The sequence below is a fragment of the Ipomoea nil genome, unplaced genomic scaffold (genome assembly GCF_001879475.1).
Source record: "Ipomoea nil cultivar Tokyo-kokei standard unplaced genomic scaffold, Asagao_1.1 scaffold2662, whole genome shotgun sequence".
Taxonomy (NCBI): Eukaryota; Viridiplantae; Streptophyta; class Magnoliopsida; order Solanales; family Convolvulaceae; genus Ipomoea; species Ipomoea nil.
The window spans coordinates 1,803,258-1,875,346 of NW_017619090.1; the positions used below are offsets into that span (position 1 = coordinate 1,803,258).

At 36.1% G+C, this 72,089-nt stretch overlaps 1 protein-coding gene and 1 long non-coding RNA gene across 3 annotated transcripts; both read left to right on the plus strand.

Moving 5' to 3' along the window:
* Window positions 1–21,921: 21,921 nt before the first annotated feature.
* On the plus strand, window positions 21,922–24,578 carry LOC109154869 (WEB family protein At2g40480-like). 2 transcript variants are annotated; one of them, XM_019302608.1, is made up of 2 exons: window positions 21,922–22,331; window positions 23,132–24,578. In XM_019302608.1, exons 1-2 carry the CDS (start codon window positions 22,146–22,148, stop codon window positions 24,380–24,382), a joined length of 1,437 nt encoding a protein of 478 aa, XP_019158153.1. In that variant the 5' UTR covers window positions 21,922–22,145; the 3' UTR covers window positions 24,383–24,578. The 2 variants fall into 2 exon arrangements, with proteins under 2 accessions (XP_019158153.1, XP_019158154.1); XM_019302609.1 differs by having other exon boundaries at window positions 23,135–24,578.
* A 10,083-nt stretch (window positions 24,579–34,661) lies between these two features.
* LOC109154932 lies at window positions 34,662–35,265 on the plus strand. Its single transcript, XR_002049816.1, has 2 exons — window positions 34,662–34,778; window positions 34,901–35,265. It is a non-coding gene; the product is annotated as an uncharacterized LOC109154932 (long non-coding RNA).
* The last annotated feature ends 36,824 nt before the right edge of the window (window positions 35,266–72,089 follow it).

Below are 72,089 nucleotides of genomic sequence, written 5' to 3' on the forward strand. Positions count from 1 at the left end.
AACCTTTACCTCTAGGACCCCTGTACACCAAATCCAACCTTATTCCCCCGGGAACCGTCGTTCCCCCTCCAACAGTCCCTCCAACAGAACCACCGATTTCATAGTACACGAGGATACCGATCACACATGGCAACACATGCCCTGGATAACACATGTTATCCCAGAAATAAATACGTGAACCTTACACAAAGGCCACAACCTCCATAATCACGTCATGGCCACCACGAGGGCCACTGCCGTACCTTGGTGACTAGTGTCCCATACCACTAATCGTGCAATCCAGGTACAACCACACACACCACAACAGGAATCAATCAACGGATCACAACGAAGATATGAAACCATACTCAATCAAGGAATGGATCACAATCCAACCACAACGATGAATAACCCAAGTTATTATCAACGATAGGAAGGTAAAAACAACGCACACGCTAGCATTTAAACACCGAACTAGCATGCTCATCAAACGGGTAAACCGAAAGTAGTTCCGAAGAACACACAAGACTCATCACGGTTCAACGAAACACAATGTTGAACACTTAGCACGATTCAAGACACCAAAACCTACATGGATCACTACCATATAGTTCTAGACATACGAAACACCAAGAAGACGCTCAAATAGTTCCACAAAAGAACATCGGGAAGTCAAAAGACCAAATATCAAGTCAAAAGAATCACGGGGAACAAATCCCTACCAAGCCAACATATGTACCCCGCGGGTGGGCCCACGAGTGGACCCCCACCCGTAGTTCCGCCCGCGGTTACACACCCACCAAATCACGTTCCCCGCGGGTGGGGCGGCGGGTAGGCCACTGCCCGCCATTCTGCTCGCGGGTACACCAACTGTACAAAATAATCCCTTCGGGAATTTTCAACTCCAAGCTCAAATTCAAGTCCAAAACATGCCAAATCTCACCAAATACAACAAAATGACTTGAATCAAAGGAATAGCCAAGCAATGGCATACATGAACCCTAATAACAAGCTCTAGATATGCATTTTCACAAGACAATGCATAAACACTCACATTTCATAGCAAAATCACATATAGAATCCAAGAATCATCAAATAGGTAAGCAAAATAGATTTTGTAGAGCATTGGTTACCTCTTGAAGACTTATCCTTCACTTACAACACTCCACAAGGTTCCCAACAAGGTTCCTTTTCCACACCCACTTCAAGAACACACCAAAACAACATAAAGATTTCACCTTTATAAAAAGATACCTTAGAAAACACTAAAAACACAAGAGGAGCTTAGATCTTACCCTCCTAGATGCTCAAAAGTATGAAAGGTAGAATCTTGAAGGAAAACTTGAAAGATCTTGGTAGCCCTAGGTGTGGCTTGGAAAGAAAGCTAACTAGCTTTTAGAGAGAAGAGAGAGAGCTTATGATTTTTCTCTTGGAGAGTGTTTGAAGAAATGAAATGTGTCTTCCTAGGTTAGCTTGAAAGACTATTGCCAAGGAAATGTCTTATTTACCCTTACTAAGATGAAATGTGTAAGGGAACAAGGGAACTACTCACAAAGCTTTAGGTACAACTTTTGACTTTGGGTTGACTAGTCAATTACTAGTCCCCGACTATTGAATTTTCAGGAATTTAAGGAATTAAATTACCAATTGAATTAGGATTAATTACTTAATTAATCCCTTAATCGAATTTGGATTACGGGGTGTCACATGGTGTTTTGACACATGCATGTTGGGTATTTGTTGCTTGTTGGTGGTCGCAGGTACCATCTCGTGTTCATCCCATTCACAGGTATAGACAACCATAAGAGATGCGTGACATTTTCTGCGGGACTAATTGATAAAGAGGACGTGGAATCATATAGTTGGATCCTCAGAAACTTCAAGAATGCAATGGGAAGTACAACACCTTTAGTAATAACTGATCAAGATCTAGCTATGAAGGTTGCGATTGAAACGGAGTTCCCGGGGACTCGCCACCGTTACTGTATGTGGCATATTATGACTAATGTTGGTGATAAAGTGGGTAATACATTAGCGAAGAACGAGGAGTTCCGGCGTGCGTTGAATGCCGTTGTGTGGAACGAGGAAGCAACGACCATAGGATTCGAGAGCGCGTGGCATGAAGTTATACAGAAGTATGGCCTACTCGAAAATCGTTGGTTGAAACGTATGTATGATGAGCGTGCGTCATGGGTGCCTGCGTTTTTTGAAGATGTGTTTATGGGGGGCCTATTGCGTACGACTTCACGTTCATGTCTTTGGGATAGATGTATACACTTGCAAATTGATCGCCGTAGCATTTACCGTGTTTGGTAGGCGTGGCATAACACCCCGTTTGGATTTCTTTTATCCAGTTTTCGTTTTATCTTCTTCCGCTGTTCTAGTTTTGTTGTATGATCTGCAGGTGTTAAGGCCTTTTATATAGGTCGTGTTTGGGGGGGGGGGGTGTGACAGTTGGTATCAGATCCTAGGTTTGAGCCTAGGATGTTAAGTGTTGGACCTTAAGAACCTAAGTTGAGCTTAGGTTAGTGCTCTAAGTTGAAACCTTAAGATGTTTAGTGAAGCCTCTAAGTGTTTAAGTATCTAAGTATAGGATTCTTAGGACGCGCGGTGAGGTTGTGAGTTCTTGTGTCGTTTTCTGTTGTGTTTTCTGTGCTTGTTCTCCTTTTAGCTTTGGTTCTCTTTAGTTAAGGCACCAGGTAAGGGTGCGGGCCCTAAGTCTTTCCCGTTATCGTGTTGTTGCTGTGGATGTCAAGGGTGGCATCATCGAGACGTCGTGCAAGATCTTCGAAGCTGTGTTTTGCCCGGAGGATCTTCAGATGGAGTTGGCTGCGTTCTATCTTCGGCAAGAAGCAGGCTCGTGGTGGATGCTTGAAGGGCCAGCTTGTAGAAAAGATCCGGAGTTCAGTTGGGAGGACCTGAAGGTTAAGTTACGTGCGTGGTTCTGCCCTGCTCATGTCAAGGAGGCCTACCTTTGTGCAACCGACCCCTACCGAGTTCAGCAAGTTCAGAAAGGAATCCGAGAGAACCGTAAGAGGAAGCTTGACGGAAGTGTTGCACCGGTGGTTAAGAGTTTGATGGCTACCGATGCCGAATCAACAAGAAGCTTTCAATGAGATAGCTCTAAGAGAGGTAAGGCTCCCTAGCCAATCCGGAAAATCAAGGCTAAGGGAAGGCGCTCCGTTTGCAAGAAGTGTGGAAGTGACCACCCCGACGTCGTATGTCTTGGGAAACCGATCGAGTGTTTTGCTTGTGGCAAGAAAGGTCACCGGTCCTTTGAGTGCAAGTCTAAGAGGAAGACTTCAACGGACTCAACAACAACCTCGGTAAGGAAAGATCAACAGTTGTGAGACAGATGCAAGTGGAAACCGTGGAAGTAAGCTCTTGTACCCTTTTGTTGCACATTCCATCGTCTTTGTGCCTTTCCTGCGAGTTAGCTCCTGGCGTTAGCTTGTTTGAGTGTTGCCTTAACCCTCGTTAACCTCTTCTTTCCTTTAGACAAACCCAATCACCCTTTTTGCCAAGTGATCCTTTTCTTCCGAACCTTGTCCTTGTTTTCCTTCTTAACCATCTTGTGCAAGGCAGCAGTGACATCAGCTTATGGAGGAACCCGGCAAGGTCTAAGAGTTAAACCGCGTCCGAGTCGAAGTAGATAGCCTTCAGTTCGTCAAGAGTGCAGCGATCGAAGAGTCAAGTCGAAGAAGCCGCCTGAAGTCGAGAATCCTTAACCCTCTTTTAGCCATCTTTCTATCATCTTCTTGTCAAACCAATTGTCTCTTTCCGAGAAATCTTTCCTATCTCTTCGAGCGTCGTTCTTGTTTCCTTCTTAATTTGATTCTATACAAGATCACAACCTCGTTTTCCTAAGTTGTAATCTTGAAAATCTTGGTTTCCTTCTTAACCTACGTTATTCTTGAGCCTCAATCTAGTACCCTTCATTAGGAAATCCTTTCAATTCTTTCAAACCTCGTTTTTGTTCCTCTCTTGATTTGACTCTGTTCAAGGTTACGACCTCATCTTTCCCAAGTTGTGACTTTGAAAATCTCGATTCCCTTCCTAATTATTGCTATCCTTGAGCTCAAACCGGAGACCCTCCGTGGGGAAATTCTTTCAACCCCTAAAACCCTGTTTTGATTCTTTACTCCTTGAGTTGTAGCCTTGTTTACAATTCTCACCTTCTTAATCAACATGGTCCTCGAGTTGTTGAACCTAAACTCTTACCTTGATCGTCCCTTGAATCGAACCTCGTTCTTGCTTTCCCCGCTTCTAACGATTCTGTGCAAGGTGGTAACCTTATTTCCTAAGTTGCAACTTTGATGACTTTGATCCTACTCCTAAGTGACGTGGTCCTTGAGTTTCTGAACCCAAACCCTTCACTCTAATCTTTTCCGTTGAACCGAACCCCTTCTTGTAAGCCTTATTTCTCCTGAGTTACCTTTTCCTTTTGTTACCGTTCCTGTTTTGGACCTTTCATCCGAGCCGAAGCTTTGAAGTTTTCAAGTGTTTCCTTGCTGCGAGTTGTAGCTTGTGTGCCAATGCAAGTGTTAAGTTGGCAGCCTGCATCAAGTTAGCCCTAGAGCTGGAGGGAAGGACATCCAACCTATGTTTTAGATCTAGCAGTTGAAGCTTTTGTCGGAAGTGACGGATCAAGTTCAAGCAGATTCCGAGCTCAAGTTAAGTAGTGGGGGTACCTTGTTTCCTTTGGATGAAGAAGTCAGCAGAGAGCAGTTGAAGATGCGACCCTGGTTTCGTGATCTCGAGTGATCTAGTTTAGAGTTCTTGTGGTGTCAGTTTCTATTTGTGGCTTGTTCCTTAGCTGAGCCGTCTCGTTTTGAGTAGTTTGTTGGCTAGTTGTGAGCAGGAGTTAGGCTCCGTTTGAAGTTAGCTTTCCTTTCCGGTAAATCTGTTATCTATCATCTTATCTTCCTTTCTTGTCCTACCTTTGTGAAACTTCAACCTATCTCTAAGTCTTGTCTTTCATTTTGTTAACCGAAGGTTTTGGTGTCGAAATTCGTTGTGTCCAAGCCTATTATTCTTACCACCTTAATTCGAACCCTTTTTTCCTCTAACTCTGGTTAGTGGCGAATACCTTCGTTGCTTGAAACCTCGTTTGCAACCGATCTCTTGAGCTTTGTCACCCGTTTCGCAAGCCGACCGTTTTGTTGTGGTAACTCGTTTCTTCCTTCGTTTGCTGTTGCCTCTCTGTTGTTGTCGCTTTTCGACTGTGCTTAGTTTTTCTCTCTGGTTTGTCGTGGTTGTTAGCTTGTAGTTTGGGTAGTTGGTTTAGTTGCTTCGCTGTTATGAAGGCGCAGTTCATCGCAGTGCATCAGAGGTTGGATCAGATTGAAGCCAGTTCTAGCCGCAGAGACGAAGACGAAGAGGAGTCTGAAGAGGCCGAGGAGTCGGAGAGTGAGGAGTTCTAGCTTGTGTTGCGGTAATCCCGTTTGCCTTTTTCCTTGTTGTTTCCTTCTTAGCCGTTGTTAGCTTGGTGATAGGTTGTTGCTTGCCTTGTGTGCTTGCTTGTTTTGCTTGTTGCCTTGTTGTTTAGCTAGCTTGATAGTTGGTGTTTGGGTTAGTAGTCTAGTTCTTGGTTGTTGTCTAGAAGTCGGTGGTTTTGTTGAGGCTAGAGTTCTTGATGCTCAATCTATCCGTTTGTTAAACTCTTGCCAATCCTGGAATCTGAAATGCCTTCTTTCTTTGCTTTGGAATCCTTGTGAGTTCTTTTGGAGTTTTTGACCAAAAGAGTTATTCTTGAACTTCTTGTCACAACGTTGTTTCCTTTCACCGTTTACTTTTAATTCGTCGTACCCAAGCTTCGGGGACGAAGCTTCTTTGAAGGGGGAGAGGATGTGACACCCCAAAAATCCACATTCAATCCATGGATTAATTGAGTAATTAATCCTATTTTATTTGAGGAATTGATTCCTAAAATCCTGATTTTTAATACTCAAGGACTAGTATTTGACTAGTCAACCTTTAAGTTGTGTTGTACCTTGAGCTTTGAGGGGAGTTCCCTTGTTCCTTACACTTTCTAAAGGTTAGTAAGGGTATTCTTGACTTTTCACCAAGAGTTAGTATTGTAACCTAACCTAGAAGACTTCTTCATTTCATTCCTTACAATTCCTAGAAAATTTCTCTATCTTCTCTCTAGAAAAGAGGTGTAGCTTATTCTCCAAGCCAAGTTAAGACCCTTGTCAAGATTTCAAGTTTTGCTTCCAAGATTCAACCTTTCACCTATTTGGGCATCTAGGAGGGTAAGATCTAAGTCCATCTTGTGTTTTTGGTTCCATCTTAGTTGTCTTTTCATAAAGGTAGGATCTTTATGATCTTTTGGTTTAATCTTGAAGTGGGTTTGGAAAGTAAGCCTTGTGTGGAGCTTGTTGTGGTGTAAAGTGAAGTCTTTTGGTCTACAAGAGGTAGCCCATGCTCTACAAAACCTATTTTGCTTACCTATATGTGATTTCTTGGATTCTACTTGTGTTTTGCTATGAAATGTGAGGGTTTATGCATTTGTCTTGTGATATTGCATATCTAGAGCTTGTGTTTAGGGTTCCTTTGTGCCATTGCTTGCCATTTTTCATGGTTCAAGCCATTTTGTTGTATTGGGTGAGATTTGGCATGTTTTGGACTTGAATTTGTGTTTGGAGAAGTAAATCCCCGAAGGGATTTGTTGTGGAACAGGAGTGTTCCCGCAGGCGGAACGGCGGGCGGGGCACCACCCGCCGGCCTACCCGCGGGTACACAGCCCTGTGGGAATATGTTCCCGCTGGCGGAAACACGGGTGGGGCACTACCCGTGAGTCCACCCGCGGGTACATGGTGGAGTTTGTTCGGGATTTATTCCCCGTGATCCGTTTGACTCGGTATTTGGTCTTTTGACTTCCCGATGTTCTTTTGTGGAACTATTTGAGTGTCTTCTTGATGTTTCGTATGTCTAGAACTATATGGTAGGTATCCATGTAGGACTTTGGTGTCTTGAATCGTGCTAAGTGTTCAACATTGTGTTTCGTTGGACCAAGAGGTGTCTTGTGTGTTCCTCAGAACTATCTTGAGTTTCCCCGTTGATAAGCATGCTAGTTTGTTGTCTAAATGCTAGCGTGTGTGTTGTTTGTACCTTTCGTTTGGTTGATGATAACTTGTGTTATTCATCGTTGATGTTGTTGGGCTGTGACCCGTTCCTTGATTGAGTATGTTTCATACCTTCGTTGTGATCCGTTGTTTGACTCTTGTTGAGCTGTGGTGCGTGTGTGGCTTTACCTGGATTGCACGATTAGTGGTATGGGACACTAGTCACCAAGGTATTGCAGCGGTCCTCGTGGTGGCCGTGACGTGATTATGGAGTTGTGGCCTTTGTGTAAGGTTCACATTTTTGGGGGATAACATGTCTTATCCGGGCATGTGTTGCCGTGTACGGTACCTTGTGTACTATGAATTGATGGTCTTGTTGGTGGTCGTTGGTGGGGGACGACGGTCCCGGGGGAATAAGGTTGGACGAAGAAGTACAAGGGTCCTGGAGGTAATGGTTGGAAGAAGAAATAAGGTTGGGGGTAGCCATAAGGTTGGAACAGGGCATAAGGCATAACAACTCGTGATGGGTGATGTTGCGAGGGCTTGTGTAGCCGGTGTTGTGTGTTCTTCTCTCGTGACGTGTGTAGTCAAGGAGGCATGTGTTGCCATCGGTCTTGTCTTTATCCTTTGCATTGTGGTTAACCTTTGTGGTTTGGGTTGTGTTCCCCTATTATCCTTGTGAGTGATGAGTCTTGTGTTGACTGTTGATCTTGGTTTTTGACTTATATACTTATGTATTCCGTTTCGAAAATGGTTTTACCGCTTATATCTATCTATGTATGATACTTAACGGTATTGGTGGGTTACCAGCATTATTCGCTGACCGGGCGTCGTCCCAATGTTTATCTTTGTATCTTTCAGGTGATGTTTAGACGAGCGCGATGTCTAGTGCCTGGTAGCTTAGCACCTTTATCCTTGTTTTGTGGCCTGTGTGCCAATGTAGTTTTAGACTGATGTCTTTGTGATAGATGTATACGCTTGCAGATTGATCGCCGTAGCGTTTACCGTGTTTGGTAGACGTGTCATAACACCCCGTTTAGATTTCTTTTATCCAGTTTTCGTTTTATCTTCTTCCGCTGTTCTAGTTTTGTTGTATGATCTGCAAGTGTTAAGGCCTTTTATATAGGTCGTGTTTGGGGGGGGGGTGTTACATTTGGTATCAGGGCCTAGGTTTGAGCCTAGGATGTTAAGTGTTGGACCTTAAGAACCTAAGTTGAGCTTAGGTTAGTGCTCTAAGTTGAGACCTTAAGATGTTTAGTGAAGCCTCTAAGTGTTTAAGTATCTAAGTATAGGATTCTTAGGACGCGCGGTGAGGTTGTGAGTTCTTGTGTCGTTTTCTGTTGTGCTTTCTGTGCTTGTTCTCCTTTTAGCTTTGGTTCTCTTTAGTTAAGGCACTAGGTAGGGGTGCGGGCCCTAAGTCTTTCCCGTTATCGTGTTGTTGCAGTGGATGTCAAGGGTGGCATCATCGAGACGTCGTGCAAGATCTTCGAAGCTGTGTTTTGCCCGGAGGATCGTCAGATGGAGTTGGCTGCGTTCTATCTTCGGCAAGAAGCAGGCTCGTGGTGGATGCTTGAAGGGCCAGCTTGTAGAAAAGATCCGGAGTTCAGTTGGGAGGACCTGAAGGTTAAGTTACGTGCGTGGTTCTGCCCTGCTCATGTCAAGGAGGCCTACCTTTGTGCAACCGACCCCTACCGAGTTCTGCAAGTTCAGAAAGGAATCCGAGAGACCCGTAAGAGGAAGCTTGACGGAAGTGTTGCACTGGTGGTTAAGAATTTGATGGCTACCGATGCCGAATCAACAAGAAGCTTTCAATGAGATGGCTCTAAGAGAGGTAAGGCTCCCTAGCCAATCTGGAAAATCAAGGCTAAGGTAAGAGGCCTAGAACGATTAGGATGATCTTTTTCCATTTTCTCTTTGTGAAAATAGTGCAAAGGCGAGAAATAGCAGTTTTACAAAATTTTAAGAAGGGATCTACCAGGCAGTAAAGGCAAAGCGTTTACCGATCAAGGTAATTGCTCTGATACCACTTGTTGGTCCCGGTAGGGTCGAAAGGAGAGTCTAGAGGGGGGGGGTGAATAGACTCAATTCAATTTTTACAGAAATAACTCCTTTCGGGGTTATTACGCAGCGAATTTGTTGAACGAATTTTAGTATTGCTTTGCACTGTTTTATGCTTATAAAAACTTTCGGTTTAAGGGGCAATGATATGCGATGCACAAAAGTAAAGCGGTATGTAAATAGAGAGAGACGAGAAATTTTTATAGTGGTTCGGCCAACTGTGCCTACTCCACTCTTCTTTCACAACTCGTGAAAGGTTTGCACTATCACTCCTAATACAAACAATGTCAAGCTAGCTGCCTTGATCACTAAGCCGGACAGCTACTTGAAGGTTTTTCAACTCCTAGAGTTTACTCCGCCTCTATCAATGTCTTCTTCAGAGTTGAGGGTTGGAAGAAAAGATTTGCGTGGTTCTCCAACAGGTTGAAGTCTTGGCTGACTGGTTGAATGATGGATGATCAACGTGTATAAGATGCAAGACTTCTTCAAGATTGTGAAGGTGAAATCTGATGGCTCTCTTTGAAACTTCACAACTTTAATCACTGGTTTTCAAAAGCTTGGAAGAGTGAACTTGTATAAGGAGCTTTAGTGTAAGTATTATCAGTTGAGTGAAAAACCAGCCCCTTCTTCAATGGAGAAGATGGGTATTTATAGGAGAGGAAATATCCATCCATTGGAGGGAGATGATATTTGAAACCTAAGGACCAGTGGGTAATGCCCGGAGAGCTTAGTGCATTTAATGCTTCATTTATTGCGGTTGTACCATGTAGTCGTTGGTGGCAAGAACTTCTGCAAGTTTTTGTCTTCAAGCTCTGGAAAGAGGTACAATGGCATTTAATGCATCTTGGTTAATGTGCACCTGTTCTTAGGACAACTTGTTCCTAGGATGATTTCTCAGCTGAGACTTAGACAACAACATTCTTCTTGAATTTTGAGAAGATGAATTGTCTTGGCAGTCTGATTGTAGACTTAAAAGTCTCTTCACGAAAAATTGCTTTTATCTTTCGTCTAAGTTGGTGGCCGTGAAGAGCATCTCTTCATTTGTTGCATAACCGAGAGGTAGCCTTTCTTTAATCTTTCGATTTCCTTTCGTCCTAATAAACCTAACTAACAGATCATAACTCAGTTTCGTGTGTTTGTCTAGCTTAACACGAATTACAAGACGAGTTATGGCACTTTTCGTCTAGGACGAAAGTGGCAACAAAAAATTGATGAAAAAGTTAGGGATCTACAGTCTAAGTTACATTGGTATCATCAAAATCTTAATACATATGTTCCTAACATATATATATATATATATATATATATATATATATATATATATATATATATATAGGGTCAGGACGGATCAAATGAGAACATTGTCCTCCTATAAAAAGTGATGACGGATCTCAACTGTTAATAATGATTCACCAATGGTTGGGGGTTTTATTAAAAAAAATTGTGCAGCCAATTTATAATTAGTGGAGGCGGTGTTCTTACATGAACCTTCCCCTATATATATAAATATAAGTATAAATAAATAAAAATATGTGTGTCAGTGTGTAGGGCTGGGCACTTCGGGTTTCGGTTCGGTTTTATTCGGTTTCGGTTTTGGTTTCAGTTTTCGGTTTTAAAAAAATTAAACCATTCGGTTTAAAATAGAGTTCGATTTCGGTTTCGGTTTCGGTTTGAAAAGTTTGGTTCGGTTTCGGTTCGGTATTCGATTCGGTTTTGGTAGAAATCCACTAAATAAACGTTTCCTTTTTTACTTGCCCGATTGTTCAGTTGGCTCACTTGGAGTACCACTTGAAGTGTTTTGTTGATGACAATATAAAGAATCATTCATCTATAGTTAATATTTGAAAAATAAGAATTATTAAAATGCCAAATGTTGAGACTTACGACTTAGAGTTGAGATCTGAGGACTTGAGGAGTTCAAATTATTAATTATTATAATATGTATATATAATAATAGCATTTTGTACGAGAGTGATGCGCGAAAATTTATGCCCAACATTAAAAAATTGATAAATACAAATAATTACAAATTATAGTTCAAATTATATTTCACAAAATCCTTAAATTAGTAAATTTTAATCATCGTATTTGAAAACTATAGAGATGAACAAAATTGATATTTTGTTTATTAATAATGTAAACAATTTTGATATAATTTATACTTTGTTTTTACAATAAATAAATAAAATATCTATAATACTAACTAGTAACCGGTCACATATATTGGTGCGTGTGCGTGCATATATATATATACACACACATATATGATTTACTATTCATAGAAATTTAATTAAAATATAATCAACAATTAAACTAATTATATAATGATTTTAATAAAATGATAATTAAAGAATAGGAAAAAGATATCATAGATAATTAGATATAGGTGTATGATAATAATGATAGAATTATGAAAGTTTTAGAATTAAATAATAACGGTGTTATAACGGTATAAGGGTATTTTAGTCTAACAATAATGTAGTAGGGATAATTTTGTCTATTACAATTGAAGTTTACAACATTTAATAAAACAATATATACCTTTATTAACATGCAAATGTAAATATTAACACAAGTGTGCCTTTAGCTTAATGAGTAAAGCTCTTAACTTCAAACTTGGTGGTTAAGGGTTCAAACCTCTCTTAAGACATTTAAGTATATTGTATATATTTATTATATATAAAATAAAAAACCGATTGGTTCTTCGATTCGGTTTGAGTTTTAACTGAACCGAACCGATCGGGTTACCCAAACCAAGTACCGATCGGTACTTCGGTTTGGGACCGAACCGAACCGAGGTTCGAGTTACCCAAACCGAAATGCCAAGCCCTATCAGTGTGTGTAATGAAAAAATTTACAATACTAAACAGTAAGAACACCAATTATCGATTATTGTACTTATAATAAAAGAGGCTTTTGTAAATTAATTCTAGAAATGAGTGGTTGAGAAAAATTTTATATTATTAATAATTCTAATTTTAATATATTAACACTTCTTCCTTAAATTCTTTTATTTTTAACTTAAATGTATTTTTCTCCCTTTTTGTAATTAACATATATAAAAAAATATATCATTAAAAAGTTCTAGTTGATATGTTTTAAATGGCACACATATTGATTTGTTTTCAATTTTTTAAGTTAATCTACAATTATATTAAATCTAATGGTATGTTTATTATAAAGCTATATATTCATAATTTTTGACCTTCATATTCACAATTATTGAATCTCTACATTCATAATTACAGAACTATATGTTCATAATTATGTTCACAACTCAAATGTTCATAATTATAGAATTATATATTCATAATTTTTGAACTATATATTTATAATTATGAACAATTTTGAAATTATATTCACCTTGCAAAATAGACACGATTTCACAGCATAATTTGCTGTAATATGTAGTACCAATTACCCAAAGCATACCATGCATATAAGCCCATTTCTTTTTCTTGTCTTATTCTCCATTGTTATGTTTCTCTGGTCCTCACCAAATAGAACTGGGCTTATAGACGGTTTCTATATATAGGTCAATTTTTTTTAGGAAATTATAACATGAACCAGGGTCTATCTTGCATTGTAGATCTAGTCTAAAAATAACATTTAACTTTGAACCAACAGTTAATACATTCTGTACATATAGTTTTAAACAAATTGAAGACACGTCATATGGTAATTACAGACACATAACATGATAACTACAGACAAATAAATTGTTATTTGCAGGTACATAATATGTTAACTACAGATACATAACATGTTAATCAACATCTTATGTGTCTGCAGTTTACATATTTTGTACCTGTAGTTAATAATTTATGTGTCTATAATTATCATGTTATATGTATGTAATTAGCATGTTATGTTCCTTCAATTTGTTTATACGTACAGAAATTATTAACTGTAGGTACAAAATATGGATACTATAAACATATAATTTTTGGACCAGGGTCCACAATGCAATATGAACCATGGTCTATGGTATAACAATTGCAATTTTTATTACCAGTAAAGGTTGAGCAATGGGGATATCATAGAATTGAACAACATGACTAACATATGTTTTCTGGGAGAGAAATTTTGGAAAAAAAAAAAAAAAAAAAAAAAAAAAAAAAGAGAGAAAAAAAAAATCTTTGGTTCGGAGCTATTCGAATTTGATTTGACAAATATTTAAATTTGATTCGGTTATTCTTAAGTAGTTGAGCTTGAGCTTGAATAGTTCTAGTAATGAGTTGAGTATATAAATGGTCTATAATTGAAATGTAATATTGAGTTTTTTTTAATGATATTATTTGGATGTAAAATTATTATCATTATTGTTGTTGTTGTTGTTGTTATAATATAAAATAGAAAAAAAAATAATTTATTGACTGACAGTATTCGAGTCGAGCTCAAATAGCTCGAACTCAAGTACTTGAGTTGAGCTCGAACAAAAAATTTAGAGTTCTGTCGAATTTGAGCTTTAATGTTTTTAAATCGAAATGAGCTTTGAGCGTGAACTATTCATATTTGACTTGACTTATTTACACATCTGAATTATCTCAATATAGACTCTTTTAAATTTGACAACCATACCCAGACAAGAATTTAACCAAAGCTGGCAAATTAGTTTAAATTCGTGGGATGTAAATATGTATTTTTTAAAAAATAAGATTAACAACTCAAGTTAAAATGTAATGTAATTCTTTTATGTTGTAAAACAAGCTATTGCACATTTTTAAAAAATTTATTATTTGATCCAAAACGTGTATTATTATCTATAAATCATGATGATAATTTTGAAGATGGTGAAACGTTTGGTGGCTTAACATAATCATATTGGCCAAAACTCTTTCAAAAATATAAATCATGAGGCTAAATGTTCATCAACGTTGGGGTTTCACTTCAAAGATGAATATAATCATAAACCATGCATCATCATCATCATCTTTGTTCAATTCTTCCATTACATGTTATCGAATTATTAGCATAGTACACTTATCTTACTAGTTCTAGTTATGTACATATTTTTCTTCCCGTAGAAGTCATTTATTGATTTTCTTGATTTGCATAAGCTAGTTATAGACAACTTAAGTTGAGTTTATCGATTTGTAGTCCTTTGTCGGTTAGGGTCATAAGACAGACTTTACTTATTATGCACCTTTGGGTAGTAGTTACGGGTTTAATTTTCACATAAATCAAACATATGTATATATTTATTTATTTATGAAAATTTTTAAAATGCCGACACAATACTTAATTAGTTAAAATGTTCTTAATTAGTACGGAGTACTAGTTTAAATTAAATAAAAAACTAACACTTTTATTTGAGGGCAAATCAATATTTTGACCCATCAATTAATTCCCAACTGTCAATGTAATCTATAGTTTCAATTTCAACAAATTTGATCATCGAATTGATTAAAATTTTGTCAATTAAACACTTTCAGGGATCAAATTGACAAAATTTTAAAAATGTAGAAATCACCATTTTGATCACTGAAAGGATTTAATTGACAAAATTTTAAACAATTTGATGACCAAATTGGTTGAAATTGAAAACTAGAGATCAGATTCCATTGACAGTTGAGAAACAATTGAGATACCAAAATGGTGATTAACTCTTTTTTTGATGTTTTTATTTTCAACTCGACCATCCATTTAGTTGATTAGAAAGTAGGTGATAAATTTAATTTGGACCAAACAAAAACATGAACAAGACAACTATAGAAAGTTAAGAGAATGGCATATAGGAATTTTAGATAAATATTATATTGCTTAGAATGTTATTACAAAAAGAATGTAATATTGGAATGTAGTAGGGTAGTCGATGTCAAATTAGTGCATTTTATAGGTTTCATTAACCAACGCTATCGCAAGTAGGACTTAGCTTGGTCATTAACGCCACGACTCGTAACACATCATCTAGAATTCTAGATGTCTATGGTGTCTATGGTACCTAGCTAGATTGAGGTCACATGGGCCATGGGTACAGTCACGGTTCACTAATAGGCCGAGTTGGGTCTTGTGCAATTGTTATACTATAGATCAGGTTGATATTGTGTTGTGAATCCTGATATAAAAATTCTGTACCTTCAATTAAGACATTATGTATCTACATTTAACATTATATTTTTGTATATGTGAACAAATAACTTGATAATTGCTGACACATAATATGATAGCTACAGCCCTACAGGTACAAAAACTATCAACGGTAGGCATAAAATGTATCAACTATAGATACAGAATTTGACTTGATAATTGCTGACACATAATATGATATCTACAGGTACATAAACTATCAACTGCAAGTATAGAATATGTCAACTATTTAAAAAAAATGTCAACTATAGATACAGAATTTGAAGGTTATTTTTTGACCAGGGTCTACAATGCAAGGTTGACCTTGGCCCATGGTATAAATTGCCGGTCTTGTGTTGCTTCTTTTCTTAGCTAAATTCCATCTTTCTTTTTTTTTTTTTTTTGGATGATGAGAAAAATTGATAGTCACGGGTTAAAAATGTGCATTGAGTAAACTCCATTCCTATGGAGTAGTCTGCGAACTATACAACAAGAGAGGTAAATCACACTAAAATGACACTATGCAACTGGCAAAACTCCATATTATCAACTAATTAAGAGCAACCCCAACCAAATTGGGCAAATGGTTTGGTAACCACAAGGTTCCAAGTTCCACCGTCGGTATGAGCAGCCATTATCATTCTTGATTTGAGCCAGTTAGCTATGGACAACCTATGTTGTGATCTTTTGTACGCTAGAGTCACAAAGTGAGGTTTAGCTAGTCTATGCATACTCTCTGATAGCAACTGGAGAGTTTCCCTTTATCACTAAAAAAAAAATTATTATCATCTAATTTGGATCATAAATAATATCCTTATCTATTAATTATGTTAATTTTTTAATAGTAAAAATGACATTTTAAGTGATTATTTTGTGTTGACGGTGATTGAAACCCAGTAGTTGGAGGTGGCGACGGTGGCCATGGTATTCCTGCAATCACGCAAAATGTTACGGCAATCAATTGAGTGCCGGGCAATAATAGCATAGCAAAGTGAAATTCTGTGTTGTTTTGCTTTAACACTTTATTGAGTAGCCTTTCCATTATATTGCAATATGCTTTTTCTTTCTTTTTTCTTTTAGTCAAATCTTTAACTGTGATGCCTTTTACAGCATGTTTCTTAATTTTCTCTCTTTATTTCTCTACCAACCTTCTTTAAGAGGCTCTGAATTTATCCTACTTTCTAGGGCTATATATATATTATCGTTTTATGGTGCCCACTTAGCTTGCACAATTCACTCTTTAATTAACTTATAATATAAATATATAGCACCCATTATAGTTCAATTGGCCAATCAATTTACAATAACTTCATAAATTTTGTTTTGCTAGTAGTCGCATGGTGTAGGGTTCAAATAAAAAAAAAAAAAAAAAAAAAGGAGGTATGGATTTAGCCTTATAACCATTAGTGTACAAGCATTTGGATGTCTGTAGGCCAGTTGAGGCATATACAGTGTTAATCAACATCATTACTAATTAATCATATATCATTATATATACCATACATAATTATACTATGTATATATGGTCAGTGATAATTTTTAATCATACTTTATGCATGTAACAATTGACATTGACGTCAATTGATACTTTAATTTATAGTTTTGTACATTTGACAATGAGACAATTCTCCATTGCTTTTAGGACACAAAGTCATCCAAATTCGAGCTATGATTATATGTTAAGGTTGTCGTGCTTCGATTAACATTAACCAATTTAATTCTTTTTAAATAATGTCTTAATTTTTAAACTTTATAATAGAGCAACAAACGTTAGAGTGCTTCTCTCACCGCACCCCACACTAGAATTTCTCAACACACATATATATATAATTGAAATGGTTCTTGTATGAATTTTATTGTATTAAAAAAAATGAGATTTAAATGGTTATCATGACTTTAGATAGTGGTGGTTGTAATTAATATGAACCAAGAACAATGCTCGGTTGGAAAAAGAAGTAGAAAGGACTCTAACTTCTTATTATGCATGATGGTTTATTTACTATTACAAGGGAGTAGGAAATTTAATGCTAGAATGTCGAATGTCTTGGAAATGGTTATAGCATGACCTATTGGGGATGTCAACTTTTCTTTATAATGACATAAAATATATATTTTTTATTTTTTATTTTTAATTTGAAAAAGAAAATTTGGAGAATTCTAAAGAAAAATGAATTTCTTAAATTTAACGAAAATAAATTATTTGCTTTCTTTTGGTGTTTTATTTTCAAAATCTTTTGGGAGAAAAGTTACAACATGAATTCTTGTATTACCTTCACATATCTTATTTATATAGGTGCATTTGAGTCGTATACTAATTATTTCAATAACTCATTTTTCACCAACCAAACAATGAAATCAGTATTCCAAGTAATTTTTTTTTTTTATGAAATTTAAATTCAATTCCTTGTCATTTCTTTTCCACAAACTAAACGGGCCAAAAGTAAATGTGTTAACTAAACTAGTTGAGTTGCAGTCCTATAGGGTGCATGTGTGCTTGATCGAAGGCTTCGTGGATAAGTATTTTTAGAGCAACCTCATTAGTGAAGTTTTGAGTAGATTTTTGTCATAGTCATATAGGAGAGAAAAGGTAGATGAGAGAGAAAGAGAGAGATAGAGAGAGGGAGGATAAAAAGAAAAGAAAAGGAAAAAAAACATTTCCTGACAACAAATAAAAATAAAAATAAAAAACGATGCTTAACGCGCCATGCCTGGGCGTGACAGTGCGCTAGACGTACTGTCTGGGTTGTTTTTTCATTGTAAATGGACCCCACAAAAAATTAAGGCATTGCAATTAAAAAAAAAAAAAAAAAAAAAAAAAAAAAAAAAAACTCTCCCCCAATTGTGGAGCGTTATGCTGTGCAACCGTGTGCACCATGCAAGATGTACACGGAATTGGATCCTTGATTTCTATACTATAGATCCATAATTTCTGTACTATAAATCCATAATTTCTATACTATAAATTCATAATTTCTATATTGTAAATTCATAATTTCTAAACTGTAGATTCATAATTTCTATACTATAGATTCATAATTGTTATACTATAGATTCATAATTTCTATACTATAGATTCATAATTTTTAAAGTGTATAGTTATCAAATTATGAACATATAGTTCAGTGATTTGTGAATACAGAGTTCAACAATTGGAAATATGAACATTGAAAATTATGAACATAGAGTTTTGTAATTGTGAATATAGAGTTCAAAAATTATGAATTTATAGTATAGAAATTATGAATCTATAGTATAGAAATTATGAATCTATAGTATAGAAATTATGGATCTATAGTATAAAAATTATGGATCCAATTCCGTGTGTACCATGCATGGTACACACGGTTGCACAGCATAATTTGCCCCCAATTGTTGAACTGTCTTCAATTTTTTAGGTCTGTAAAAATCATGAAAAATCACTTATTGGGGATGCTCTTACACTATTACCCACAACATGATCAACCCTATACATGTGCGGACCCTAGTAAGAACCATACATGCACCTTGTTGTTTAGACTGAAGTATAACTATTAAGTATTCTATGAATTGATCAAACTAGTTGAATTATGTTTTCGGTCCAAACTTGATATAGGTCTATATCAGGCTTGGTTGTGGCATATAAAATCCAGTTGTTATATCATGCACCACGGTGCATAATCGATTATGCACCGCGCGTCAAAACGGCGTCATTTCTGCAGTTATAACGGAGTGACACTACAGTGTGTCTAAACCGACACTGTCTCACATATTGTTTTTATATTGTCAAATGAAACCGCAATTACATCAAAATGATACTGTAGTTGTGGTGAAATGAAACTACAATATATATATAAAATGAAATTGAATAACATTTCACATATTTGAGTGTATATTGTAAAATGAAGCTGTAATTATATTGAAATGATCATGTAGTTGTGTTTTAATGAAACTATAGTGTATATAAAATAAAATTAAATAACATTTTCACATATTTGAGTCTATAAATATTGAATAAAACTATAGTTATTTCGAAATAAAACTGTAGTTGTGTTGAACTGAAACTGCAGTGTATGCAAAATGAAACTGAAGAACATAGTTATTTTTTGCGAAGATTCTGTTTCTTTTCAGTAAACAAAACGACGTCGTTTTGATGCGCGGTGCATGATATAATTTGCGTATAAAATCTCTAACTAACCAAGTAAGCTTTGGGCCAATAATCATTTATCCGAGTAAATATATATAAATTTCGTATATTTTATTGAATGCTACTGACTCTATTACAATGTAGTATCTGTTCATATACTTTCTCACCCTACTAAAACACAAAGAACCAATGGAAGTCCAACCTGGGTACCATTAAACCATATAGTCTTGGTAAACTGATGTTAAACTTAATTTGATATAAAATAATTTCTTTTATATTTTATAATATGAAATCCTTATCCGACTAACAAGAATCTTGAGATCAAAATTGTTGATTATAGGTTTGATATATCTTTTATTTACAAAATAATCATTCAATTAATTATTATTAGATTCGCAAAAAATTTATTAGATACGAAAAAATTATGTATTTAGTTATTTACCATGCCATGAATATGATGTGCTAACTACCACTTTTGTTTCCCCATGCATGCCTTTCCATTTTGCACTCACAAGAAATGAAGATACAAACATGTTTAGTAAAGATGATTGGTTAAATAAAGAAATTTACAATTTTCATTGAACATTAATGGAGGTGAAGACAATTTTATGGTCCCCATTTTTACCTATCCAACATCATCACCATCACACAACTCAATCACTCCAAACTTGTATAAGTAATGAGAAATTTCAGCATATATATATATATATATATATATATATATATATATATATATATATATAATGATTTATATGAGACTTTACCCATGTCAAAAGAGTCAATGATGGTAGCTAATTATGTTTAGTTAGTTGTATTTAATTAATTAGATCATTTTATTCACAAATTTTGGAGGGAAATAATTTTTCAAAAATTTTAGTATAAGATAAATTGATGCAATCCGTCTAGGGATGTTGCGCAAAGGATCGAATAACAGGGAAATCACTCAACCTATTCATCACAAGTATTATGAGTTGCTTTAGATTTTACTTAGAAATGTCAAAGCGGTTTGGCAGTGCAAAGTGGATCGAGCCTAGAAAATGCTAGTTCACGTCCAACCTACCAAGGCCAACCAAATTTTGAAAAAAAAAAAAAGTTAAAAAGTTAAAAGTTAATTCAAAAAACTAATAAGTGAGCTGTAAAATAGTCTAAATAATTTAAACAAACATTAATGCAAAGTTGTAAAGCCAATAATAAGTTTAGACAATCTAAAATGCAATTATTACAAATTTTTAAACTCTAAATGCTAAAATTCAAAGTTAAAACAATTATTTTTAATAATATTATTAATATTCTCGGATTGAGATGGGCAAGTTACTTTTTGACAAGTCTCTAAATCCCTAATCAGCCATTCTGCCCCCACCTTAGCAAGACAAAGAAACTAGACAAGTTAAGTTCATTTTGACTGTTCTAATTTTTATTCATCAATTTCTCTTATAAATATTATTATTTTATTCTCAAAACAGGATGAAATCTTGTCCCCTTGGAGAAAATTGAATGAGATAGTACATTAAATGAACAGATAAGAATCATAATTGAATTTTTTACATGTAAAGTGATTTTCACAATATATTTGTATTTCTCTAAATTTGTGCAAACGTACCTTTCTCATTGCCTCATTAAGCAATGGAGTACACTTCATGAAGATCGATGGAGAATTTAATTGCATATCAAAATGATGGCATTCAATATATTGTCCCATTATACGGTTTCATGTTATATTTTTTTGATATGATAATTTATTGGAGTCCTAAATCATTAATTAACATAACATATTAATTCCGTTTGGTAAAATAATTAGTTTATGGTTCAATTTTAGCTTATTTGTTCATATTAGTTGTTTGACTTGGTTTAAATATCAATATAAGTATTTGGTTAATTAGTTTTTTTATATTCAATATGATAAAATTCAAAAAGCTACCCAAACAACTTTTTCAACTAGCTTTTTGAGAAATGAAATTATACCAAACAACTATCGGCTAACAGCTAATTTACCAAATACATTTCTACAATCAACTAATGTTATCAATTAGTTATACCCTCTAATTATCCCAATCAGCTAACATCCATTTACCAAATAGGGCCAATAAAATTTTTGGCAACATCCTTTCAGTCGAACATGTTGCAACAGACTTTCCTAATAAAGTTTAACTCTCCTATATGATTTAGGTTATGTTGGGCATACCTAGCTTATAAGCTAGCTTAAAGCTAAAGGTTTAAAAACTAGCTATTAATTTATTTTGAAATGCTCATTATGATAAAATTTCAGAATATTTTTAGTTACCAACCATAAGTTATAGCTTATTTGTAGTTTAAAGTAAACTATAAACTCTACCAAATATAGTCTTACACGCTTTTACACTAGAATATTGTTTATCTAGTGTACACCGTCAGAGATAGTGGCAATTACTTTCTGCTATCATTTAAAAAAAAAAAAAAAAAAAAAAAAACAAAAACAAAAAAAAAAAACCATACATAAAGATTAAAATGATATATAATACATAGAGATTAAAATGATATATAGTTGATATAATAAAGTGAGTTTTAAAGGTTATTGGTTGTGAGAAATCATGAGGTGCAGGTGCGGATATAAAGACATGCAATATCATATATGCACAAATATATCTATAGATTCTACATCACTACCTATCTATATTTGTCTAATTTATGTTCTAACCCACAAATGGTATCGTTAAATAGCTTCTCCAAGTGCCCAGTAGCTAGAGTGGAAGTATGAGTCCACACTCACACGCATATTACTGAAAGAAAATCCAGAAAATTCACTCAAATTTTAGTTAAAAGAATCGGTTTTTGTTCTTGGGGAAGCAGGAGAAGATCAGAGCTGTGAAATTATGGCCCAAAAAGAAGAGTGTGCAGCGCCGGCGCCGGCGCCGGCGGCAGAGACCAAGAAGATCATCAACCCAAGGGCGGAGATCGATACCTCGCCGCCTTTCGAGTCCGTTAAGGAGGCGGTGGACCGGTTTGGCGGGAGAGGACCCTGGATTCCCCACCACCTGCTCCGCCTTCCTCCGCCCTGTGTTAGTACTCTACACTGCCCATCTTTTTTTTTTTTTTTTTTTGAAAAAAGTGTGAAATAGGCCAACTTTATTCATGCTAAAATTAGAATCTTAATTTGAAAAGAGGAAAATATCATTAATAATTTTATATTTCGACATGTCTTAAATGAAGGGAGTGATACGTGATGAATTTTGGCACTAAAACAATAATTGTGGATGCAAATTGGTAGAAATTAAACATATGGACCAAATTTGTCATTTTGCTAACTCGTGGGACTAAAATTGGCATTTGCTCTTTTCGCGTCATACTAATTGAGATGAAAGATTGAAATGTTTTAAACTCAAATTGCATTAGAAGAAATCATAAAAATGTCACTATTGCATATATTTTGTGTGTTTGATGGTTCAGTTACATATTTTTTAAGATCAATGATCCAATTGCACAAAAATGATAGGGAGTTCTACCTATTTGACACTTTTTCCTTTTTGTTTTTTGGGTTTCTATTCTTAAACTAGAAGAGATGGTATATTGGTATGTGAATTGCACTAAGCAAAAGGCTTGAAATTGAGTACCTTCAGAGTTCAGGCTATGATTATGCAAGTTTCTTGTGTTTATGCTTTTGTTACATATGTTTGTGTTTCTTGAACATTAAAGTACCAGAGTGTTTTGTATTCACATAATTGATGTTATGAAACACAAAAACATACCAAAAACAATGTGTGTTAGTGTAGTTGCTGTTATGAAGCTAAATGTGTGTTATAACGTGTGTCGTTCTAAAGTGACATTGAATTTACAAGAGTTGTGTTGTTTACTTGTTTAGCAGCACGATCCCGAGGCCTTAGACCTAAGCAAAATGGAGGAGCAAGCGGTGAAATTCGAGAGGGATTTGATTGTGAAGGAGCGGGAAGCGCTGAATGTGTTGAAGGAAGTGGAGGCGGCGAAGAGATTTGTGGAAGGATTGAAAGTAAATTTGATGGAAGAAGTGTCTGCGTTTATGTCGAGTCCCGGTTTCAGCTCAGAATGCAAATGCCCCAACTCGAAATCCACAGATGGGTTGAGCGTTTGTCGAGTTCAGTCCCCGGGCTACGTTCTCATGGAGTTGAACCAAGCGAAACTCGACCTCAACAAGATGACCATAGACCTTGCTGTCATTCGATCCTCTGTCGAGTCTCTCAATAAGAGAGTGAAGGACGAGAGGAGATGCCTCGAGGGGGGCAATGATGGTTCGAGGGCAAACCCGAGCCTCGAGAAAAGCATTGATGTCTCTGATGAGTTGCACTTCGAGTCTGAGCAGTTCAAGAAAATGGCAGAGGCGTCTAGGTACGAGGTTATGAAGGCAATGTCGGAGATCGAACGAACCAAGGCGAGTATCAAGATGGCTGAAATGAGGTTAACTGCAGCCAAGAAGATGGAGGAAGCAGCCAAAGCTGTGGAAGCCATTGCTTTCGCCGAAAGGAAGGCTTTACTGAATGCCAAAACCTCTCCCGAGGTCTCCCCCGCTAAGCCTACTACAGATGGGATAACGCTTCCATACGAGGAATACTACGCCCTTACTCAAAAAGCCCAACAGGTCGAGGATTTATGCAAGACCAAATTCGTGGACTCAAAGACTGAAGTTATTACAACCCGAAAAAAGCTAGACGAAAACACCAAGAAGTGCTTAGAGGATCACGAAGATGGCTCTCGAAGGAACAAAGATGATGGCCTTTTAGCCAAGTTTAGGAATTCAAACCCATCTCTAAGCCAAGGAAACGAGACAGACGGTGCAAAACACAAACCGGTTCCTGTTTTCAGGTCATCGATCTCGATTGGGGATGTGTTGAGCAGAAAGCTGATTCTGCGAGACGACATTGTGGTAGGGAAGCACGTCGAGAGCCACACGGAGAGAAAGCACGTGTCGTTTAGCCAAATGCTTCGGGAACAGAGCGGGATCATATTGAACCCCACGAATTCTACCAAAGATGGCAGCCTGCGAAAGCAATTCATAACTCAAAGGAAGAAATTCGGGTTTATCCAAGTTCCACTTACTAAGCAGAACAAGAAAAAGGCTCAACCTGTGAACCCTGTGTGATGCATTATCTGACTAAAACATTGTTATTGTTCATATTAAGTGCCCTCTTCTTCCTTGTGATCATGGTTTGCTATTTGGCTTGCAAATGTAGGTTGATTCATGAATACTTTCTTTATTGAGTTCATATTTATGGGGTGTTTGTATGATGTCCTCTTCACTGTTTTTTTGTTTTTATTTATTTTTGGTTCGACCAAAATTCCAATGTTCTCTTCCCTGTGGCCTCTCATTATTAAAATAACCATTGTGTAACCATCATTTGAAGTGAAATGTTGAGATCTCTTTTGGTCCACCACAAATGACAGCAAAAATATAGTGACTAACCTCCTTGCGGTCCTTTATTGGTTAGAGTTATAAGGTGGAGTTTACCCAACATGGATTCTCAAATAGTGGCGGTGGAGTTTTCTCGTTACCCAAAAGTGTGAAAATTTTGAGAAGTTTTTACAGGTGTGATTAGGAAAGAGAAAATAGGAAGGGAGAAAAAAAGAAAAAAATAATCTGAAAAAAAAAAAAATAGAATTACACGCCCGCCTGGGCACGAGAGTTGCGCCTCACTAGTGGGACCCACCCATTGCAAAATTCTCATTTTTGTAGGACAATCCAACTCTCTCTCTCTCTCTTCCGTCTCTTTCCTCCACCTCACCCAAATTTCCTCAAAACCTGATCCAAAAGTCTCTTTTGAAGATGTCTAATGCAAGATTTACCCAACACAAACTTTTAAATAGTGGCTGCAAAATTTTCTCGTTACTCAAAAAGTATATAGTAAAAGCTTTCACACCAAGATCTTTCTTGGTCAGAAAACAGCTATCAAAGCTCGTTGAACAACCAAAAGAGGATGGTCAAGCAACCACAACCAATGCTTCATACTAAACTGATATACATCTGCAACAATGTTTTGTTCTTTATAAATTTATAAATATGCTCAGTGTTTTGTTCTTTATAAATTTATAAATATGCTCAGCTCTGACATATTTATTTAGTTTGTACACACGAGAAAAGAAAACAAATTCAAGAACTACCTAAATCTAGATCTAGCTCAATCAACAACATTAGTCAGCAGTTGATCACGGTCCAAAAACGACGCCCTTTCGCACAATTTTTTTTTTTCACACGACTCGTTGCAACATACATTTTTATAATTCATAATGTACATTATTCTAAAGCATAAAGTACATTATTCTAACTCATAAAATACATTATCTTACTCTATAAGTTTCATTATTCTAACACATAATGTACATTATTCAAACACAATGTACATTATTCTAACACATTAAGTACATTATTCTAACACATAACGTACATTATTCTAACACATTAAGTACATTATTCTAACACATAACGTACATTATTCTAACACATAAAGTACATTATTCTAATTCATAAAGTACATTACTTTAACCCATAATATTCAATGACAGTGTTTTAGACTGTGGTCAATACAACTGTGTGGATTGTAATTTGCCAGTCAACACTAAAGCGATAATATTCTTGGAGGGGACCGTAGATAACTAGATACAAATATCGGCAAATTATGTTGTGCAACCGTGTGCACCATGCATGGTACACACAGAATTGGATCCATAATTTATGTACTATAAATTCATAATTTCTATACTATAAATTCATAATTACAAAACTCTATATTCATAATTTTCAATGTTCATATTCCCAATTGTTAAACTTTGCATTCACAAATCACTGAATTATATATTCATAATTTGATAACTATACAGTTTAGAAATTATGAATCTATAGTATAGCAATTATAAATCTATAGTATAGAAATTATAGATCTATTGTATAAAAATTATGGATCTATAGTATAACAATTATAGATCAAATTCCGTGTGCACCTTGCATGGTACACACGGTTGCACAGCATAACGCTCCACAAATATCAAGGTGGTGCACCTAATAGACAAAATGAGGAGGCCCATTTAAGTGGGCCATATTGATACCCAGCTTTAAAATATTTGCACCTTTTCTTGAAAGGAAAAAGTTAATTTGTGGGCCCAATAGAAGTGGGCTGCATTCACATGGTTTGTGGGCCTAAACTTGGCCCATCATGATCTCTAACTACCATAATAATTATGGCAAATTATATTGTGCACCCTAAGGGATGTTTGGTTCAGGTTATATAAGATAACTAATGTTATATTTGCTTGGTAATATAAGACTCTCATGTTTGGTTCAGGTTATGTAACTTTCCTCAGGGAATGTCAGATAACCTCCGCATTAAGTTTTTAGCTATTGGAAGGGAATGTGAGATACCCTCCAATTTCTTAGGTAATCTCACATTTCCTTGTCTTATTACTAATGTTGGGCTTTGGACGTTTTAATCAATTTATCTTATTACCGTTGTCTTATTTACATATCTTAGTTTTAAACCAAACACAAAAATCTAACATTCCCAGCAATCTAACATTCCCTAATGTAATCTAACATTCCATGAACCGAACACCCCTAAGAGTTTATGCATATTATGTTAAGAGTTTATGTGTATTATGTTAAGAGTTCATATGTATTATGTTAAAAGTTTATATGTATTGTGTATTATGTTAGATTATGTATATTATGTTAGGAGTTTATGTGTATTTTACTATACAATTATGTACATACAAAACAATAGATTTTAGGGTGCACAATGCATTGTACGCGCTGGTGCACGATATAACAATTGAATAATTATACACTATACTCAACACTTGAGGATAAAAGTATGACTTTGTCACTTTGGCCTTTGGAACAACTTTACACATCTTATTTTATAAAAAGGTTACCAATATTAAAGTACCAACTTCAACCAAATTGATCAGACAGTTAATTGGATAATTACAAGGTTTCAAGTATAATCTTTTGGGTTTGAGCCAGTCAGTAATGAACAACTTAAACTAACTTACTTCACAAGGTAGACTTCAGTACTTCACCCAACCAACACATTTGAATAGTAGTTGTGGTCTTTCTATAAATCAAAAGATTAATAAAATTTTATGTCTAAAATTTTAAAATATTATAACATAATTATGCTTTCCTCTATCTTTCTCATCATCATAACATTTTTTTTCTCAAAAAAACAAAAGAAAAAAGTTTCTCATAGGAAAAATAAAAAGTATATACTTTTTGGCCGCTACTATTGTTATTTTATTTAAATAAAAGTTTTTATAATCTTATAATTTGACCTTTTGTTTTTACTTCTTTTCATTCGGGTTTGAATATTGATGATGTCAAGAAAATAACTAGTTTTTTTAATGATATATGTTTCAAGTTTGTTAAACTATCTGTAAATCGTGATGTTCATATTGTTGCTAAGGGAGCCGTTTCTAAGTCAAGTTGTGGTGAGTTGCTACTTGCCCCAACTTTGTTCATTGTGGACATTTTGACAAATAATTTAATGAATAAATTTCATACTTTTAAAAAATAAATTATAAATTTTATTTAGTAATTCTAAATTGAGTTATATATAATCAAAGACAAGGGGTTAACCAAAAGAAAAAAAAGAAGTATTTAGTATGTAAAGGGAAAATGTCACTATTCAAAGTTAATTATTTAAACAAATTTAGCTACTTGTTCATAATTTTACATTTTTAGTTTCTATTGTTATATAATTGTCAAGTTTCATTAACATATGAATTTATTTTTGTCATTTCGAATCTTTCGCACCAAGATCTTTCTTGGTCAGAAAACAGCCATCAAAGCTCGTTGAACAACCGAAAAAGGATGGTCAAGCAACCACAACCAATGCTTCATACTAAACAGATATACATCTGCAACAATGTTTTGTTCTTTATAAATATGCTCAGTTCTGACATATTTATTTATGTACACATGAGAAAAGAAAACAAATTCAAGAACTACCTAAATCTAGATCTAGCTCAATCAACATCAGTCAACACCAACAGTTATTGCGTGGACCATGGTCCAGACATATATATGGATCACGGTCCAAAAATGACATTGTTTTGTGCAATTTTGTTTTTCTTCAAGCAACTCGTTGCATTATACATTTTTATAACTCATAATATATATTATTCAAAAACATAATGTACATTATTCTAACTCAAAAAATACATTATCTCACTCCAGAAGTTTTATTATTCTAACACATAAACTACATTATTTTAACACAAGGTACATTTTTTTTTTTGAAAACTACAGTACATTATTCTAATTTCTAATACATAATGGCCCTGTTTGGTAAAAAATTGGCCTATAGGCCAATTTTGGCTTATTTGACCGCTATTAATTGTTTGATTTAGTTAAAATATCAATAGAAATGTTTGGTTAATTAGCTTTTTGCAACTCCAAAAGGCTAAAATTCAAAAAGCTACTCCAAGCAACTTTTTCAATTAGCTTTTTGAGAAAAGAAATTATATCAAACAGCTATCAGCTAATTTACCAAACACTTTTCTACAATCACAATCAGCTAACAGCTATCAGCCATTTTACCAAACAGGGCCAATGTATATTACTCTAACACATAAAATACATTATTCTAACTCATAATATATTTTTTTTTTATAAGGAAGGGGGATACCCTACATATACACACTATTGCCTCAACTAAGGTTCGAACCTTACACCTCCCACTGAGGGGAGCAACCCAATACCTATCTAACTCATAATATTTAACGACATCGTTTTAGACCGGCAAATTATGCTATGGACCCATGTCCACCATGCATTCATAATTTATATACTGTAGATTCATAATTTCTGAACTGTAGATTCATAAAATTTATATTGTAGATTCATAATTTCTATGCTGCACATTCATAATTTCTGTACTGTAGATTCTTAATTTCTGTAATGTAGATTCATAATTTCTAAACTGTATAGTTATCAAATTATAAACACAGAGTTATCAAATTATGAATCTAAAATACAGAAATTATGAATGTGCAATATAGAAATTATGAATCTATATTATAAATTTTATGAATCTACAGTATGAAAATTATGAATCTACAGTATAGAAATTATGAATCTACAGTACATAAATTATGAATGTGCAGTATAGAAATTATGAATCAACATTATAAATTTTATGAATCTACAGTATAGAAATTATGAATCTACAATATAGAAATTATGAATCTACAACATAGAAATTATGAATGTACAGTGTGTCCACCATGCACAAGGTGGACACGGGTCCAGGGCATAATGCTCCTTTTAGACCGTGGTCAACACAAGTGTGTGGACCGTCAACACAATAATTTGCCAGTCAACACTAAAGCGATAGTATTCTTGGACGCAAATTATGCTGTGGAAACGTGTTCACCATGCGCATGGTGAACACAGGGGTACATCCATAATTTCTATGCTGTGGATTCATAATTTTGTTCTTCATTTGTTGTTAACGACGTTTCTCTCTTCGCAATCGCATTATTTCGTCTTCATAGTACAGGTATTATGAATCTATAGTGCATAAATTATGAATCTACAGTATAGAAATTATGAATCTAGAAATTATGAATCTACAATATAGATGTTATGAATCTACAGTATAGAAATTATGAATCTACAACTTAGAAATTATCGATCGATCCCGTGTTCACAAATTATGAATCTACAGTATTGAAATTATGAATTTACAGTACAGAAATTATGAATCTACAGCTTAGAAATTATGGATCTATCTCATGTTCACAAATTATGAATCTACAGTATAGAAATTATGAATCTACAATATATATGTTATGAATCTACAATATAAAAATTATGAATCTACAACTTAGAAATTATGGATCTATCTCGTGTTCACCATACGGTTCCACAACATAACTATCCATTCTTGGAGGGGACCGTAGATACAAATATCAAGGTGGTGCACCTAATATAGACCAAATGAGGAGGCCCATTTAAGTGGGCCATATTGATACCCAGCTTTAAAATATTTGCCCCTTTTTCTTGAAAGGAGAAAGTTAATTTGTGGGCCCAATAGAAATGGGCTGCATTCACATGGTTTGTGGGCCTAAACTTTGGCCCATCATGATCTCTAGCGCAAATTATGCCATAGAATCGTGTTCACCGAAATGGTGAACACAAGACAAAACGATGTCGTTTTTAGGCCAAAAAAAAAAATTTCGCGGATGTGGAGTTAACGGCGCGCGTTTGATCAAATTATGAATTTTCTGTTATGAGATTATGAATTTTATGAAAATTCATAATCTCATAACAGAAAATTCATAATCGCATAACAGAAAATTCATAATCTCACAACTGAAAATTCATAATCTCATAACAGAAAATTCATAATCTTATAACAGAAAATTCATAATCTCATGGTTCCAAAGTGAATGTGTAGGCATGGTTCCAAAGTGAATGTGCAGGGGATTCATAATTTATTAATGTCCGTGATTTCGGACGGGAATATGTAGGCATGGTTCCAAAGTGAATGTGCAGGCATGAATTCATAATTTATGAATGTCCGAAATTATGAATGTAATGAAAATTCATAATCTCATAACAGAAAATTCATAATCGCATAACAGAAAATTCATAATCTCATAACTGAAAATTCATAATCTCATAACAGAAAATTCATAATCTTATAACAGAAAATTCATAATCTCATGGTTCCAAAGTGAATGTGTAGGCATGGTTCCAAAGTGAATGTGCAGCCATGGATTCATAATTTATGAATGTCTGTGATTTCGGACGGAAATGTGTAGGCATGGTTCCAAAGTGAATGTGCAGGCATGAATTCATAATTTATGAATGTCCGAAATCTTTGTTCACTTCAAATTAAAGTGAAACCGCAAAATGTGAAAATAAAAAAGAAAAGTCACGCAATTAATAATAAAAAAAAAAAAAAAAGATAACGGTGTACTAACACCGTTAGAACCGTGTTCACCATGAATGGTGAACACGGTTCCATGGCATAACGTCTGGATCTCTAACTACCATAATAATTATACACTATACTCAACACTTGAGAATAAAAGTATGACTTTGTCACTTTGGCCTTTGGAACAACTTTACACATCTTCCTTCAAAAAAGATTAAATAATATTAAAGGACCAACTTCAACTAAATTGGTGAAACAGTTGACTGGATAATCACAAAATTTCAAGTATAATCTTTTTAGTTTGAACCGATCAGCTATGAACAACTTAAATTGACTTAATTCACAAGGCAGACTTCACCCAGACAACACATTCAGATAGTAGTTGTGGTCTTTCAATAAATCAAAAGTTTAATTACATTTTATGTCTAATAATTTTAAAATATTATAAAATAATAATTATGCTTTCCTCTATCTTTCTCATCATCATAACATTTGTTTTCTCAAAATGACAAAATAAAAAAGTTTCTCATTTTTTTATAGGAAAAATAAAAAGTATATACTTTTTAGCTACTATTTTTTTTTTGAAAGCACTTTTTAGCTACTATTGTTGTTTTATTTAAAAGTGTTTATAATTTTATAATTTAACCTTTTGTATTTAATAACCTTTTTAATGTAACTAATAAATTATAAATTTTATTTACTAATACTAAATTGAGTTATATATAATCAAAGACAATGGGTCAACCAAAAGAAAAAAAAAAGTAGTTAGTATGTAAATGGAAAATGTCACCACTATAAGTTAATTTAAACAAATTTAGCCTTGTTTATAATGTTGCACTTTTAGTTTCTACTGTTATATACTTGTCAAATTCCATTAATATATGAATTTATTTTCGTATTTATAATCTTTCACGATTAAAAATGACATTCACATGGAGAGAATGAAACTTTAACCATTGATGTTGATTTTAAATTTTTAAAAAAAATTCATAAAAAAAAAGAGTTCTATGAGTGGTAATTATATACTATCAGGGACTGAAAATATAACATAATACACAATTAAGAGACTAAATATGCTTAAATCAATTAATAGTGACTAAATTTTTAAAAGTGAAACAATTTAGAGGCTAAATGTGCATATGTAAATGAGCTAAGCTACTTGTGAGCTACTTTGATCCGATTTGACAAATATTTAAATTCGGTTCAATTATTGTCAAACTCGACTTTGAGCTTGAATGGTTTGAATAACGAGTCAAGTTGAATTCAAGTCTTTTAAGGGAGAAGTGTTAAATACCATATACTACTGTCAAGTGCTCAGTTCCCTCCATGAACTAAATTAAAGGTTAATTAACCACACTTACCTGCTAAATTTGTTCAATTGATTTTTTTTTTTTTTGATTGTGAACAGGTTACCAATCTAATTATTAAAAAAAATAATTTAAAATTTTAACAAAAAAAAAACGAAATTTCAACCGTCACCGACTGTCCTCGCCAGACAGCCGATAGTGGCTGAGTATTTTAAGAAACAACCGTGGTTGTCATGTTTGAGGTCCAGATCTGGACCTCAAACGACCTGGAACGAGGGCTGGCCGCCGCCCTGGAATGGCCATGGCCGTCCCCCAGACATAATATAAATATAATATTATATTACACATAGTCAAACTTCTAATTAGTAATTACTTAGAAAATAAATACACGAATGATAATACAATTGTAAAGTTAGATACTCAATTATTATAGATGTATGCGATCTTTTTAATTTTTTTTTTTTTAAACTCTTTATGAGAGCTTTTTGGTGACTATGAATATTATATTATTTGATGGTACAGGTATGGCGGATTGTTGGGGGACGTGTCATCATATTATAGCGTCGTCAAATTGTTGGTCGCCACGTAACCGTCAACCAGAAATCGTCATCTTTAAGGTGTCGCCTTGTCACAGGGCCGTACACCTCCACACTTTGTCACAACTTTTGAGTCATCTCTGGATAACGTGTGTGTGTATCGTATATATCTGTTGTTTGATGATTTAATATGCTTCAATATTGAATATACAAAATCGTCCAATAAATTTAATTCAAAAGTTATTCATAAACCTTAGCTTCTCCCAAAAGTTATTCATAAACCTTAATCGAGCGTAGGGAAGGTGAATGATTCAAATTATTCGTGTATTACTTGAATTCAATTTAATAATTATTTGAGTTTAATTTAATTATTGTCGAGTTGATCTGAGCTCAAGCTTGTTGAGTAACAAGTTTATTTGAACTTAAATATTTAATACTTGGCTCGAGTAGATTGTGAGTTTAATCAAGTTTTTAAATTAGAGCTTGATCGAGCTTGAACTTCAATTTTTTGAATCGAACCAGGTTTTGAGCTTCTTAGCTAGTCTGATCAGGTCGACGAACTCATTTACACCTCACCTCTAATATAGCAGTCTAAATTTAGCTCAAATCAATTAAACATGTGTGTCATACATCATTAATACCATTGAATGTTCATTGGAGTCATTGCGCAAACACAACAGGCCATACATCATCGTTTAAAAACCCCCATCTTGATGATTACACTTCACATTCCGAGAGATATATAGTATAAATAGTATGTCTTTATTTTGTATTGAAATCAGACTCTTAGAACATCTTCAATAGGCATGAATTTTGGGGAGTTTTTGAAGAGGTGATTAGGAGAAAAAACATGAGAGAGAGAAAGGAAAGAAGAAGAAAATAACTGCAAATGAAATAATACGCCCAGCGGGTACATGGAGGGCGCTCCTAGTGTGCATAACATGCACCAGGGAGCAGTTTCACTGATTTGGTAGGGTTCACACATCGACAAAACTAAGGTCTTCCTGTAAAGGCCTAAATTACTCTCTCTCATCTCTTGTCCACATAGAATTACATTTCCTCAAAAACCATTCCAAAATCTCTATTGGAGATGCTCTTAGCATTTTGTATTGTTACACTCCTATTCCCCTAGAAAATAGTTGTACTCGAGTCACCCGTATTATTTAACTTGATAAAACACTTGTGACATTTCATGTACTTATTACTAAATCCATCAAAATCATTTTATAATATAAACTTAGTATCTCATCCATTATTAAACGATATAAACTTGAACAAATCAATTTCATCTAGTCACTAAAAATTTAGCGAATAATTCTAGACGACTTGAATAACAAAAACTAAACTTATATCAGTATTAAAAGTGACGGCTGTCCTAACTTTAAGATTATAATATTTATTTTAATTCTCGGACCATATTTGAATTGGACGAATGGACGATGCTTATAATTTCTCGTCCAGTTATATAATCAACTCAGATATGATGGTGACGGTGCAAGTTCATAGATTGAAAATAAATAATTAAATAATACTCCGTATACATAAAAATAATAATAATTTAAACATAAAGATGAAAAAGATGTTTGAGTGGACGAAATCGTGCCTCAAAACCGTCACTTTTAAGCTGCAAGGACAGGAGCCAAAGGTTAACCCTACCATGTCTTTAATGGAGAGTCCGCAGGTTATAAATACTGTCACAAATTTACGAAACAAAATGCACAGGAAGCTTGCTCTCATGGCTCATGAAGAGTGATGATTGGACGGTCTTTTTCTTTCTATTTTTTTTTTTTTTAAATTCTCTGCTTTTATATTTTTTTTTTTTTATTTATGAATGCAAGAAGCTGGCGATAAATGCTGATTTGGGTGTTCGTATTTGTATTTACAGTGGGATTATTCTGGACTTTCAGCGACGAGTTTTCCAGATGGCAGGAAGCAAGAGTCAAAATAGTGACGAATATTTCAGTTTCCGTGACGAATTAATTATGAGAATAGCGACGATCATGAGAGAAATGTTTCGTCGAGCGGACATAGATATGGCGTTGGAGTATATGTGACGGTTGCATGACCGTCCGGGCAACGGCGGCGAACGTCTGAATATGGTCGGAGGTTAACGGCGCCGTTGCCATCTTATCAAAGGCAAGTCATGTTGGCTAATTTGGGTTCGACAACTACTCAAGAATATGGATGAAAATTATATTCCAGTTAAGTTGTCATTTTCCTTTGTACTAGACTACTAGTATTTCATCATTCGGAAGGATTATAATATACATTTATTAATTATATGAATTATAAAATTAATATATTGCGTAATAATTTTAAGGCACTAAAATATTATATAATAATATGACCGGTTTTCAAAAAATATAATATTATGACCATGAAATATATAACAGATGTATTAAAATTAATATATATAGTAAACTCAAGAACATCTCATAGTACAAACGAGTGAGATAGGTAAATGTGGAGGTATGAATTACAACAAATAAATAAATTTCTTTCTTTTTATAATTATATGTCCTATACTTTAATTTCTTTTACACTAATTTTTTTTTATCAACAATTAAAAATGATTTTGTAATGATATAGATTTAATTTGTGACAATATTTAGATTTTGTTTTATGCAATTTAATTTCATCTCATTCATTTATAATGAAATTTATCAATTCATAAACCAAAAATTTATATATATATATATATATATATATATATATATATATATATATATATATATATATATATATATATATATATATATATATATATATAAGCTGCACTATTTATTTTTTTTATTTTTTTTTATTTTTTTATTCTTTTGGAATGCTACTAGCTCTATTACAATGTAAAGCTGCACTATTTAATATAACTAACATTTTAAAAATATTCAAATGAATAATTTGTATAAGGGCAATTGCTCTAACTTTTTATCTTAAATCTTGCATAGTCTAATTAACATTACCTTTTTCTTATTTTACTTATCATTTATTAATCAAATAAACATTTATTAATTGCTTATTTTTAACTTTTTATAAAAGTTTTTAAGTCGATTTATGTAATTTTTAAACGCACAAATTAAATATTATTGATTTGTTGGGAAATCAAGTGTGGAGCGTATTTGAATAAAATAAATAAATAATTGGATTTAGTGTGTTCTAAAACATAAATACTTTATGAGTGATTGAAGTATATGTGATTGACTAGTTCTTTTACGATTAAATAATGCCATATGATTATTTATAAATAATTATTTCAAAGTATATCAATGCAATATTATATCGGAGATGTTCATTTATAGGTAAATAAATATTGAATTTAATTTGTTTATTTAAATCGGTAATTTAAAGTATATAAATACAAGATAATATATGAGAAATTGATTATATTGTTATTAAAATAAATGTTTGCAACTTTGTAATAACGCTAGTTTAAATACTTAGTCTAAAAATAATAGTCTAAATAAATACTACTTTTTATTTAAATTTCTCTAATTCTTCTTAATTCTCTTTTGGGTAGTATTGTCATGGCCTTCATCTACAGTACATGTCCTTTTTTTTTTAATTTTTTTATTGGTAGTGTGTCATGTGGAATTAGGTTAATGGTGGTAGCATAGATGGATTCATCGTGCAATGAGATTATGGTCTATGAAGCTTTAGATTTGTCTTGTTGTGTATATGATGAGATTTTAGTTGTACTATTAACTCTTTATCTTATAAGCACCTATTGATATTTGGTAATGGTAGTTTTTCCCTACATGTTTCATGATATGTGAGATGCGTGTCGTAGGTTATCACATAAAAGTATTGAACAAAATATTAATATTTATTATATTTGTATAAAATACTTGGTAAATAAATATATATAACATATTTTGTATTATAACTTTGATATTTAATTACAAGATAATATAAAAAGAAGACAATGGACAATGTAGTGAATATAATAAATTAATAAATTTGAAGGTAATGAATCCTTGAATTGTAGAAAATAAAGATAATATAACTAATGAAATTATATCTCTTTTTAATTTTTTTATAATGAATAATTTTTTTTAAATAAAGGCATTATAAACATCGAATTAATTCTAAATTAATTAAATGCATATGTATTATTTTTGTTGTAGCTACTAATTTATTTAATTTAATAAGAGTAATAATTAAAGTGCCGTACATACTTTAATCAACAATAATGAAATCATTGATTTTCTAAAATTTACATTCGTTGTTGAGACAAATTGTTTTGAGTATTTGTTAATGACAATAGTTATAATTCCTGTCAGTAGAGGATGATAATAAATAATTCAAAATATATAGTTACAATAGATATTGTTATAATGGTATAGTAAAAATTAACTTACAAATTTCTTTAGAAGATTTCATGCATTGATAAAGTTCTGATGTGTAAACTTGTCCATTTGGAGCCAGTGAGATGTCAGCATTGTCAATTCTTTAGAAAATGGTCCTACCGTTTTAGAGCCCAGGTGTAATTGTATTTACTATCAACAACTTTGTAGTTAGGTCGCGTAGGTCTGACAATGATGTAAGAACAATTTTGTCCCAAAAAAAAATAGTATAATATTTGTAAAATAATGTACAATTGTACCATTATAAAAATACATACAAAAAATATTAATATCATAACGACCTAAATCATACCAATAATGCAAAAGTATAATTAAATATTAAGTATTGTTCTGATCAAAATAATCAAAAGAAGATTAATTAAACGAAAAAAAAAAACGTAACCTAAATTTGTTTTTTTTTTTTTCTTTAAATGCATAAAAATCAAATGATTTTTAAAGTTCTTGGTTTATAATCTTTGATGCTTAACTTTGAATGTTATATATTTAATTGGACTAATTATTTGACCAAAGTTTATGTTATAATATATACTCCGTATATATATATATATATATATATATATATATATATATATATATATATATATATTAATACACTTTAATATATTCGTAGTATATGTTTAACAATTATGCTAACTCTAATTGGGCAATTGTTATGCCCTGCACCATGATGCACATAGCACTGTGCGCCCCACGCATCCCAAAACGATATCGTTTTGTTAAGTTGTGTAGGAAGTTGACGCGATTATGTACATTATGTTATACAATTATGTACATTTTTATACAATTATATACATTTATTTATACAATTATGTATATTTTTTAATACAATTATGTACATCCGAAATAGGGAATTTATGTGTATTATGCTAAGATTTTATGTGTATTATGTATTATGTTAGATTATGTGTATTATCTTTTCAAAAAAGAGTATGTGTATTTTGTTATACAATTACGTACATTCTTTTATACAGTTATGTACATTTTAGTATACAATTATGTACATTTTTTAAACATGAGATTTTTAAAAGAAAATTAACAGTCAACACAGGAAAGTGAAATTTCTAATTTTTTTTTTCCAAAACGACGTCGTTTTGCACCAGGGCGCACAATGCAATGCGCGCCCTGGTGCACGATATAAATTGCCCTAATTGGGATGATGTTCGAACCTAAGACATTTTTTATAGAAATTAATGGGTAAGTTAAAAATAATAAATAGTTAACAGAATATTCCGTTACTAAAGTTTGTTTAATTAACGGAATTTAGGTTATTTATTTAAGGGAAGAAAAATAATATAATAGAGGGTAAATAAGGAAAATCATTTTAAAAAAATACTAAAATCAAAATAATATGAACCATTCATTTTAAGAAATAATACAACCGACATTTTGTTTTTTGTTCGAGTTAAGGGCCTAACATTATTGACTCTTATTAGAATTGTAGATTTATTAATTTATTTTTTTCCTTGAATATTGATTCCTTATGTATTAAGTCTATTACCTTATAACCAACTTGGTTGGCGCGAGTGACTTGTACTTTCATCCCTTAAGAGAGGCCGTGAGTTCTATATCCCTTCGTGTATGAAAAAATTAATATATATAGTTAGCACTTTGTCCTTTAATTAGGTCGGCCTGATATGAACAAGGATTAGTCTGCGTATATGTACATGTTTAAAGGTACCTCCCGTGGCAATTTATATCATGGACCAGGGTCCACATTACATTATGGACCCTGAATTGAAACAACGAGGTACAAAATTCATACTCGTAAAGTACATAATTTCATAACACAAGACACAAAAATCACAACACAAAACATATACACACGTTATATATTTACTTATTTTTCAAATTTCGTTTAGGTACATAATTTGTGTTTATAATCACAGGATTTCACAACACTAGACATAGAAATTAATAACGTAAGACACAATTACTAATTTGTTTCAGGTATGGAATTCATACTCTTAAGGTACAAAATTTCATAACACAAGATACAAAAACTTGGAACATAACACACATGTACACATGCACTAGGGTCCACAGTGCATTGTGAACCTTGATCCATGGTGTATAAGGATTGGCCTCCCGTAATTAGGGCATACTCATGACACCTTGTGGTCTAAGATCCCCCCCCCCCCCCCCCAAAAAAAAAGTCTACAACACAATTTTTCTTTGCATTTTTATTAACTTAACACACACACACACACACACACATAAAATTGTGTTTGCGTGCGGTAGGCCTTCTCGGGTGCGGTTGTGCAGTTGCTTTAGGTGTGTGGTTTTCCTTCTAATGGTGCATGGTTTTCTTTCTTAAGGTGCGTGGTTTGTGTGCTTAAATGCGTTAGTATTGAAACTTAAGGTGCGTCGACCTAAAGTTTTAGGTACGTGGTTTTCCTTCTTAAGGTGCGTTGTTTTCATTCTTAAGGTGTGTGATTTGTATGTTTAAGGTGCATTAGTTGTTGAAACTTAAGGTGCACCATTTTAAAACTTTAGGTGTGTGGTTTGTGTTTTAAGGTGCTTTGTTTGTGTGATTAAGGTGCGTGGTTTGTGTACTTAAGGTGCGGTGGTTTGTGTTCTTAAGGTGTTTATTTGTGCGCTTAAAGTGCGTGGTTTTCTTTCTTAAGGTGCGTTGTTTTACTTCTTAAGGTGCGTGATTTGTATGCTTAAGGTGTGACGACATCAGTTGTTGAAACTTAAGGTGCGTCATTTTAAACTTTTAAGTGCGTGATTTGTGTTCTTAAAGTGCGTCTTTTTGAGTTAACCGCATAACCGTACGGGAAGCTATACCCGCACCTGAACTATATATATATATATATATACACATTGTGTTGAGAGTGAAATCTTTATCACTTTATTTTATTTTATTTTATTTTTTTTATCACATATCAAAAATTTAAAATCTTTCTGATTTTTTTTTATCTAGTTTAAAACGTTGTTTAATTTGAATAAAAGTTTGATATTTAATTTGATCAATTTAAGTAGTACTACGGAATAAATAGTATTAAGACAAAAATTTATGTGGGACTGCCTCACGGATCTTTGTCTATGAGATGAGTTGGGTAAAGATGGAAATGTAATACTTATACTAAAAAATGTAATAATAATCAGGAATAAAATATTTATTGCTTACAAGTTTTTCACGCGAATAGATAATGCCCAATGCTTATTTTTAAATAAGTACTTCAAAGTATATTAATGCAAAATTATATAGGAGACGTTCATGCATATATAGATAATTGAATGTTGAATTTGTTTATCTATATCGGTAAATCAAAATATATGAATACAAGATAATATATGAGAGATTGATTATAACTGTCACTAAAATAAATGTTTACAACTTTGTAAACACACTAGTCTAAATACTTAGAGAAATTCAAACAAAGGATGTTATTATTAGCATTCAATTCATCATGATGATTTAGCTAACTTAGATCATAGGGTGAAATGAAGCATTATACCATATATAATTAAGGGATAAGTGTAGTTATTTAAAAAAAAAAAAAGTTTAGTGTTGTTAGTTTCCTTTGTCCTCAATACTATTACTTTAATTTTGCTAAAAGTTGGGAAACACATTAATGGGCATTCCAATACATATTTGTTTCAGTCAACTTTTATGTTCATATTACTCTGTCAATCCTATGGTAAGCTCAATTCTACATAATAAGTTAACCACTTTCTACTCCAACTAGGAGTGATCAAGGTTCGGTTCGAACCGTCCAGTTCGAACCGAACAGTGCACTGTACTAACCGAATTGGAACTGGAAGCATCCGTATGGTTCCGATTTCGGTTAGGAACCGGAACCAATAAAGTTCCGGTTAAGATTCTTGAAATGCAGATCAAAAATAAAAAAATAAAAAAAAATATAATGCATAGCATATTGCCGCATTGGGCGGCAATTTATATCGTGCACCACGGCGCACAAAGCAATGTGCGCCCAGTACAAAACGCGCGCGTTCCATGCTGATGTCATACTGATGTCACTCTGTCCATCCGAACAGACCAAACCCCATTATGTGTATTCAGTTAAAAATTTATATGTATTGTGTAATGAGTTTATGTGTATTCAGTAAGAGTTTGTGTGTATTATGTTAACCAAACCCCATTATGTGTATTCAGTTAAAAGTTTATGAGTATTATGTATTATGTAGATTATGTGTATTCTGTTATGAGTTTATGTGCATTCGAAACAGAAGATTTTTTTTTAACAACTTAACAAAACAACGTCGTTTTTGGAGGCGCAGGGCGCCCAGTGCTATGTGCGCCCTGGTGCATGGTATAACGATTGGCAGTGGGGCAGTGGGACAGGTGACTAGCGCAAAGGCCAAATTTTGGCCTGCTTTTGGCCTTTGTGCCAAAGTAGTAAAAAAAAAAGAAGTCCTGTTATAACCGACGGTTCTAACCAGAACCGCTCAAATAAGATTCCGGTTTCGATTCCGGCTATTTTGGAACAGCAAACCGGCGATTTCGAATCGAAACCGAACCTTGGGCACCCTTAAATCCAATGCTATGTTTTAGAACTAATAATGAAGAGAGACAAACTGTGTGTAAAGCCTTGTTGCATATATATATATATATATGGTAAAGAATGCTAGATAGGGAAGTGGTTTACACCTTTTACTGCTGGTTACTTCTGATAGGTCCCAAACAAAGCTTTAACATATTGAAAATGGATGAATAATGTTCATATATATATATATATATATATATATATATATATATATATGCTGAATAACTTTGAAGTCTCTACCAGACAGGAATGTTCAATTCTCACCAAAATCTTGTAGTCAATATATAAATACTTTGGGTTCTTCACTCCCATTGTCAGGGGTGGTCTTGGCTTAAATCACTTAAAAATCTATTAATTATAAGGAGTTATACAATATTGTTAAACATTGGGATGTCGACAACTATACTGCCCGACTTCTTGTAAATCCTCCAACAAATCCAAGAAAGTATAAGTGCACATGCTTCCTCGTTGTATCGGGGAAACGCAAACCCCCTAGCAATTGCATGATAAGCAAGCGTATAGACCAATGGTTGAACCACTCATCCTTTTGTCGATCTGTACGGCTAACAACGCGCCCATCCACTCTCGACCCAAATAAAATCTCAACATCTTGCACTGTTGGAAAACATGAACTTCTGGGCGTCATCTCTCCACGAGAGTTGTGATGAGCCCATGATCCAGGATGATGTGGCCCAAATGTGCGACCCCATAAAATCCCGCAACACTGAGGTACCCTACTACTCTAGGGTCACGGGCCTCCTTGGAGTGAGGAACTAGGGTTGCTTTTTTCACATCACCTATATTCATGTTTGTATTAAATATCCATCTTAAATGTTCTTTTACCATTTAAAAAAATCAGTAAATTTTAGAATTTGTTTTAAGCAAGTTAGTTGGTTGTGAATTGTTATGTCATTGGTTTATCATCATTATTTGGTCCAATGTTTTATAAAGTTGGTGTTCCTCCTTCAATTTGGGTTTTTGAGATTAGTAGGAAATTTCAAAGATTGATTGTTTCTAGTCAAGATAACAGCGTAGCTAGACAATTTTGTGATGAAGCAGTCGAGGATGCAAAGAAAAAGGTTGAAGCTGAGATTGGGTATGTGCATATTGAAGAGTGTGGTGTTTCATCCTCAAGTGGTGTCGTTCAAAAACCTTCAAGCCAGAGATCAAAAGGTGAGCGTAATGTAAGGAGGAGTAGTGTTATTGAAAAGAAGTACACTCTTGCAAGGGGCGAAAAGGAGTGCTGCAAATAAAGTTGCTTCAAGTACGAAGGGTGCTGTTCAATCGTTGGTTTTGAAAAGTATATCCAAGATTGCTGGGGATGGGTACCTTGTACATAAAGTTCTGGGAGTTCAGTGTTTTGTCAGTTTAGTAATGTTTTAGACTTTTAGATGATAATGTAGTTGTAGATTGAGAGTGAGTTAATACCAGTTGTTATCTTTTTGTTGAGGATATCAATTCACAAGTTTTGCACCGTGTATTCAAAATTTTAATACTTTTTACTTGCAGGTTTAAATTTTATATCTATATATCCATAATCTTAAAGCTATATTTCTATAATCTTAGAACTATACATTCACAAAATAGTTGAACTTTATGTTTACAGTTTCGTAAAAATATTCATAATTTTGTATGCATATATCCATAATATTAAAGTTATATGTCCATAATCTTAGAACTATATATTCACAAATAGTTGAACTATAAATTTTATATCCTTATATCCATAATATTAAAGCTATATATCCATAATCGGAGAACTATATATTCACAAATAGTTGAAATCACGGTTACGTAAAGATGTTCATAATTTTATATGCATATATCCATAATCTTAAAGCTATATATCCATAATTTTAGAACTATAAAATCACAAATAGTTGAACTTTATGTTTACAGTTATGTAAAATGTTCATACTTTCATATCCATATATCCATAATCTTAAAGCTATATATCTATAATCCGAGAACTATAAAATCACAAATAGTTGAAGTTCATAGATCACAAATTGTAGAAATTGCAATAAAATTGTTACAAAACACTTGTTGATCATGATAATAAAGTTTTTAGAAGTCACTTCTTGTACATTCAATGATCTTGTACAGTTACTTCTTCTTGTCTTCAACCTTAGCAGCTTTTATGACTTGGCTTTTGACTTTGTTCATTTTTCATGTGATGATGCTAGCAGCATCAACTCATAAATGAAGTTAGCCTATAAATTAAGAACAATAAATAATTAGTTTATTGTAATTTTGTTACTTTTTAAAAAATATATTTTGAATGTAATATATTTCTTTTGCTCTTACATTTGTGTTAGAGCTGGCCAAACTCCGGGCCTGGGCCGGGCCCGGTTCGATCCTGGGCCAGGTTCGATCTCGGGCCGGTCCTGGGCCTCGTTCAGCACAGCTTAGGACCGGCCCATAGTATACAGGGCCGGTCCCGGGCTTCTTGTGGACCGATCCCGGGCTAGGCCAGCAATTTGTTATATTTTTTTAAATATATAATTTTTTTTTATAAATTGATATATTTTGTTTGAAATAAGAATTGAACTTTTAACCTCATAATAATGAATTTAAGTCCTTTCCAATTAAGGAACTACAACCTCTTAATACATTAATACTAATTAATATATATATATATATATATATATATATATATATATATATATATATATATATATAGAGGCGGGTTCAGGTGCGGCAGTGTCTTACGGTGCGGTTATTTCTTACGGTGCGGCAACACCAATAGTTAAACAAATATGCACCATCAACGTTAGGAAAATACACCACACAAAATAGAGTAAACAGAGTCCTGCATCACCAAACACACACCATTAGGTGTGAGTAAAAACACCATACACTGTTCGGAAATACACCATTGGGGATGGTGAGTTATATGGTGTATTTTTTTTGAGTCTGTTGTGTATTTTGTGATGTTTTATTGCATTTCATTGTGATGTGTTTTTATTACACTGTTGGTGCATATTGTTAACACTGTTGGTGTATTCTGGAATTTGACCGCACCGTCGCACGGTAAGACCCCGCCGCATATGAGCGCTCTTCTATATATATATATATATATATATATATATATATATATATATATATATATATATATATATATATACACACACACACACATTAATATTTTTAAATGACGTTAATATACACATACACATTAATATTTTTGTTAAAAATAACATTTTAATTATTAATCTCAAAATCTAAAATTAACATGATTTTCTACTAAATTAAAATTTATAAATGACGTTAAATACATTTAAACTTGTAGTCTTGTACTATTAAAACTTTATATAAGACTTAATATTATTTGATAACTTATAAATATTATAAAATTAGTATAGTTTATAAAGTTCATTTGATTTTTACTCACTAAATTATGTTAGAGTGATAAATTAAAAATTTATAAAAGACTTTTAAATTGGGTTTGCTTTTAATTTATGGAGAATTGTTGTGAGTAGAAGTAAGAGAGTGTAGGATTAAGAATTTTTGTGTGATAAAAATAAATTGGGTAAGGGCATTTATAGGGATAAATTAGTTGTGTTTGCCCGGGCTTAGGTCCGGGCCTGGGCCGTGCCCGTGCCTGGGTCGTGCCTGGGCCGGTTAGGGGCCTGGGTCTTGCTCGGGCCTGGGCCATGGGCCGGTTCCGTGCTGGGCCTCGAATTTTTTTAAAAAGGACCTGAACCGCCCCTGAATAAGCCGGTTCCGGTTCGAGCTAAGCCCGGCTCAAGCCCAGTGAGGCCCAGACCCACTTTTTTCTGGGCCGATTCAGGGTTGGTTCGACCTTGAATTGGCCCGTGGCCACCTCTAATTTGTGCGCATATTTTTCTTGAATCCAGGCTTCCAGTTTTTCAGAGCTCCTCCCATGTAAGTCTCCATATGTCTCATTACATATATGCCACAGTCAGTGACATTCTCAGCATTTTTCCAATCCATTGCAAGGAACTATATTGTCATGTTGTTCAATTTGGAAGTCAAGGGGGATTGTTCTGCTGCCAGGTACGCTTTGAATGCTTCAATCTGGTAAAAATTAGCTCAATGTTCATAATGTCTTAAAGTCAATATATAGGTAACAATAAGAAACCTTTTTTTTAAAAAAAAAAAAATATATATAAGTTACCAATAAATGTGGGCAGTCTCCATATTTATCAACCTCTGAAACACCAGATGACAACTCTTTGTTGTCTATGACTTGAACTTTGGATTCCTTGGCGTTGATACACACAACAAAGTAGTGCCCATGGCGATGCACTGAGAAAAATATCTATTTCCAAACCAAAGTTATAGCAATCTAATTCACACTGTACTATATATCCATAATTTCATAACTACATATCCATAATTTTAAACCTATATATCCACAAATTCAAAGCTTTATATTCAGGTCTTAATGAATTGAGTATATTCCAAATTTCATGCATATATATCCATAACTTCACAACTATACATTCATAACCACATAACTTTATATTCAAATTGTATAAAGTATTTATTCACAGAGTACTATATATCCATAATTACATAACTACATATCCATAATTTTAAACCTATATATCCACAAATTCAAAGATTTATATTTAGATCTCAATTAATTGAGTATATTCCAAATTTCATGCATATATATCCAATGTTAATATTTATGGACATGATAAATTGAAATTGGATGTGGGTAATAGATCTTACAAGGTCTGCGTCATTGATTTCTAGGTTTCTAAAACTTGATATTTCATATTTCAATCTGTCATTGAAAATTTTCCTCTTTCTCTCATTCGGGAGACTTTTCATCCATTCATCAGATGGATCAAGCTGTAGCTGTTTTTTGAATATACAAAATGCAGAACTGAGTATTCAAAAAGCTTAGAGTACTATATATCCAAAATTCATAAGCTATTCATCCAGACTTATAATGCCATACAGCCAGAGTTTTAAAATAGGCATTTGCATGTAAAAAATAACTCTTACATATGGCATTGTGTTGAAGAATACTCGTTTTCGTACCCCAACAGCACGTTCTGTGTTCACCAAACTTAGCCAAAAAGAACAAACATCCAAGAAGAATATATCTAGCTTGCCTTGGCTCAAAGTTGAGAAGTGAATCCTTGTCAGGTAGTAGTCACCGTAACTGAACAACAACTCACTACAAAACCAAAATAATAATAATAATAATAATAATAATAATAATAATAATATGAAATATTTAACTAATTAAAAACTTGTTATAAATATGCATGTTCAAACATACTCTTGTGGGTATTCGTCAGACACACTCAAGAATGCATAGTTGAGACTATTTTCTCCTGAGCAGTTGCATTTTGTATGAATCTTGCATTCTCTGTCCAGTATGGCGACCTCAGATAAATTGGTTTGTTCTTGAATCTTCGCAGTGGTCTCTTTCTGACAGTGACGTCTTCAACGTCAGACTCACTCTCTTGCATGGCACTGATGTTTATATAAAACAGAGGCATGTATTAAACTATATATTCATTAACAACTGAAAAAACACTATATGCATAATATGTAAACAATGAATCCATAATTAATGAACTATATATCCATAATGTTAGAACTTTATATCCACAAGCTTAACAATATATATCGATAGTTCAAAGAATGACATATCCATAATAATCGAATTATATATTCATAAACTTTGTTCTATATATCCATAATGAAAGCTAAACGTAAATAAGAAAGTGTAAATTTACCTATCAAATTCATCAACATCAATAGGGGCAGTTGTTGCAGCAGGGGTTACATGGGTAGTATGATCAACAGATTTTTGAAATGGGACCCTAACCAGTGGAGGAGTTACTTCCTTTTCGATGGATGTTGACACTCCTGCATTTTTTCCGATTTTTTGAACCAAGGCATCTAATGGTTCTTGTTCCGATACTGCTTGCTCTAGTAGTTGCTCTTGTGGCTGTGGCTGGCATGGAGTATAGTGTATTCCCAGGTCAAATGATGGAGGTTCAAATTCCATTGTTCTTCTTGTCTTGTCAAAACGCTTCCACCAATGAATTCACTGCTGCTGTGAAGGTTTCACTCCCAAAAAAATGTCATCGAGCTGAGAGGCAGTGGGGCTGGAAGTGGATTCAATTGCGCTTGCAGCACCTAGCATGCTTGATATCCCTGAGAAGGCCTTCTTCATCACCTCGATGGGTGCGCCCTACTTTCCAACTTCAGACATAGCCTCACCGAACTCCAGAACATTTGATGTAAGCTTCTGGAGCACACGAGTCACCCTGTCAACACTTGAGAGTGGCTCATTTATAGCTGGAGTCGGTGTTGCAGTAGCAGCAATAGTAGAAGTAGTAGCCTGTGTGGTGGTAGCAGTAGCAGTAGGTGCAGGCTGTGGCAGTGAGGTGGTAGCAGCACTCCTAGGCTTCCTAATTCTAGGGACAACCTTCCCCTTTCCAAACCTGTAACACCCCCTAAAACCACGCTATTTAAAGCCTTAAAACATGCAGATAACTTAAACCAAAACACCAAACACAGCTGAATACTGAAAGAGAAGATATATATAAAACAAGGAAACGGGGTGCTATGCCACGCTCACCCAAGGGTGAACGCACAGGCTATATCTGCATTGTTTAAAATCTACAACCATCCAACAGAGTACTAAGTCTAGATTGGCTCACAGGCCACAAAACATAAAAGGGGAGCTATACTAGCTGGCACTAGACCGCGCACTCGTCTAAGCATCACCTGAAAGAAGCATATAAAACATGGGACGACGCCCGGTCAGCGAATAATGCTGGTAACCCACCAATACATGTGAAATATCATACATAGATAAGATATAAGTTTGTAAAGCCATTTTCGAAACGGAATACATATATATAAGTCTAAAACCAAGAGTAATAGTCAACACAAGACTCAACACTCTCAACAAGAACACGGGAACACATCCCAAGACTACAAGGAACAACAACGACTCACAAGAAGTCTCAAGGTATAATCTATCATCACACAATAGATTAATACCCGACATGCATAACTCAAAGGAATAAGACACAACAGACGACAACATATGCCAAGGCAACACATGCCTTTGTGACTACACACGTCACAAGGAGAGAACTCACAACAACGGCTACACAAGCCCTCGTGACATCACCCATCATGAGTTGATATGCCTTCCTTATGCCCGGTTCCAACCTTATGGCTACCCCCAACCTTATGTCTAGTTCCAACCTTTACCTCCAGGACCCCTGTACACCAAGTCCAACCTTATTCCTCCGGGAACCGTTGTTCCCCCTCCAACAGAACCACCGATTTCATAGTACACGAGGGTACCGATCACACACACGGCAACACATGCCTCTCCCAAAACACGTGAACCTGACACACATGTCACAACTCCATAATCACGTCATGGCCACCACGAGGATCACTGCAATACCTTGGTGACTAGTGTCCCATACCACTAATCGTGCAATCCAGGTAAAGCCACACACACATCACACCACAACAGGAATCAATCAACGGATCACAACGAAGATATGAAACCATACTCAATCAAGGAATGGATCACAGTCCAACAACAACAATGATGAATAACACAAGTTATCATCAACCCATAAGAAGGTACAAACGACACACATGCTAGCATTTAAACACCGAACTAGCATGCTCATCAAACGGGTAAACCAAACGTAGTTCCGAAGAACACACAAGACTCATCACGGTTCAACGAATCACAATGTTGAACACTTAGCACGATTCAAGACACCAAAACCTACATGGATACCTACCATATAGATCTAGACATACGAAACATCAAGAAGACACTCAAATAGTTCCATGAAAGAACAACGGGAAGTCAAAAGACCAAATACCGAATCAAAAGAATCACGGGGAACAAATCCCCCAACAACCATATACTGTACCGCGCGGGTGGACCCACGGATAGGCCCCTACCCGTGGTTCTGCTCGCGGGTACATACCCACAAGCAACCTGTACCCCGCGGGTGGGCGACGGGTGGGCCTCCTACCCGCCGTTCCGCCCGCGGATACACACCTATACCAAAATAAATCCCTTCGGGGATTTTCATCTCCAAACTCAAATTCAAGTCCAAAACATGCCAAATCTCACCAAATACAACAAAATGACTTGAATCAAAGGAATAGCCAAGCAATGGCACACATGAACCCTACACACAAGCTCTAGATATGCATTTTCACAAGACAATGCATAAACACTCACATTTCATAGCAAAACACATGTAGAATCCAAGAAATATTCATATAGGTAAGCAAAATAGATTTTGTAGAGCATGGGTTACCTCTTGTAGACCAAAAACCTTCACTTAACACCACACCAAGCTCCTATCAAAGCTCACCTTCCAAACCCACTTCAAGAACATACCAAAAGATCATAAAGATTCTATCTTTAAGAAAAGACACCTAAGAAAACACTAAAAACACAAGATGAGCATGGATCTTACCCTCCTAGATGCCCAAATGTATGAAAGGTAGAATCTTGGAGACAACTCTTGAAGTCTTGACAAAGCTTCAACTTGGCTTGGAAGAAAAGCTATCCACCTTTTTAGAGAGAAGGTAGAGCTAGGATTTTGGAAAGTGTAAGGATAGAAATGAGGATGTTCTTACTAGGTTAGGTTACAATACTAACTCAAGGTGAAAGGTCAAGAATACCCTTACTAACATGGAAAGGTGTAAGGAACAAGGGAACTCCTTACAAAGCTCAAGGTACAACTTTGACTTTGGGGTTGACTAGTCAATTACTAGTCCCCGACTATTGAATTTCAGGAATTTTAAGGAATTAAATTACAAATTGAAATAGGATTAATTACTTAATTAATCCCTTAACCGAATTTGGATTTCAGGGTGTCACAAAATCCCCCAGATTTTCTTTTAGCTTTGACCCTCTTTCTTACAAGCTCGCTTGTCCAAGCAAGTATGCTAGGGTATGTCCTGTTGACCTTCATTCCTTGGAACTCTACTCGATCAAAGTATAACAACTACAATTTACAGAAGATTATGTTAAAGATTAAGAGGTAGTTTTCGAAAATGTTATATGTCATTGGACTATACATTCATAACCACATAACTTTATATTCAAAATGTATAAAGTATTTATTCACAGAGTACTATATATCCATAATTACAAAACTACATATCCATAATTTTAAATCTATATATCCACAAATTCAAAGCTTTATATTCAGATCTTTAATTAATTGAGTATATTCCAAATTTCATGCATATATATCCACAAGTTCACAACTATATATTCATAATCACATAACTTTATATTCAGAATGTATAAAGTATTTATACACAGAGTACTATATATCCATAATTATAAAACTACATATCCATAATTTTAAACCTATATATCCACAAATTCAAAGCTTTATATTCAAATCTTAATTAATTGAGTATATTCCAAATTTCATGCATATATATTCATAAGTTCACAACTATATATTCATAATCACATAACTTTATATTCAGAATGTATAAAGTACTTATTCACAGAGTACTATATATCCATAATTACAAAACTACATATCCATAATTTTAAACCTATATATCCACAAATTCAAAGCTTTATATATCATATCTTAATAAGTTGAGTAGTTACCAATATCAATGTCATTGGACCCGAAAAGGTTCTGCTTGTGTCTTGCTTATAAGTCTCAATAGAGTCAATCAGAGATCTGTAGGTGTATCCGCACCAATTGTAGTGTTTGATCATATCAACATGAATCAACGACTTTAGGATTCTGTAATTGGAGTATCTTGTTGTGTTTCCTCGAAGCGTGGAGGAAATGGTGAAGACCACAAAATCCCTTTTGAAATCGTCACCATGGTCAGCTCTTCTAACAATTATGTCTGGAATTTGTGTTGTGATTGGTGATCCCGTTTGGCACATTCCATCTCCGTCTCCATGCAGTCAGTAGGGTTTTATATGTGGAGGTTGAATTGTCTCCTAGTTTTGTTCCCTCATCAACTTCTATATTCCCTCGGCGGATCCACAGTGTGTACTCGGCATCTTCTTCATCAATGTGGAGAACATCGTCCTCCAATACGAAATCACATCTGAAAACATAAAACTTGTCCAGCAGGTATTGCACCAACTGCGATTCATTGGTGCAGAGTTGGAGATGTAGAAGTCCACCAAAGCCAATATCAACAACATCTTGTTTTTGCTGTGGTGATAGCCTCTGGACAAGATCGAACATGAGCTTGGGACCTATCCTCGTACTGGAGTAGTCTGACCTGTTTTGCCTTCTTTATATTGCTCGGCTTCTCTTGTGAGAAGTTTGTTGCCCTCTTGTTGAAGGCCCTGCATCAGTTGTTTGTACCGTGGTTTGTTTCATTTTTGACGTTGTCTCCCGAGCAATGTGTCCACTGCTTTGTTCATCATTTTTTGGGTCAGAGCTCTCAGCAGCTTGTGAATTCAACATTGCTCTTGTTGTTTTTCTTCTTTTCGTTTCTATAAGAACTTCTTTTAGTGTAGGTTCACGCTCCATTTCTGTAAATAAGAATGTTATACATGCAGAACTATTAAGCTATACATTCATAATTATAAAGCTACACATCCAAATTACATAACTATATTTACACAGATCTTTCAAAAGCAACAAAAGAGAGGGCATGAATGATATTTTCATATGTTCAGAAGTATTAAACTATACATTCACATTTATAAAGTTACACATCCATAATTTCACAACTATATGTCCACAGATCATTCAAAAGCACCAAAAGAGAAGGCAGGAATGATATTTTCATATATTCAGAAGTATTAAACTATACATTAACAATTATAAAGCTACACATCCACAATTTCATAACTATATGTCCACAGATATTTCAAATGCACCAAAAGAGAAGGCAGGAATGATATTTTTATATATTCAGATGTATTAAACTATACATTCACAATTATAAAGCTACACATCCACAATTTCATAACTATATGTCCACATATTTTTCAAAAGCAAGAAAAAAGTAGAGTACTGTTCTGTATTTGTTTGGGAATAATCATACATTGTTTGAATCCACATTTACAATTTGTGAACTATATATCCACAACTTTTGTTCTTTATATTCAAAATCCTTTAAATACGTGTTCATAATGTTTAGATTTATACTACTTGTTGATAATATTCATAAAATCAACGTTAAAAATCCAAAATCACATTGCAAAACCCTACTCAAAAATCAGAAAAATGTATTCTGAATCTTCATGTTAATGGTCTATAAGTCTATAAAATGCATAATACCTGAGGAAGAAGTAGAGTTTTGTATAAAATGGCGAGAAAAGTGGGCAGCAAATCACGATCACGGTGAAATCGGCGACAATGCGATGAAGAAGGCGACAACTTTGACACCGAGTAGACCGAGAGATCGTCGATGAAAATTTCAACAGTTGCGATGAAGCTCTGTTGTGTGTGTGAAGCTTGTTGCAGACGAAAGGTCAGAAAATGGTGGAAAAAACTTCCATTGGCGCTTTATACTAATAATAATAAAAAAAGATTGGTGGAGCTAAACGGTGCCACTAACGGCACCGTTACTCCTATATTGTTAAACGAAGTCGTTTTCAACCGTGTGCATGACATAACAATTGGAGCCTGTACCCAGTTATGCGTATCAGAGCCTGTTCGGTTCACTTTGGTGGTTCACCCAGTTATAGATATCAGAGCCACTTTGGGGGTGGTTGGATTCAATCGTTCGCCTGTTCGGTCTACTTTGGGGGTGGTTGGATTCAATCTTTATTATAGAATCTTTTTGGAAAGTGATGTTCAACGACGTAGTACTTGCACATAGCCAAACTGCCTGCAGAATCTTTGGAGAGGAGCAACAACATCATGGGCTTTGGAGATGAGCAGCAAAGCTATATAAATTGTGCTAGTACTCATCGAGATGGCTGCAACATAGCCAACCAAACTCTTCTCCATCTCGAGAAGTTCACTGATCAATTTGTTTATTACTTTGTCCAAATTGTAGTATTCCACCTTCAAAGGCATCACGTGATCCTTTACAAGATTAGCAGTCGCAGTCAGGGATTCAAGAGTAGAAGTATGTGATTCAGCCGACTGAGAGTGAATAACCACTTCGATTCGTTGATCTTCTTAAATGATCTCTAAAAACAAAATAAACCGCCAATTAAAAAATAAAAAAATAAACCTCAAATCAATTATTGATTAAAACTTCCTAAAAACTCATCCCTGCAAAAACCTCCATCATACAATCCCAAAACATGTTTCCACCAGAGCATTGTTCGGTGATGGACCTGATGGTCTTAATGGTGGTCATCGTTGGGATCAACATCACTGGATTTGTTATTTGGATGACCAAGCCGAAAAGATTTTATGTTGGGCTTAGCAGTTTTATGGTGGGTATGTGGATTTCCCTTTGGGGTGCCGGTGCCATTTTTGAAATGACTATGTATGGGAAACATATCACGGTTGTCAATCACATGCTTTTGAGCTTGGTTGCATCAATTTACTGGACGGCTCAATATAATCATACTGGTAAGACTCAGCTTCGGATTAACAATGTTATTTGGCTTGCAAATTTTATTATTGGTATTATAGAAATGGTCATTGTAGTGTGGACCGAAACACGCGAAGAGTTGATCGGAAGTGATAGATGGATTCTTTTACTCTACTCTCTCTCCAGTTTGCTAGAAAATATCCTAGGAAGGATTTTAGAAATACAAACGATTAATGAAGATGTGCATAACTAGCATATGTCTTGCAGATTGAGCAATTGTTCAAAAGATTTATAACTGGTTATATGGATGAGTTCCGTATTAGGGGTGACCCGCCAATCCCCGAAAGACAAAGTCACAGCCGCCACAGCGAAGGGTCATTAATTTATCGTGGGACTGGCTCTACCGGAGAAAACTTCAAGGACAAGTATATGATTTTTTCAAATCCGGCAGATCAAATCGCAGGTATAAAACGACCGGTGCAGGTATAAAACCTAGGGAGATAGACCCCTAAGCAGAGGCCTGGCTGGGAAGAGAAAGCTAAGGAAAATAGGAGAGAATGAAAAGTCTGAATTAAAGAAGAGGTCCAGAGAACAACGATAGAATGAAAGAGGTAGAAGAAAATATAATGCTTATCAATTTACATGGAAATTTCGTATGAGTATTTAGGTTAAGTTTGTTTAATATGCTTATCAGTCTACTGTTTGCGTTTTATGTCTACTTTTACTTCTTGTTGTTTACTTTTAATTTCTAAATAGTTTAATTGGATAGATTGCTCATGTTTTAGTTTCGGCTGCTTGGAAAAAATTACTTCTTGTTGTTTAAAAAAAAATATTGATTAAAACAAAAATTATACCTTATCAAGTTATCCCGAATTTTGGTAATTGATTCCCTAACTTGAACAATATTGTTGAACGCCTGAAATACTGCTTGGTCTTTTTCCTTGAAAAGCTCGACTATTTTAGTTTTTTTAGCTAACGACTTATTGATAATTGCCCTCTCTGTTTGGTCTATGTTTTTGTTTGTCCGACTATCTAGATTGTGAAGGTCTTTGATAAGAGTCTCACATTGATAAAATATGAGAGAACATATGGGTTTATAAGGTCATGAGTTAGACTAGCTAATTGATTGTATTCAATCTTTTAGTGTGGTTTGACCCATGTGCATTATAGCCTAGTTGAGTGAGTATCATAAACTGGTATCAGAGCATTTACCCGGTTATAGGTATCAGAGCCTGTTCGGTGCCCGGCAGACCCTCGCGGTTTCCTTGGTGCGAACGTCCCCGGTGGAAAACCTCCGCAGGGCCGCCTCGTGGTGTCCCAGGTGGTTCGGCAAGGGCTCGTAATGGGTCGTTGGTGGAACCTGTTGGGGCTCAACCTACTGATTGATGCAGTCTCTGTGGTGGACCGTTACAAGGAACGACTCCTGAAAGGGAATCCGGAATCGTCTGAAGCGTCTGAAGGAGAACCCAAACGTGAAGGAGGAGTAGGAGAAGAACGTGAAGAAGACCCAAACGTGAAGGAGGAGTAGGAGAAAAACGTGAAGAAGGAGAAGGTCCGGAATCGTCTGAAGGAGAACCCAAACGTGAAGGAGTAGTTGGAGAAGAACGTGAAGAAGGAGAAGGTCCGGAATCGTCTGAAGCGTCTGAAGGAGAACCCAAACGTGAAAGGAGAGTAAGAGAAAAACGTGAAGAAGGAGAAGGTACCAATGAGGAAGGATAAATTACCCCCAAACAGAATGATGATGATGAAGGAGATTCGGATTGAAGAACGTGTAGGAGATTAGGTACATTTTTTGAGATTTTACAGAGATTCTACTTGGTTTTACGTGTTTGAATGTAATTCAATCTTCTTGATTTCTAATGTGTGAGCTATTTATTTTCTATTTCTGTGCACTTGTTCGTAGTATTTGCACACAGCCAAACTGCCTGCAAAATCTTTGGAGAGGAGCAACAAGCTTTAGAAATTGTGCTAGTACTCATCGAGATGGCTGCAGCATAGTCAACCAAACTTCTCTATCTCGAGAAGTTCACCGATCAATTTGTTTATTACTTTGTCCAAATTGAAGTATTGCGCCAAACTCTTATCCATCTCGAGAAGTTCACCGATCAATTTGTTTATTACTTTGAACAGGCCAGGTTTACCACAATGAACTTCATGCTGAGTTTCTGTACATCTGGATAACTGCCAATCTCAACTGGAAGAGTGATCGACCCTTCCGCCACCACCGAGTCCCCTGTGAAACCGGCGAGGGGAGTTTTGACAGGATTCAGCTGTTCTCGAGTCAGCCCCATTTTGATGAAGGTTTCCAGGTATAGCACATTGACACTGCTCCCGGTGTCTACCAGGATTCGTCGAACGACCACGCCATTGATGTCCATGGCTATAACCAACGCATCTCGATGCGGTATCTCTCCGGCTGGTAAGTCTCTGTCAGTGAACACGATGGGCTCTCGGCACACCTTTTTAGAGTTCTCCTCGCGCCCATACACCGTTCCGACGTACAACTGTCGGGCCCAGGCTTTTCTGGTGTTCGCTGAGTCACCACCTTCCGGCCCGCCGACTATCATGTTGATAACCGGCTTCTGGCGCCACTGAGCCTCATCTTCTTCGGGAGCCGGCTGTTTGCTTCGACTGTTCTCGGCAACGGCGGCGGGATCCTCATCCCCTCGATTGACCGATCTCCGCCTCCACTGATTAGGAGGCGGGGTTCCTTGCTGAATAATACCCTCCATGATCTTCTTCAGGTAGAAGCATTCATCCGTGCTGTGGGTATAAGATTTATGATAACGACAGTACTTAGAGGTCTTACCGGTCTCTTCGTTTGTCGCGCGATCGTCGATCGACGGAGGCGGAGGCAGGGCAACCGCTTGTATCTCGTGGACCGGCCGTTCGGGAGCCGGTCGATAGGCGTGGACGACGGGTCTATCGTACGGTCGTCTGACTTCGGGTCGCCGAGTTACGTCCGGGCGCCTTTCCTTGGTTTCAGCTCGCGTCCTCTTCCCGCTGGCGGATCCGCCGACTTCGCACTGCCGCTTATGCTTCATAGCCTGCTCTGTGTTGGCCCTCTTGTTGGCCATATGAATGGCTTCTGGGTAGGTAGCCGGGCGATTGTCCCTTAGGTCTCGGTACAGCTGGCCGGACCGCAGGGACTCGATGAAGAAGGTGAGTGCTGTCTGGTCCTCTACCTCCTCTATAGACTGGATCTCTTTCTGCCAACGGGCCAGGTAGGTTTTCAAGGACTCGCCTTCATCCTGATGAATGTCGCCCAAATGCGTCAGGTCCTTTTGTGGTTTGATATTAGCGGCATAGTGGCCCATAAAGCGATCCGCCAGCTCTTCAAAGCTGTGAATCGACCTCGAGGGCTGCGCCACTAGCCATCTTTGTGCTGATCCTTTCAACGTGGGTAAGAAAGCGCGGCACATGACCAGATCTCGTACCCCTAAAACCTGCATCTTAGCCTGATAGCTCAGCAAATGCTCTCGGGGATCGCCGGTCCCATCGAACGTGGCCTGCTCCGGGAACTTGAAATCACCCGGTATCTTGAAGGCCATGACCTCGTCCGAGAAGGGTAAGGAGGTTAACAACGTACGTCCCGGGGATTTAGCTTTTCCCTCCACCTGCTCTTTCAGATTTCGCACTTCTTGGACTAAGTTTGCCACTTCGTTCCTCTCCCGGGTGTGGTTTCCTGTTGATTCCGTACTCTCACCGACCCCCGACTCCGCCGGTTGATCGTGGTTGTGGGTGGGCTGCTCTACACGGCGAGTCTCAGTCCTGGCTTTTTTGGTACGGTTCTTCTCGTGTGCCGTTTGCCGATCGCGAGCAGCTAACGGGGCACGACTGGGTTCCTTCCGACCCAGTCGTTCTCTTGCCGACCGCCGCCCGGCGCTGGGACCTAGCCGAGAATGAATGGACTGTACCGGCTGGCTTTCGGCCCGTCGGTTCTGTTGCCGGTTGTCGGGCCTATGAGGCGGCTGTGAATCGCGTTGTGGCTGGTGAGTGACGGACTGTTCTCTCACTCCTCGGCTTGCTTCGGCGCAGGCACGCCCGATTGCACGTAGCTGCTCTGGGGTGAGCTGCACCTGGGGCAACTGTTGGTTTATCGGTGGTGTCAGCGGCGGTGTTTCTCCGATTCAGCTGGCTTCTCAAGTCTGCCTCCCGTCCATTGTCGTGACGGCTTGATTGTTCCTCACTTCCTGCCATGTCAGGAGCTTTTCGAGTTTGACTGAGATTCTCCTTGTCGTTTCTTGGACTCGCCTCACTCAGGAGGACACGTGACTCTTAGTTTCGATCCCCACAGACGACGCCAGTGATGGTTTTTGGGTTTTCAGGCCCAAGGAGGTCCAACACAACCTTTGGCTGGAGGATACACCTTTCAATAAAATTTATGCCTATATTGGAAATAATGCTAGTGCTTGGAATCTCTTTGGTATTCTCCCCTCTCCGGGTATTCAATCGCCTGCCCCTTTTACAAGAGTGGAGGAGCCTTTATATAGCGGCTCCTCCTCTACCGACTTGAAGGCCCTTAATGGCCGACTTCAAGACTAATTAAGGTATGGAGCCGTTGGACGCCATTACTAGGTCGGCCAACGGCTCTTCCAGGCTTGTAACAGCCTGACCGAGTCCTGCTTTCAATGCCCTAACGGCTCCCTTTTAAACGAGCCTCTTCAATGCTCTCAACGGCTCCTAGAACCGAGTCTTTCCCTGGGCTTGGGCCTCGGTCGACTCCTCGTCTCGGCCTAAGCTCCCACTGGGCTCCTCTTAGCAGCTCTGAACTGGACCCCGTGCTTGGGCCTGGGCCGACTCCAGGACTCGGCCCAATTGCTCTTCGGGCTCCTCTCGACGCTGGCCCACTTCTCCTATCTCGAACCATTTTCTTTGGGCCCCTATCTCTTGGGCCGGGGTCCTTACCCCATCAACTGGTGTCCTCTATATTAGATCAAAACAAGCAGAATAAAACTAGTACACAATTGTATTGGGCAAAGGTAAAGTACAATTAAAATATATTTAGTAAGAAACTGCAAATACAAACGAACTTTTCAAACAATTATAGTAACCATAGAGATAAGTACATTCTAGAAAGTTAGAATTTTGGGCATTTACAACATTTTCTCTATCTTATAGGAAGTCTACTAGGTGCTTCATGTTAAAACTTCCATTATTTTTGCTGTCTCCTATTTATGTGAAAAAGCAACCCTAGTTCCTCACATCTTGACTAAACAAGGCTACTGAGAGCATCTCCAAGGTGGCGGTATAACAACAAAATCCAACGGCAAAGCAGCAAATATGCAAATTTTCTCACTCCAAAGGGAGACGGCACTAGACTATAACGCCATTCTTTTTGGCGTTAATGAACAGTATGGCGCGACACTGTTCATCCGCGGCAAATGTAAGAATAGTCTATTTTGCCCTTAATTTTTTTTTTTTTTGTATAATTTCAAATATATCATTTATTTGTTTTATATGTAATTTTTTATTTTGTTAAATACTTATATTTAAAGTTTGTATTATTAAATAAAAATTATACCATTTTAAACAAGACTAATATTGAATATATATTAATTAAAATTTCAAATACATCAAACATACCTAGACATAATAAAAATTAAAATATATACGACATAATATTGATATTAGAAAATACAACACGACATAATAACCCAATATGGTAGTTTAAGTGGCAAATGAGCTCTCTTTGTGGGGGAGAATTTCAGGATAACCTGGGTTCGATTCCCACAAGTGACGATCCCCTTTCGGCCAGCTTCTGCCTCTCGGAGCGAATCGGGTGGACCTGGATCGAGATAGACTCGGAGCAATGTGTGGTTGACATAAAAAAAAAAAACAAAAACACGACATAATAAAATTAATAATTTACTAGTCCACTTCCACTTCCTTCCCAAAATATGCAATTTGTAGTTGTTGGCGTCCACGCACATCTGGATCTTCTATCAAATTCATTCTTATGATTTTGTTATCTTCTTTTCATTTTGCAAATGCCATTTTTTCTTTTCCCAATACTATTTTGTTCGCTACATTTTGAGCTTTGAACAAATTAAGCTCATATTGTTTTTGAAGTAGCTCATGATTGTGTTCGAACATGCCTTTAAATTGTGCAGTTTGTTGTTCCATTGCGGCAAGAAATTGATTGCGCTCATCCGAGAGTTTTTGTTTCATTTTTTCCTTCTTCCTTCCCATAGGACGTTCACCTACATTGTTCATTTCATTACAATGACCATCAGTTTCAAAATCATCATTCAAATCAACAGGAAATGAGCAAGAACCTATTGACTTCTCGGTTCCCAAAGATTGTGATTGTGATCCTTTGGAAGTTCTTTTCCGACCTCCAACATTTAGCAAGCTCCCAGTTCTGTAAAATTTCTGCATGTCTTTCACAATAGGCCATACATGATCAAATTTAAATCCATTTTTGAATTTGGAATCTTGCTTGAATAACTCCTTTGCTCTATCAAGCTGCTATAAATAAAATATAATTCTAATTAAACAATGCAATTAAAACAAAAAATATGAGACAACTAAATAACACAAATTTACAAGATACTCACAATATCTTGTTCAGATGTACTGCTTGGGTTCAAGTTCTCTATCTGTTGAATGCATCGTCTTAGTTTCCTAACTGCTATTGATATATTTGCCAAGCGAGTTTGCAGCGATCTCGAAGTTCGATCAGTACAAATGTGTGCCGGTAGGTTTTGTTTATATTCTTGTGCAATGTGTTCCCATAATTCTGGTGCAGAGCGATCATTGCCCTTTTTAGCATCTTGGGCAATATCCATAAATATAGTACAAAGGAGTTTATCTTCCGCATTTGAGTATGAGGCAGTTCGAATCGAACGTGAGGGTTTTGACATATTTCAATGACTGTTAAACTAGAAAGAAATGTAAAGAGATTTTGAGATTCAAAAGAGAAGTGGTATTACTTCTAAAATCGAATTGTAGTATTTATAGAGATACAAGAGCTCCAAGAGTCTAGGGTGTCTAAATCTTTGGCCACGCCTTGCTTTGATAGCCCGCAGAAGAAAGAAAGCAATTTCAACAAAAAAAAAAAAACAAGTTGCAATTATTTCATAGAAACAAAAATGGGAAGAGTGAAGTGTAACACCCCACTTTTCTAACTCTTAAATTACGAATCTAAACAGTCATTAACATAAACTAAGCAGCGGAAATATTAACCAAAAGATAAATAGTGGGAGTGTCACCGCTACAACCACCACTCTTTGGTGATTGCACAGGCTAAAAGGGGTAAAACTAGAAATAAGATTAAGTCTGGGTACTAAAAATAAATAATGGAAATGTAAGGGGGAAAAACGTCACCCCAAAAGTCTACAACATTCTCAAAAGAACATAGAGTTAAAAAGTCTAGTCATCAAAACATGATCATCAAACAGTTTAGAGTTTAGACATCTCTAACTACGAGACTAATCTAACTCGATCTCTTCTCACTGCTGGGCCCACCTGAAAGGGGTTTTGCAAGCAACACATAGACAAATAGGAAAACACCCGTTAGCACGAAGCTAAGTATAACCACACTCAACCCTGTAAATCATTCTAGCAAATACTTTGAAACAATAGATCTCTTTATAGCAATAAGCTAATCTCAAATCATCTTAAGATTTATCACATTCATTCTAGATGCTTGCACCCTATAATATCATATATGTATAAGATTGATCACGTAGATACATCAACATATAAACTTCTCAAATAGCTTATCAAGCAATTCATGCTTACAGATAGGTTCATGCTAAAAGACCACCACTCTTTGGTGATTGCACAGGCTAAAAGGGGTAAAACTAGAAATAAGATTAAGTCTGGATACTAAAAATAAATAATGGAAATTTAAGGGGGGAAAACGTCACCCCAAAAGTCTACAACATCCTCAAAAGAACATAGAGTTAATAAGTCTAGTCATCAAAACATGATCATCAAACAGTCTAGAGTTTAGACATCTCTAACTACGAGACTAATCTAACTCGATCTCTTCTCACTGCTGGGCCCACCTGAAAGGGGTTTTGCAAGCAACACATAGACAAATAGGAAAACACCCGTTAGCACGAAGCTAAGTATAACCACACTCAACCCTGTAAAGAATTCTAGCAAATACTTTGAAACAATAGATCTCTTTATAGCAATAAGCTAATCTCAAATCATCTTAAGATTTATCACATTCATTCTAGATGCTTGCACCCTATAATATCATATATGTATAAGATTGATCACGTAGATAAATCAACATATAAACTTCTCAAATAGCTTATCAAGCAATTCATGCTTACAGATAGGTTCATGCTAAAAGACCACCACTCTTTGGTGATTGCACTGACTAAAAGGGGTAAAACTAGAAATAAGATTAAGTCTGGGTACTAAAAATAAATAATGGAAATGTAAGGGGGAAAAACGTCACCCCAAAAGTCTACAACATCCTCAAAAGAACATAGAGTTAATAAGTCCGGTCATCAAAACATGATCATCAAACACTCTAGAGTTTAGACATCTCTAACTACGAGACTAATCTAACTCGATCTCTTCTCACTGCTGGGCCCACCTGAAAGGGGTTTTGCAAGCAACACATAGACAAATAGGAAAACACCCGTTAGCACGAAGCTAAGTATAACCGCACTCAACCCTGTAAATCATTCTAGCAAATACTTTGAAACAATAGATCTCTTTATAGCAATAAGCTAATCTCAAATCATCTTAAGATTTATCACATTCATTCTAGATGCTTGCACCCTATAATATCATATATGTATAAGATTGATCACGTAGATACATCAACATATAAACTTCTCAAATAGCTTATCAAGCAATTCATGCTTACAGATAGGTTCATGCTAAAAGACCATATAACAGGTGTTTACATGCTTTCACATTCATATCACGTAACTTGATAAGTAGAGCTTCTACTACAAAACGACAAACATGCTCAAAAGAATATCTTAAGTCAAACTTCTCGTTATACAATCTCTTACGATGCTTTATTTGCATACAAACACGTATAACATTAAGATCATACTTCTTATGCATTCTCGTGCAATAACATACTCATACTCATATGCAATCTCGTGCAACAATATAATCATACTCTTATGCAATCTAATGCAACAATATAATCATACTCATATGCAATCTAGTGCAACAATGTACTCATACTCTTATGCAATCTAGTGCAATAATATAATCATACTCATATGCAATCTAGTGTAACAATATACTCATACTCTTATGCAATCTAGTGCAATAATACACTCATACACATATGCAATCTAGTGCAATTATATACTCATACACTCTTTTATAAATTAGAGTACTTTCTGTGGAGGTTTCTTTGTTACTTTCTCGAGTCTCTCTTGACTCTCTTTCTTTCTCTCGAGTCTTTATTGACTCTCTTTCTTGAGTCTCTATTGACTCTCTTTCTTTCCCTTATACTCGTAGACGGCTTAGGGTTTCACAGAAGTGTGAATTACCCCATCGGAAACGGCATAATTCCGACCCAATATCTCCTACCGTCTACGGAACCAATCTCGTGGTTCAAACTCTATGGAATTAGGTATCGAACTATTAGTGTGCACACCCACTAACCAGGATTCCAAGCCCGGCGGGAAGTTTCCAACCTCGTAACGTGGGAATACGTCGCGTTACATATACTGGGACTACAATGTCCATAAATATCTCCTGAGAGGAACATAGTCCAAACGGTATCGTCCAAAACCTCACCGATATAGATAATATATAAATATATCTCTCATGCATCAATCTTATGCATGCAACAATTCTACTACTTTTCAATGCATCAAAGAATGCTATACCACATGCTTATGGTTTTTGAAAGTATTCTTGGACTCACGTTGGCCCCTTATGCATTTTTGAAATATGACTCATGTGAAATGTAAAAATGCTCTATAACATGCTTCTAAATCATGTATAAACTAACATGAAGTATTCAAGAATATATCATCTTGCTCGGTTTGCAACATAGCAATTTCTATACATTTCACTCAACAAATATGCTTCTATTCTCATTGATCAAATAATACAATTTAATCATGCTTTCACAATAAATCATATTCTCAAAGGATCATGCTTCTTTACTCAATAAAATATCATCAGATCACAATAATCAATTAATTCTTCATACACGGTAAACTAGCAAATTATTCACTGTGTAGCAGTTCTTTACAAAATCCTTCATAACATACTTGTTTTTAATCCAAATTCAACGAAATCAAAGCCAAAACGTGCATCGAGACAATCCCGAAGAGCCGAGCCACAATGGCCCGTAACACTCGGTCCAAAATGACACGTAGTTGAGCCACAAGGGCCCGACTACTGCACAAAAATCCTTCACAGGCTATACTCAGGGACCTGGGGCAGGACTCTTCATGGTCCGCCCCTGAAGCCCTGTTGATGTGCCGGGACTAGGCAACGGCCCTCCTCTAGGGCTGTGCCCTAGTCCCGCGCCACCACGGCTCTAGCTGGCGGCCCTTCTGATGGGCCGCGGCTAGGGCCGCTACTCTGATCTGGTGCACACTGTGTTGTGCACCAGATGTTATGTCACCTGCAAAATCTCATCCAAACCAGTCCAAAACAATCTCAACAACTCACAAACACATACTAAAACACTTCTAAGCATGAACACATCAAAAACTCATAGTTTCTACTCATTTCTACTCAAAACTAAGGCTTCACAGAGCCAAATTTAGAGAGGAATCCATGGGGTTATACCTCTTGTAGTCTAATCTTCTTGCTTGGATCTCTTCTTCCTCTTGACCTAGCTTGAGCCTCCTTCACCACCTACACTTCCCAAACACACCTTCTATCTTAGCCTAGAACCTCAAAGACTAAAGGAAACTAGAAGAGAAAGAGACTAGAATGAAGGATGAACAAGCTTACTAGGGTGTTGTTTCTCTCCTTGTTCTTGGCAGACAAATGGTGAGGAAGAGGCAAGAATGAGATCAGGAAAATAAGATGAAATAATGTGGTTTATATAGGGTTCAAAAACCTAGGATGATTCACAATGATTGGTTGAGTGCAAAGGGGTAATTCCACAAGCTAAAAGATGAATCAATAAGGGATTTTGGATGTCTTGTGTTCCACCATGTAACATGAACCATAGGCTAGAAATGCTATCTTTTATTACTTTGGGGTTGAAAGTGAATTTTCCCAAAAGATATTTGGATGAACACTTGTTAAAAATCCTTTTTGAATTCTCCCGGTCTCACCCAGATAAAATTCTCGATTTAAATCTTGGTACGTGAAGTACCCGAAAACTTAGGGATTTTCGAATGGAATTTATTTCTTCGGTGTCGAATTAATTTTTTAAAATGCGACGAAATTATTTTATTCAAACACCGATTGATCGCAAAATTTTTTTAATGGAGTGAAAAAGCTATTTTGGAATTTCTGAATACTGGGTTTATAAAATGAAATTTTGGTTGTTACATGAAGCCCCTAAGTTAGAGGAGAGAATGTCCAGCATTCTTGAAAACTTGAATGTTCAAAATTTCAAAACACCATGATGACAAGTTGAATGTTCAAGACATGAAAAAGTTCTAAAATAAAGTCCATATCATGACAAACACCACCTAAACATATAATACGTGGAGCATTTTTGGAAATAAATGCACATGACATGATGCCGCAAGCATATCTAACCATTAATTTACTATCAATAGCAAGTTATATTAACAACGACTTTGTAGAGATAATGTAATATATATAATTGAGTTCAGATTGAGAAAGGATTTCAGTTTTTCATTTCATAATGAGAAAATTCAATTCTCGTGCTCTCAATAAATTATGAAGAAAAGTAAAGTTGATTGGCATAAATTTCCAACCTTTTCACTTCATTTCATGTAATTCTTCAAGAAATTTTAGGCTAAACCAATCATAATAATGTGTAAAACATTACATAATAAGCAACTTATAGGTTAGGTGTGAGGAGTGAGGGCGTCTGCCAGAGATTGTGAGAGAGTCGAGGAGAGGAGCGGCGTCGGAGGACGGAGAGGTCGAAACCGAGAGGACTAAGCCGCTTGACCGGAGATGTCACCGAGGGTGGAGGCCGGAGTGGAGAATTTGAAAGTGTAGTCATGTGGAGTCGAGAAGCGATAAACGGAGAGGGACTTAAGGACTTTTCTTATATATATATATATATATATATATATATATATATATATATATATATAGTAGTCATTAACCATATAAGGAAGTGTAGAGGTAAAAAAAGGGTATATGCTCATTAAAATTGATCTGGAGTAAGCCTGTGACAGGCTTTCTTGGAATTTTATTAAGGATACCCTTCAGGAGGTCTATTTCAATCCAACCTGGATTAACTGTATCATGGTTTGTGTTGAAACTGCTCGCCTCTCTTTCTTATAGAAATAAATGGTCAGTATTTACTCTGTAACCTCTATAGGTGGTTTATGTTGAGATAGACTTGATAGAGTTAAAGTCCATGCTGAGATAGACTAGACAAGGATTTATTCAAGGTCAAAGAGTTTAACTATGTAGAACTCGCGACTGTTAAGGTTAACATGTACATATAAGTTCAAAATTCAACTAATCGACAAGTTCAAGAGGTAACTCTCTCTCGGGTAGCAAATTACTTAATGTTACTACATGTTAGTTCAAGTGTCTCACACTGACGTGAAAGTTAGCTCTTATAGTTTTTCAAACATTGTTCGATCCAACGTTATCCCTTTAAATGTGTGGGGGGTTCTTGGAAAACATTTAAAGGCAAGGGCATTTATTAAGTGTGTCTTTATTTGTTGTCTATGTTGCTTTGATAACTCACATTTACCTTCCTTATATACCTCAACACCTTTTAGAAGCTTTGAAGAGTTATGGAGAGGGAATAAGTGGAAACCAAGCGCAGACTGCCTGCTTGCGTGCTAGGCTTTGTTTGATTCACACGCGGGTGTGGTGTGATCAACCTTTTGCTGCTCAATAATATTTTTAACCCCTATTTTTTGTGGATCAATATCTTCTTTGTCCGCACTTCACTTTAACAACCCAGAACGTGTCTTAAATCTTAATGCTATTCTGCAGCACCCCTTATTTCGCTCTTCACTTGTGGCTAGTAAGATGAAGGCAGTTATAGCTTACAGTATAGTTACTACCTTCATCTATGCATCTGGACGTACAGAAACCTACTCTTCTTATACGTTATGGGCATTATTCTGTCTGAGCATGGGTGCTTACCGGTTCTAACCTGAAGTTCTGTGTAGCCTGTCAAGAGCATATATACGATTACCCTGGTCGTTAAATGCTTTTAAGGTAGTATTCATTAACACGACACAGAACCATTGTTTCCATTTGTCCAAATTCACGAACCAGCCCACAGCAATATGTACCTTCGTGTACAACATTGTTATTTTTCTTCCCAATTCTTTCTTGTGAGTCTGCTACGCCTAAGAAAATTAGCCTGTCCCAGCTTAAAATACTTTTATGTTTTAAAAGCTCGGTTGGGTCATTTTATTTGTGTATTTTTGTGTTCTGTTTTGAGTAGAGCTCCTTCTGACCAAGCGTATGATATGCAAGACGTAACACTAAACTAGTATAAAAAATTGTCTCCTCCTTGTTCATGGTAACAAGCCCATCCTCCTTGTTCATGGTAACAAGCCTCACTATACATGGTATCAAGCTCAGCTTCCTTGTTCATAGTAACAAGCCTCATCCTAACAGGGCCGCATTTTAAATTTTTGTGGCCCTGTTCTGGTAAATAAATGTGGCCCTACCAAAATCACCAATTTTTAAGTTTCGAACCTTTGACCTCCAAGTTAAAATACAATAAATACACATTTTTACCATCTCTTCATAGAATCTTTTATTTAAATTTAATTGAAAACTTTTAATTTTTATTTCTAAACTAGCTAAGTAAAAATTAAATATTGGGACTCTAAAATTTGGGACCCCTCTAAAATTGGGGGCCCTGTGCGGTAGCCCAGCTTGCACAGCCTAAAATCCGCCCCTGCATCCTAAATATCCCCATTACTACCCAACCGACCAGATCTCCCTGCCATTTGCTTCATTTACCATTACTACCTTACCCAGAGAATCTCCATGTCATTTGCTTCATTTACCTTCTTCATTACTCCTTACCCACCTGATTCCCTGTTATCCGCTCCATTTACTTCCTTACCCACCTGATTCTCCAGTCTTTGCTCCATTACTACCTTACCCACCAACATTAAATTAGTTTTCTTCTACCAGAGTTCATTGAATGGAAGTCATCCACTGCTCAACTATCTCAGATTCTCATTTAGAACTCTTAACTCCCCCACCTCCTTTTAAAAAGCCCCCAATCGCCCCACCAGATCCTCATACCAATATCCCACTTCACTCCCTCTACCTACACATAAATACCCCACACCGCTCCAACATGGCATCAAGCAGCAAAAACACCCCTGACCTTGACCTCGACGATAACTATGTAGCACTCTCAATACATGGTGAGGAAGGGACAGAGGTCCCCGTCGACGATGACCCCAACCAGAACCTCTGTGTTGAACCTGCTTTCATCCTAGTTGGTAAGCTCCTAACCGAAAAACCCATAAAGTTTACTTTTATGCGTGATACTCTCGCTTCTGTCTGGAGGCCAGGCAAGGGTATGGTCGCTAGAGAAGTAAGCAACAACCTCTTCCATTTCTTCCTCTTCCACCCCAAAGACGTCAAACGCGTCTTAAAAGATGGCCCATGGTCCTTTGAACAAAACCTGCAACTCCTAAGCCTTCTCAAACCAAATGTCTCTCCTTTGTTTCCCTCACGAAGGCAGAATTTTGGGTACAAGCCTACAACATACCCACAAGTCTGCAAAATGACAATACAACCAAAGCCATAGGGAAGCACATCGGAACATTCCGACATGCTGACAACACTGCCTTTGACGGCACCTGTAAAACTTTCATCCGCATCCGGGCAGAGCTAGATACCACCAAACCCCTCAAGAGAAGAATGAAGGCAAAGATGCGCAATAATGACACCTTCTAGATCAACTTCAAATATGAACGACTACCTACATTTTGCTTCATATGTGGAGTCCTATGTCATAGCGATTGATTCTGCCACAAACAGTTTAAAGATGCAACACTGGAGCCTATAAGACTTTTTGGGCCGGAACTGCGTGCTAACAACTACTGGACGGCACCAAACCTTGGTCAACGATGGATTCGTGATGCCCTGCTCAGCCGGAAAGACAAAATGGATACTAGAACAGCCTCAGAACAAGCCTCGATACAAGGACATACATTCTGTAAGCCAAACGAGGAAATCTGTGAGTAGCACACTTCCTCAGGGCAACATTTACTCCCTGACACCTTTGGGCCCCAGATAGCTTCTAGAGGCATTTATTTATGACGCAACATCAACACTCGATGCGCCGGCACTAGCATCTCTCTACACAGGTCTTATCAACCCTCCCATTAATTCTGAGTTTGGGCCTACAACCCAAGTACCACTTAGTGGTAGCAGGCTTCTTAAAATGGATCAAAAAAGGAAAAGAATTGAGAGAATCATCCCAACTGATCCAGATCATCTCATGGAAACTGATGACCTCAACATCATCTACTCAAAAAATGGCTTAGAGGCGGGTCCTGGATTGTAGGCCCGTCTAAACCAATGAGTTGCTTATTTTGGAACTGTCGTGGGCTTGGCAACCCAACGACAGTTCAAGCTTTAGTGGACATGGTCCACTCTAAGAGGCCTTATTTAATTTTCCTCATTGAAACTTATCAAAACCATAGCAAAATGAAACTCATCATGAACAAGCTGGGTTTTTCTGGATTCTTCACTGTCGACAACACTGGACACAGTAGAGGTTTAGCTCTCATTTGGAATGACAAAATCAAAGTATCGATCACAAGTTCCTCTAAGTGTTTCATAGATGCTACTGTTACTCTTGAAGACAACCCAACTCCTTGGAGATTCACAAGATATTATGGCCAACCAGATCGTAGCAAAAGGCGTGAATCTTGGGACCTCTAGCGTTAACTTGTTGTCCAAAGTTCGCTTCCCTGGTTATCATCGGAGACTTCAACGACATTAGATACCCAAAGGAGAAAAAAAGGCACTACCCGGCACCCCCAATGGCTCTTCCGCAGTTTTAATGATGCTATCGAACACTACGGTTTGAAGGACGTTCATTTTGATGGATATCAATTCACTTGGGAGCGTTCGCGTCGCACCACCCACTGGATTGATGAAAATCTTGACCGCATCCTTGCGTCTGACAGTTGGGTTGATATGTTCAAGGATGTTAAAGCCTGCTCTTACGAAGCCCCGGTTAGCGACCATCGTCCTCTTATCTTCTTGCCTATTCCCACCGCAAAAATTCACTGCAAGAAGAAGTTCAAGTTTGAGAATCTTTGGATCAAAGAGAGAAAATGCAGAGAGGTTGTCTTCAATAGCTGGATCCCCACTCACACGGGCTTGATTTACAGAGCAAGCTCGACGTTTGTAGTAAGAACCTCTAGAGCTGGGGTAAAAAAATCAGATAAAAAATTTCCAACCTCAAATTGACTGGTGCAAGATTCAAATGGAAGCTTTGCGACATAGGCATGATCATCTGGGTATCCAGAGCTTCGACAAGGCATAATGCAACTACATCCTCCTTGACAAACAAAATCAGTTTTGGAGACAAAGAGCCAAATCTTTCTGGTTGCAAAATGGCAACACCAACTCTAGATTTTTCCACAATCAAGTCTGCAGCCGAAAGAGAACACATACCATCATGGGTCTTCGTGACAGTCAAGGGAACGGGGTTCCAAGGGGTCAGAATCTCCATAACTTAATCACAAACCATTTTTCTAATATTTTCAGGGATAATCCAGGGAATACCTTACTAGTTCTGGATTACATCACAAGCAGTATCACCCCCAAGCAAAATGCAGCCCTTCTCAGACATGTCACTCACGACGAAGTCCGCAATGCGGTCCTTAGCCTGCACCCAGAAAAGTCTCCCGGTCCTGACGGCTTCAACCCAGGCTTCTTTCAAGCTCATTGGGACATCATTGGCCAGGACATCACTCAGCTTTGTAAGGATTTCTTCCATTCTGGCAAGCTCCCCCATAACTTGAACAATACTCAAATTGTTCTAGTTCCCAAAAAACCCAACCCAGATGTCATGGGAGACTTTAGGCCAATTCCCCTGTGCAATGTAGCTTACAAAATATTAGCTAAAGTCCTTGCCAATAGGCTAAAAGTACTTCTTGACAACCTTATCTCCACATCTCAAAGTGCATTCATACCAGGCAGACTTATCTCCGATAATGTCATGGTTGCCCATGAAATCCTTCATTTTTTAAAGAGAAAGAACAAGGAAGAGATGGTTATGTAGCGCTCAAGATAGATATCAGCAAAGCTTTTGACAGGGTCGAATGGAGTTTCTTGAGTGCTATTATGTTAAGAATGGGATTCTCACACAAATGGGTCAACCTTATGATGGAATGCATATCTTCTGTGAAGTACACTATCCTTCACGATGGCAAGGAACTTGGGCCTATCCTCCCCAAAAGAGGTCTAAGACAAGGGGATCCCATCTCCCCGTACCTCTTTATCATCGTCGTTGAAGGTCTCAGCTCCATGATCAAACATGTTGAGCAACATGGGAATCTGCATGGTGTTGCAATTGCTAGAAAGTGCACCAAAAGTCAGCCACCTCCTTTTTGCCGATGATAGCTTATTCTTCTTCAAAGCAAACATT

Excerpts from the sequence above, each read along its gene's own strand:
- LOC109154869 (XM_019302608.1), top strand. The coding sequence starts at position 22,146 with ATGGCCCAAAAAGAAGAGTGTGCAGCGCCGGCGCCGGCGCCGGCGGCA. Across the intron at positions 22,332-23,131 it reads TCCGCCTTCCTCCGCCCTGT|CAGCACGATCCCGAGGCCTT; the intron begins GTTAGTACTCTA and ends TTACTTGTTTAG.